At 40.7% G+C, this 57,688-nt stretch overlaps 2 protein-coding genes across 2 annotated transcripts; one reads left to right on the forward strand and one right to left on the reverse strand.

Moving 5' to 3' along the window:
• The first annotated feature begins 2,383 nt into the window (after positions 1-2,383).
• Positions 2,384-20,260, forward strand: ubxn2b (UBX domain protein 2B). The gene is made up of 8 exons (XM_004915186.3): positions 2,384-2,631; positions 4,917-5,014; positions 9,061-9,193; positions 10,529-10,621; positions 11,750-11,859; positions 13,638-13,775; positions 14,682-14,843; positions 19,279-20,260. Exons 1-8 carry the CDS (start codon positions 2,473-2,475, stop codon positions 19,439-19,441), a joined length of 1,056 nt encoding a protein of 351 aa, XP_004915243.2. The 5' UTR covers positions 2,384-2,472; the 3' UTR covers positions 19,442-20,260.
• A 22,134-nt stretch (positions 20,261-42,394) lies between these two features.
• On the reverse strand, positions 42,395-46,620 carry cyp7a1 (cytochrome P450 family 7 subfamily A member 1). The gene is made up of 6 exons (XM_002936108.5): positions 46,452-46,620; positions 45,537-45,777; positions 44,814-45,424; positions 44,558-44,688; positions 43,827-44,005; positions 42,395-43,367 (listed from the first exon to the last, which is right to left on the reverse strand). The coding sequence occupies exons 1-6, from the start codon at positions 46,529-46,531 to the stop codon at positions 43,068-43,070; spliced, it is 1,542 nt and encodes a 513-aa protein (XP_002936154.1). The 5' UTR covers positions 46,532-46,620; the 3' UTR covers positions 42,395-43,067.
• Between the last annotated feature and the right edge of the window lie 11,068 nt (positions 46,621-57,688).

The following is a 57,688-nucleotide window of genomic DNA, read 5'->3' on the forward strand; positions in this document are numbered from 1 at the left end:
CTGCAGTTTTGTACCGTAAGTAAACGCGTCCCTAATTAACGCGGCTTCCCCCTTCCTGTGGTACTGGTCTAGCCATGGCGACATCTTTTGGACGTTCACTGGTGTCCTCGCCGCGAACCATTGCTGGAGTTTTTGGTGGCACCCTGGTCTTTTTAAAGCATTGCAGGGCCGAATGGGCCCCGCCACAGAAATTGCATTCGTGCTTGAATTTGCAGTTCCCGAAAAATCTGCAGTGCCCTTCATTGAAGAGCCAGCAGACTCCGGGACGTCTTGCTGCCACTGTGCCTTGGGACCCGGTAGAGGAAGCCGCAGTGGCACTATGCTGAAAGGGCGATTTTGGGGTCATCATGATCCTTAGCCATGCATCAGTGGCTTTCATATCCCAACCCAGCTCTGGTTTAAGGGCCAGTCTGCGTCTAAATTCCTCATCGTAGCGCCACCATGAGGCGCCCCCGTGTGTCCTGTAGGCCCCATAAATGGAATCTAAGTAGACGAATAGCTCTGAGCATTTAGCCGGGAATTTTTGACCTATGATGCAGGCTAGGACCGAGAAAGCTTGTAGCCAGTTGCCAAAGGTTTTGGCCACCTTTGGCTTTTTGTCGTCTGATTTGTCAAATCTCCTTTCCTTGTCCACTGTGGGCTGCTCAGGGGAGACGAGGGACCATATATCAACGTACTCGTTCCTCCAAATTTTTTCCCTAGTCTCCCCTGACAGGTGACAACCCAGGGGGGATACCCCACAGAAATATGTATCCTTCAGTGGGCAAGGAATTGAGATATTAGTGTTAGAGGTGGAGGGGCCTATTTTTTCCATGATGGCTTGCAATGCAGCCAAGATTTCCGTGCCACTACTTGCATGTTGGCCCCATGCCCTGACGCATGAAAGCTCACCTGCTGGGTTCCAGTCGTGCTGTGATCGGTTGTGGCTGGCCGGAACAGGGCATGCAGGTGCTGCTACTGGCTGAGATCTCGGGTTGTACCCAGATGTGTCACGTAGCCTAGGTCTGCCTTGGTGGTAGTCAGTGTCAGCTGGGCTGGGACTGCCATAATAAAGGGGTGCTCTGGGTGAGGTTGATTGTGTGGAGGCAGCCCTCCGTACGACCATGCTCCTGGTCAGGGTGGGGACTGGTTGGTGGCTGGCCGACACCGTGCTGGTCGAGCCAGTGGAATGGTGGCGCCTGCGTGCCCCAGTGTCCTGGGGGGCCCTTGGTGCGGGTGTGCCCGCCATCTGCCGGGCGCGACTTGAGTGTGCCTGTGCCGGGGGTTGGGTGTAAAAAACCTGAGGAAAAGGCTCCGAGATATATGATTCAGGTGGGGAGGGGTGGGGGGGGGGATGTGGGCTGTGTGGAGAAGAAATGGTCTGGTGACAGGCTGGGTGACCTAGAGAAAGCTTCCTCAAGTAGGAGCTCTCCTTCCTCAACCTCCTGTGAGACAGGGGCCGTGTGCCTCATGACTACAAGGGGCCCAGTGCTGCAGTGGGGGGTGGGGGTGGTGAAAAGGGGTACTTGGCTGGCAGGTACACTGGGCTGAGGAGCTGCCTCAGCTGTGGGGGCTATAGCGCTTTGCGCCTGGGGTGCTTGGGGGGGCCTACGTGTAGCCCTCTTCGCCTTATTAGAACTGGCGGAGGGCTTTTGTGTGGGGGCCGCATTGGTGGCAGTGGCGGAGCCGCGTGATGTCACGCGGGCCCCTGTCCTAACCTCCGTGCGCTGCCTTGCCGGCGCGGCAGTCGGAGGTTGGGAGGCAGCGGCGGAGGTCATGCGCCGGGTAGTCCTAGGTGGACTGGGGCTCAGGCGGGAGGGAGGGCGGGAGCGGCGAGGCGGTCGCCTACTGGCACTGCTCGCCGCTTGTATGCCTTGTACCTGTGTGTGGCTGCACCAGCTCCTCGGCTCCCTCGGCCGCTAGTCTGGCCCGCACCTGCTGGAGGAGCTCGTCGCTCATGGCAGTGAGCGGTCGCAGGCAGAAGGCAGATGAGGGAAGAGAGCAGATGATCCTACGTGCTGCGGCTGCTGCCAGTGAGTGAGATGCTGCAGGGTGAACAGTGAAGCAAGGGGGAGGGGGGAGCTGTAGGAGTGTACATTTTTTCCCCTTCTGTAACAGGAACCGTTAACCCCTCGAGTAGTGGAGGGAATTAGGCCCTTGCTATCTCCACAGTCCCTCAGCGCTTTCCTTAATCACTTCAGCGCTGTCCAGAATCCAGTGGCAACCTGACCGCTCTCTTCCAATGTAGGTTCACAAAGAGCACAACTCAGTGGATCATAATGAATGATAGCTCTGCACAGTGCCACCTATACACCGCACTCTCCGAGTGCAAGAGCACCCGGCCAGCGCTGCCCCCTTCCCGGGCCGGATCCGTTGCTATGACAACCCCCCAGCGTGCCTCCGGGCCCAGCCTGCCCGGGATACAATGGGTGACGTATTGGCTGTGACGAGTGACGCACGGTGCGGGAGCTTGGAACGGATTATTGATTAAAGATGGAGGAAAGAGAAAATTCAGAAGAAGGCGACGACGATGCGGGTGAAGAAGGGGAGGAGGACCAAGGATGTAGTGAGGATGGAGGAGAGGTGGGGGCGGAGAGAGAAAAAGAGGTGGAACTAAAGGACTCACTGAGGCCGTCAGTGCTGGACCTGCAGGTGTGTGACTGGCAAGGGGCTTCTGTCGGCTCACTTACATGCGTAGCAGTGCCGTAGCACTACAACAGGAATCCCTGTGCCCAGCGCTCTGTACTGTAGCACTACAACAGGAATCCCTGTGCCCAGTGCTCTGTACCGTAGCACTACAACAGGAATCCCTGTGCCCAGTGCTCTGTACCGTAGCACTACAACAGGAATCCCTGTGCCCAGCGCTCTGTACTGTAGCACTACAACAGGAATCCCTGTGCCCAGCGCTCTGTACCGTAGCACTACAACAGGAATCCCTGTGCCCAGCACTGTACAGCAGCACTACAACAGGAATCCCTGTGCCCAGCACTCTGTACCGTAGCACTACAACAGGAATCCCTGTGCCCAGCGCTCTGTACCGTAGCACTACAACAGGAATCCCTGTGCCCAGCACTGTACAGCAGCACTACAACAGGAATCCCTGTGCCCAGCACTGTACAGCAGCACTACAATAGGAATCCCTGTGACCAGCGCTCTGTACAGCAGCACTACAACAGGAATCCCTGTGCCCAGCACTGTACAGCAGCACTACAACAGGAATCCCTGTGCCCAGCACTGTACAGCAGCACTACAACAGGAATCCCTGTGCCCAGCACTGTACAGCAGCACTACAACAGGAATCCCTGTGCCCAGCACTGTACCGTAGCACTACAACAGGAATCCCTGTGCCCAGCGCTCTGTACCGTAGCACTACAACAGGAATCCCTGTGCCCAGCACTGTACAGCAGCACTACAACAGGAATCCCTGTGCCCAGCACTGTACAGCAGCACTACAATAGGAATCCCTGTGACCAGCGCTCTGTACAGCAGCACTACAACAGGAATCCCTGTGCCCAGCACTGTACAGCAGCACTACAACAGGAATCCCTGTGCCCAGCACTGTACAGCAGCACTACAACAGGAATCCCTGTGCCCAGCACTGTACAGCAGCACTACAACAGGAATCCCTGTGCCCAGCGCTCTGTACCGTAGCACTACAACAGGAATCCCTGTGCCCAGCACTGTACAGCAGCACTACAACAGGAATCCCTGTGCCCAGCGCTCTGTACCGTAGCACTACAACAGGAATCCCTGTGCCCAGCGCTCTGTACCGTAGCACTACAACAGGAATCCCTGTGACCAGCACTGTACAGCAGCACTACAACAGGAATCCCTGTGACCAGCACTGTACAGCAGCACTACAACAGGAATCCCTGTGACCAGCGCTCTGTACAGCAGCACTACAACAGGAATCCCTGTGCCCAGCACTCTGTACCGTAGCACTACAACAGGAATCCCTGTGCCCAGCGCTCTGTACCGTAGCACTACAACAGGAATCCCTGTGCCCAGCGCTCTGTACAGCAGCACTACAACAGGAATCCCTGTGCCCAGCACTGTACAGCAGCACTACAACAGGAATCCCTGTGCCCAGCACTGTACAGCAGCACTACAACAGGAATCCCTGTGCCCAGCGCTCTGTACAGCAGCACTACAACAGGAATCCCTGTGCCCAGCGCTCTGTACAGCAGCACTACAACAGGAATCCCTGTGCCCAGCGCTCTGTACAGCAGCACTACAACAGGAATCCCTGTGCCCAGCGCTCTGTACAGCAGCACTACAACAGGAATCCCTGTGCCCAGCGCTCTGTACAGCAGCACTACAACAGGAATCCCTGTGCCCAGCGCTCTGTACTCAGTGCGCTGCATTGTGTAACACTGCTGCTACACACAGGGTCACAGTTTGAGCCTGTACAGGGGCTGCCAGACAGGTGCCAGAGGGCATTTATATTCTCGCGTACCCTGCACAGCTATAGAAAAACATATTTGTTGGGCCCAGTAACTTCCTTCTGCCCCCTGCTTGGTTGTTCCCCTGGGCTTGGATATGGTAAATGCGAGCTGCCTCTGTGCCAAGAGATGGCAGAAATCTGCTTCGGTGTACCCCTGCTTTGCTAGATTTAAAGTCCAGCCTATTATTTCCGTTTTTCGTTAATGACAGATGCAATACTGTGACAACTGTGTGTTTATATGTCCTTTTAAAGGGGAACTAAAAGCCCTCTCCAGCATTGCTCCTACATAACACACCCAACTAATTTTGTAAAAACGAACTATTCCCATGTACCAGGTAAAAAAACAGAGATGGGCATAGGGTTGGTGTCTGCCATGTCTGGCCAGTTCCATGGTGTTGCCATTGTTGCAGGTTTATGGGTCTGGCTTAGTCATCTTTAAGGGAACTTTTAAAGGCCTGTGTGACACATTGTCACCACTGTATTTTCATTTTAGTTGGCACTGGCTCGACTGTGTGAGGATGAATACAGAGATCAGCCATCAAAAATGCCCGTTTTAGGGCTGCAAATTAATGAAGATCATTCATTTGAAAGGTAAAACTAAAAATTAATCCCAACTATCTATCTGTCTGTCTGTCTGTCTATCATCTTTAAATTCATGTGACATTGCAGTACAGACACGAAGTTCAGAATATTCCTATTTAATAATAACTAAAGTGCAGTTTTCTTTTAGGCTATTTATAAATGATGTGCAAGCCAAAACCATCAGCAACCAAAAAACACATATTTAGCTGGGGTGCCAAGCTCTGCCAATCCCACTTGTGGCATTACCACGCCCCGAATTCCTCCACCTGTCGTTGGTTTGTTTACACACTCAAACCTTCCTACCCTAGCCCCTTTGGTAAAGCCAGAGTTGGGTAGGAAGGTATGGGATTACAAATAATGACAGCTTGCCGTGCCAGGTCTGGGTTGGGAGAGGGTGGGTTAGGGTTAGATGCAGGTTGGCTTTTTGTTGCACATCACATTTTCATTTAGTGGAATGAATGCTGTGTATTTAGGTGCACTAAAACTCCAAATTAGTTTATTTTTGTTTTATGTTAAAGGAGAACTAAAGCCTAAAAATGAATATGGCTAGCAATGCTGTATTTTATATACTGGACATATAGTGTCAGTTAAGAGGTTCAGAAGCCCTATAACAGAAATGAAAAGTAAAGCAAATTGGCAAATGAGGTTAAGTGTTGATAAATGCAAGGTTTTGCACTTTGTTAGAAATAACATAAATTCAAGTTAAACACTAAAAGGTAGTATGTTGGGGCATCCGTAACTGTGAGGGATTTGGGGATTTTTGTGGATAAACAGTGTAACTCTAGGCAGGGCCACTCAAAGGCTACTAAAATAAATAACTTACTGTCTTCCATAAAAGAGGGCATTGACTTGAGGTATGAAAACATAATTTTGCCTCTTTATAGGTCCCTGGTTATGCAGAGGAGTATGCACCTTGAGTAGACAGTGCAGTTTGGGGGCTCCAGTCCTTAAACAAATACTGTTCTGGAAAAAAACATGTTTTTTTCAAAACACATCAGTTATTAGAGCTTCTCCAGCAGAATCCTGCATTGAAATCAATTTTTTTTTAAAGTTTAAACAGATTTTTTTATATTTAATTTTGAAATTTCACATTGGGCTAGCCATTTTCTACATTTCCCCGAATGCCACAGCCATGTGACCTTTACTACACTTTACTGCTGCACTGCAAATTAGAGTGATATCACCCCCCTCCCATTCCCCTCAGCAGCCAATCAGCAGAACAATAGGAAGGGAGCAAGATAGCAGCTCCCAGTAGGTATCAGAATAGCAGTCAATAGTACGAAATCCAAGTCCAGCTTGGGACTCCTCCAGTTACATGGGAGTAGGAGAAACAATAGGTTACCTGAAAGCCGTTCTAATGTGTAGCACTGGCTCCTTCTGAAAGCTCAGACTCAGGCACAATGCACTGAGATGGCGCCTACACACCAATATTACAACTAAAAAAATACATTTGTTGGTTCAAGAAAAACATTTTAAATGGTAGATTATAAATGGTATAGATAGGTCTGTATAAGTATGTGTGTGTATGTGTATATATATATATATTTTTTTTTTTTTTTTACTGGCAATCATTTAAAAGGGTTGAACTTTTGTATTTTTTAGCCCACATTAATTATGTAACTATGTAGTGATCAAGGCCTATAACGCTGTCCACAGGAGATCTCTATCTTATTCTTAAACTACAAACCGGATTCCAAAAAAGTTGGGACACTAAACAAATTGTGAATAAAAACTGAACGCAATGATGTGGAGGTGCCAACTTCTAATATTTTATTCAGAATAGAACATAAATCACGGAACAAAAGTTTAAACTGAGAAAATGTACCATTTTAAGGGAAAAATATGTTGATTCAGAATTTCATGGTGTCAACAAATCCCAAAAAAGTTGGGACAAGGCCATTTTCACCACTGTGTGGCATCTCCCCTTCTTCTTACAGCACTCGACAGACGTCTGGGGACAGAGGAGACCAGTTTCTTAAGTTTAGGAATAGGAATGCTCTCCCATTCTTGTCTAATACCTCTAACTGTTCAATCGTCTTGGGCCTTCTTTGTCGCACCTTCCTCTTTATGATGCGCCAAATGTTCTCTATAGGTGAAAGATCTGGACTGCAGACTGGCCATTTCAGTACCCGGATCCTTCTCCTACGCAGCCATGATGTTGTGATTGATGTAGAATGTGGTCTGGCATTATCTTGTTGAAAAATGCAGGGTCTTCCCTGAAAGACATGACGTCTGGATGGGAGCATATGTTGTTCTAGAACCTGAATATATTTTTCTGCATTGATGCTGCCTTTCCAGACATGCAAGCTGCCCATGCCACACGCACTCATGCAACCCCATACCATCAGAGATGCAGGCTTCTGAACTGAACGTTGATAACAACTTGGGTTGTCCTTGTCCTCTTTGGTCCGGATGACATGGCGTCCCAGATTTCCAAAAAGAACTTCGAATCGTGACTCGTCTGACCACAGAACAGTCTTCCATTTTGCCCCTACTCCATTTTAAATGATCCCTGGCCCAGTGAAAATGCCTGAGCTTGTGGATCTTGCTTAGAAATGGCTTCTTCTTTGCACTGTAGAGTTTCAGCTGGCAACGGCGGATGGCACGGTGGATTGTGTTCACTGACAATGGTTTCTGGAAGTATTCCTGAGCCCATTCTGTGATTTTCCTTTACAGTAGCATTCCTGTTTGTGGTGCAGTGTCGTTTAAGGGCCCGGAGATCACGGGCATCCAGTATGGTTTTACGGCCTTGACCCTTACGCACAGAGATTGTTCCAGATTCTCTGAATCTTCGGATGATGTTATGCACAGTTGATGATGATAGATGCAAAATCTTTGCAATTTTTCGCTGGGTAACACCTTTCTGATATTGCTCCACAATCTTTCTGCGCAACATTGTGGGAATTGGTGATCCTCTACCCATCTTGGCTTCTGAGAGACACTGCCACTCTGAGAAGCTCTTTTTATACCCAATCATGTTGCCAATTGACCTAATTAGTGTTATTTGGTCTTCCAGCTCTTCGTTATGCTCAAATTTACTTTTTCCAGCCTCTTAATGCTACTTGTCCCAACTTTTTTGGGATTTGTTGACACCATGAAATTCTGAATCAACATATTTTTCCCTTAAAATGGTACATTTTCTCAGTTTAAACTTTTGTTCCGTGATTTATGTTCTATTCTGAATAAAATATTAGAAGTTGGCACCTCCACATCATTGCGTTCAGTTTTTATTCACAATTTGTTTAGTGTCCCAACTTTTTTGGAATCCGGTTTGTATCTTGAGAGTCAATAACACTGCACATGCCTAGTATCCTCTGGGATGCTGTTGAGAAGGTGTTAGCATTTGTCAGAAATTATCAGACAGAAAATAAGGCTAGATGGTCACAGAAGCAGATGTTACATGCTGGTTATTAAATGATACATAAAGTGAAATTCAGTGGTGGGTATTAATGTGTTGCTGGGGCATTGGATAATCAATGCAGTACCATGCTCATGGACTAGTACCCTGGCCAGTGCACTTTTCAGTGGGCAGGCCTGCTGTTTTAGTAATTATATTTACTGGGGGGATCCCTAAAACATTGGCACCCCCAGTGAATATAATTTCACCTGATGTACTAGTTTATGAAACAACACATCCATAAAGGAAACACAAAAAACGAAGTCCAAAACAGTATAAACAGTATACCACTCATTAAAGAACAAGGAAAGGTCAATTCACCGAGGGGTGCCAATATAGCAATATTTTCCCCAGTTATTCTCAGCTCCAGCATTGTCTTCCCTTCCTGTACCATAAACTTTCTTTCCTTCTCATTTAATGAGTGGGCTCTGTGTACTGTAACATACTAACCATATACTAGGGCTGACTGTGCTCCTTCATGCATCATATATGTAATGCACATCATAAGCATAGTTTGATAGTTCCATAATGTAATATGGGACTGGTGTGTACTCCGACATTGTAAAATGTGGAGTAGCATCAAGAATACTGTAATTCTGGCATTTGCAAATGTATTGGTATACAATATAGACGACTAACTGCATTTAAATGTTTAAAGATCTTATTCAGGTAATGCCAAAATCCCGTCTCCAGGGAAAATTGTGAATGAGCTTTTTAAGGAGGCAAAGGAGCATGGAGCTATTCCTATTGATGACGCCAGCAAATCCTCTGGAGCTTTTTATAAAGCCAGAGTAAGTTTCCCTGTACAGTTACATTCTTTGTAGAGAATATATCGGTCTAAACCATATCTGCATTTTATTGCATGCACTATCCAACGTAGGGCAACTGAGATAATTTATTGTCTAATAAAGACTTCAAGGCCTTCACATGTACAGCTTAGAATAGAGATAAGTGATATTATAGAAACCTTGAAATATATCATGAGAATTAAAGGACAAGACAACTTATTTTGTTGTATTTTGTCCAGTGATCCCCCATCCCTTCCAATATATTCTATTTTTTGTTGTTGTTTTTTACTTGGATTGGCAGTATCTCAACAAATTTACAGTCGCCTTCTTGGATTCTGCTCCATGCGCTATACTGTGGGCACTTACCATGTTCCATTCCCATAGTGTGGGAGGCTGTGCTCCTATTAGCAGTAACGTTAACCCTTGTAGGAGGATACTATCAGCTTTCCAGAACAGGTACGAGAAGTATGCTTTATCCCAAATTTGTGATGCCCTTTTTTATGGGCTAGGTATATTTTATAGTTACCTTAATAGGCTTCACTAGAGAAGCATGTACCTGTAGTGGCACCTGGCTACAAAGAGACACTAAATGAAGCTGTATTTACAGAAATGCCTTCCTGTATATATGGCGTATACAAATTCAGTAGAGGAATTCAAGCACACTGGGGATAAATAAAATAATAGTTATAGCTAAGTGCCTTAAGTTAACATTTACATTAACTTTTTAAGCCCCAGAGCTGGCTGATAGCTAATGGGATATGATGTCCTTTGGTAAATCTTTTTTTTTGTATGGCCTCTCCTTCAGTTTTGTAAACTGGAATTCATTAATACTGATTTTCAGATGTCCTTCCACATCTTTAAATTCCCCATTGGCCTGCTAAACCTCTGTTGCAGACCTGCATAGCTGCCCTTCCAGCCAAAGGAACCCTAATAACCAGCATTGATATACTAACATTATAATAACTACTTTTTCCTACTCCTTTTTTTCCGCACAGTCTGGTGCTCGATGACACACCATGCCCACTTTTCCTCTGTGTCTGGGTCACAGGAGGGGAAAATTAAATGAGAGATGTAACACTAGTTATAAACAAGGCTACATAGTAGTAATAGCAGTAAAGGTTTGTGAAAAGACCCCACCAAAACAGTAGCAAGAAATAAATGTAACAGAGTGCCTCATTATCAACATCACATGACTTATTTCATTGCTTCTACTGCTTGGAATAATATTTTCCATTAGCTTTTCATATATCACTTCTTTTTATCAGCATCTTTCAGTTATTACTGTTTCAGAGCTATCCCCAGTGGCAGCCACACCTCTGTTATTCTTTTCTCACTTAGACATTTACTGGTAGAGGCTACAAACTTGGTAATTCATCAAAAAGAGAATTAGAATACATACAGGGTGAGGAGCCATTCGAACAAGGACAAGAGGTAAGTGTCTGTAGTATTTACATCATTTTGATGACAGTGATTTAGATTTGCCGTAGTATTGTATTCTATATGATGTGATAAATCACATGGTTTCTCCTCCATCAATTCCTGTATAGATCAACACAGTTTCTTCCCCATATTCCCTCCAAAACCATGTATTGTTTTTTTTTACTATGGAAAGGGAATGAATTTGAGTAAGGTAGGTTAATAGAACATAGGTTAATAGAACATTTGTGGTGACTACAAATCCTTTATTCCATATTATGAACTTACCAGTGGAAAGTATTATATTAACAATAATTAATGCCTTCAAAGTTTCCAAAGCAGTTTCCCATCTTGGACCTTGTTGGGCCATCTTGTGTCAGTCACACTGCACAGGTTAATTGTGCTTTGTAGTGATGGAAAGATTGGGATTTGTCAGAAATTTACACAAAGTTTTGTCACATCTGTCAAAGATACAGTAGATAGCAATAGATGTGAATCAGCAGAATAGATGATGAGGAGCTACTGGGGCAGCTTTGGAGGCACAGCTTACTTCTCCATGGTGGGTTAGGGTAAGTTCTTTGTGTAACGGTAGTTCTCTTTTAAATAATCTATATCCTTTCTGCCCTATCAGAGCAAGTAAACTTTCATAGATGCTTAACAGTATCTTAAAATGTAAAAATCATTTTAACAAATATGTAGTTTTCAAATAAGCTCTCAAATATAATGCTTTTTACTGGGATAGCTTTCAAGGGTTACACATTCTCTGTATCTGCTATCTGTCATATGCGTCACTGATAACTCAGTCAAGGCTAATTGACCATTTCAAGGGAATAATGCTGTCACTGTGCCATTGAGCTGGTAGTGCTTTTTCATCTGCTGCCAGTGCTACTGAATGTCCATGAACTTTGCCATTGAAAGTCCAACAAAAAGCAAACTAATTGCATGTGCCTTGTGTATCATATGTCTATAAATAAAGGCATGTTAAAATTTTCAGTAGATATTTTGTGTATTTTTTTAAGTTCAAATATTTACAAATCATGTACTGTTAATCTAGGGTTGTGTTATTATCAAAAAACAATAGAAGAAGTATAGCGGTCACTGTGTAATAGAGCTAACAATCTAAAAGCTGTTGTACTTTTTCAGATTCAAATTTTGCTCAAACTCTGGAGCAATGGTTTCAGTTTAGATGATGGAGAACTGAGGTCTTACTCAGATCCAATAAATGCTGAGTTTCTCGAATCAGTCAAGAAAGGGTAAGATATGTTTTTTACAAATTTTGAGTAAAACATACTGTCAAGATTTAATTAGCACAGCAACCTTAATTATCTGCATATATGTGTTTAGAAATACAGTACTATGGCCAGAAGTATCTGCTTAAAGGAACAGTAACACCAAAAAATGAAATTGTTTTAAAGTAATTCAAAAATAATGCACTGTTGTCCTGCACCGGTAACAATGGTTTGTTTGCTGTAGAAACTCAACTATAGTTTATTTAAATACCCTGTTGTATAGCCGGGGGCAGCCATTCAATCTGGAATAAAGGAGTAAATGCACAGGTTATATAACAGATAAGTCCTGTGTTTTATCTGTTATCTGCTATGTAACCTGTGCCTTTCTCCTTTTTTTCCAAATGGAATGATTGCCCTCCAGTGGCTACACAGCAGCTTATTTATATTAACTATAGTAGGGTTTCTTAAGCAAGCATGCATCTTTTACCAGTGCAGGGCAGCAGTACATTATATTTTACTTACTTTGATATATTTTCATTTCTTAGCGTTATTGTGATTAGCCTTGTTTGCAGCTTCTCACCCATAAATTTCTCCCAACGAATAGTTCTTGTGCTGGTGTTTAAGTTGGATCCACTGTACAAGTTGCTCTGAATAAAAACTCATTCATAACTTGCCATGAACTACTGGCACAGGTGTAGAATTTTCAGGGTAGGCTAAACACATTTACAAATAATCCAGCTTTACTACAAGTATTACAAAAAGCATCGACTACACTACTGCAAAATGCAATTTAATGGGACCTTATAGTACCCCGTACCTACCTCTGGTTGGTGGTTTTGGCATTGTAACAGAATCACTACACAATGATGTACCCTAGTACAAAATTCACAGTTGCACTAAGTCACTTCGGAAGGTGTCCCATTAATACCCAATAGGTCTAGCATTTATTGGCTGCTTTATATTTAAAGCCATCCTGAAGTAATATGGTTGTAAATTTGTGACTTCCAACATTGCACTTTCACAGTCCTAAGTAACCCACATGGCGTATTTGGCTCATAATTGAGTTTTCTCATTTGGCTGATTAAATATGTTGTAATAGGTATAATCATGGCATAGCTAACCCAACATGTACCAAGAATTGTAAAACCTGAAAGTATACTACTTCATTCCAGTACTGAAGATACTGTAAAACTGTGGCTGGCCAATGTGTACTATCTTTGGTATCCCTATTTCAATAAATAAATATTTACAATTATATTTTATCTTGTAGATAGACAATTTACAGACAGACAGCGATTTGCAAGAAGAAATCAGCTTTGCAAATGCAGCCAACTCTAATGTTTCTTTCTAGTACAGAGCGTATGAGCCGAAGCATTGCCGGTGGTCTTTACAATGGAGTTATACAGATTGCAATGACTTTAATTCAGCTGGAAAACCCACCACATATGAAAAACCAGGCATTTTAATCAGATATTAACTATGGGGCTGCCTTAACTAGGTTTTGTACTGTATGGTTGCTTGTGTTACTGAGTGAGAATAGCATTCTGGGTGATTTTATGTGTCCATTATAGGTGCATTGTTCCTAGGTGCCAGTCCAGTTGGCTGGACAAAGGTGCTATAAAGGGGCATAGCCTCTATAATTGTGCCAGGCAATATATACTGTAGGTCACCCAAGAGGTATTCCAAAAAGCCAAAAACATGGCATTCATATTTTACACTGAATCAGTTAAAACACCATGTTAAAAATAGCTCACTAAATTCATATTTCACCTATAATATTATTTCCAAATGTCTCTGCTCAGAGAGATTCCTGTAGAGCTCCAGCGACTCATTCATGGAGGTCAGGTAAACTTGGATATGGAAGACCATCAGGACCAAGAATATGTTAAGCCACGGTTAAAATTTAAAGCATTTAGTGGAGAAGGAAAAAAGCTTGGAAGGTATAGTTTTTTATTGAGTATTTTTAAATGTGTGTGTGTGTGTGTGTGTGTAATTATGGCATGCTATAATCATTCATGGTGTATCCTTAGGGAAAAATGTGCCTACATTTTGCCTATAAGGATATCAGCCATGGTGTCACCAAAATAAATTGTTATGCTTAAGTTGTATGTTAGCATTATATTAGCCATGGATAGTAGAATCTGTGCTGGCTGTAAAGGACAATAATGGCGGTGCTTCAATGCCAAGCAGTCAGGGCACCATTTTCAGCGAGTTTGTATATTATTCCTGTGCTTGCGTGGGTTTCCTCTGGGTACTCTGGTTCTGCTACTTTACCAGTTGGCTGTTTGCTCTATGCTTCTCTGATGTTTACATGGCAACATGAGGCACAGCAGATCAGAGAGCAATTGGCAGTAAAAAGTCAAGTAATTTTTAACCCTTTTCGAGGTAACCTAAGGCTAGCCCTGTTAATGTAACATCCAGATTACTGTACAGTTTCCCTTGCTTTAAATGCAACAAGTTTTACCTTTTCTGAGGTCTCCTTTTTAGGAGAAAGGAAAGGCTAAGTCACTTGGGGGTGCTAAAATGTTAAGCACCCCCAAGTGAATTTTATCGCTTACCTTGTAAAATGGCTGCTAAATGCTGTGTTTTTTCCCTGAGGCTGGTGCAATTGTTCTTAAAGGAACACTGTCCATTGGAAAAAACTCAGCAATTGGACTCGCTTGAAGATGCAAAAATGTTGCTACCTCTAATGAATCCACCTTTCCTTCTTGCCCTTTAACATACAGTAGTGTACCTTTTTTTTCATTACCTTTTTTGCATCCATTAACTGCCATTGGTGAATATGTGTAAATGGTACGGTTAAATTAGAATTCTGGAATTGCTTTCCAATTTTTGTATCTTTGCAGCCTTACACCTGAAATAATCAGTACCCCATCCTCACCTGAAGAAGAACACAAGAGATTTCTCAATGCTGAGGTTGATCTTGATGAACATGTACCAACAACCAAAATTCAGATTAGGCTAGCTGATGGTACCCGCTTAATACAAAGATTTAACCTCAGTCACAGGTAAGAGCAAATCCACAGTTGCTGTTCTGTTCTGTTTTTACTATTTGCATTAAGATACATGGTCCCCAAAAAGTTCATTAACTGCAGTTTATGAGTAGTGTAATAGGGGGAACCCTAAATGATTCCCAGCAGCTTTAGTTTTATTACATTTAATAGCATTTTCCTGACTGTTTCTGCACTAGACTAGTGAATGTTAAATAGAGCAATTTAGTACAACATCTGTTAATGTACCTGGTTTATTGGATTTTTTTTTTTTATAACTGTATCATAATTAGGGATGAGTGAACGTTTGCACCGGTACAGTTTGTCCGGCAAACTTTTTCACAAATTCATGATAGATTTTCTCCCAGCAGATGTCATTAATCTCCCCCCTTGCCTTCCACAACACCCCCCCTGCGCCCCCCTGTCTGTATAAGGGGCTATTTGTAGGACTACAATAACTAGAGATGCACTGAACCAGGTTTTTTGTGTTCTGATGAATCCACCCCGAATTCGAACCCTAATTAGGATCCAGAAGGGTCAAAAATCACTGCGCGCACAGCACGCGGTGAAAAATTTTTTCCCCCTAACATTTAACCCTTCCGAATGCTAATTAGCATATGCTAATTTATGCTAATTGGGATTCAGCCAGGACTGTGGATTCGCCTGAAACCGAACCCTGCTAAAAAAGGCCAAATCCTGGCCGAATTCCGAACCGAATCCTGGATTTGGTGCATCCCTAAAATTAACCTTAACCACAATGTAATTTCACTTTTCCAGTAACAGCATTTCAGTGAAATTTAGCTGTGGTTCTGCAAACTGCCTTAAAATGCCTTGAGTTTGCTAATTGCTAATCCTAAACTGTAAAAATGGAGTCATAGGTGAGGAGTAATGAAGCTTTAGGCGAGAAAATCCCTCAATTTTTTAATGTAAATAGGTATTCACCATTGTGTTCTAATCTCCTTGCTGTTCATGAAGAAGGTGTTTAGTTAGCTAATCAGTTCCTAAAGGAACAATATTTTCAGCTATGATGGGTTTGTCTTGTAGCAGACAATAGTGTGTGAATAGTACAAATTTTGTAGAGTACATTGGTTCAAAAGATAATATAAAATATTTATTATAAATATTATATGAAATATATATAAAATAATATAAATTATATTTATATATAGGTGGCCATACACGAGCAGATCCGCTCGCTTGGCGATGTCGCCAAGCGAGCGGATCTTCCCCCGATATCCCCACCTACGGGTGGGCGATATCGGGGAGCATTTAGGGTAAAAAAAAAATAATCCAATCGTTTGGCCCTGGGAAAAGAACTAACGTTTCAGCTGTAGCACCAGCCTTTATCAAAGTTACAAAACCAAGTAAAAGTGAACCATATATACAGTGTATGGCGGGAACATTCAAAAAGTGATGTGCATAGGTGATGTGACAATATCCGCCCATTTCCCACCCAAAAAGAACAATACACAATTCCCTCCTCCCCACTTAATTAGCATATAGTAAGACACAAAATCTAACATAACGAGTGAAACAAATAGAAACATAATATTAAGTATAGTGTAAAGTATACGAAGTGACAGTCACTGTACAGATAGAGGAGAGATCAGAGACCGATAATGTGTCTAAGAAAATGGAGCATTGTTGGGTCCAGAGGGATTACAGAGAATAGAGCATTGGTGGGTAAGGAGGGTAAAGAATAGACTGTGAATGAGGTGAATACATAGTCCGACACCTAGAGAGAAGTAAAGGAAAAACGTGATCGTATCAGGATTGTATACTCTGGTAGAGACATAACCCCAATAATGCCATCTCTATGCCTGCCTGTTCTCCGTTCTCCAAACATTATTTTCTACTGGATTAGGGTTATGTCTCTACCAGAGCAAATAATTCTAATTTTTTTAAAAATAATTTCCTTTTTCGCTGTAATTATAAAACAGTACCTTGTACTTGATCCCAATTAAGACATAATCAATCCTTATTAGAGGCAAAACAATCATATTGGGTTTATTCAATATTTAAATGATTTTTTAGCAGACTTAAGGCATGGAGATCCAAATTACGGAAAGATCCCTAATCTGGAAAACCCCAGGTCCTGAGACATGTATATTATTTCATCCTAATTGATGGAGTGATAATGATGCGGGGAGGGTCTCTTGGTTTCCAACACGTTGTGTCACTGCCCTCACATCATGTTTGAATTTCCCGCCATACACAGTATTTATGGTTGTCTTTCATTTGTTGTTGTAACTTTGACAAAGGCTGGTGCTACAGCCGAAACGTTCGTTCACTTTTTGCATTAAAAATACACCTGCGCGTTATAATATATAACATAGTAGAGAGAGGGCATGCACCACAAAATGATAAAATGTCTGGGTGCCTGGTTAAACTTTGGAAATATAGGTAACAGAGGACTTAGCACTCATAGGTCTTGGTGAAAAAAACATAAATGTTCTTTAATGTGCAAAAGTCGACGTTTCGGTCACAATTTAGGACCTTTCTCAAGATAAAGGTCTTGAGAAAGGTCCTAAAATTGTAACCAAAATGTTGGTTTTTGCACATTAAAGAACATTTTTGTTTTTGTACCAAGACCTGAGTCCTCATATATATATACATTTTCCCTGATGAAAGTTCCTGTTAGGAACTGAAACGTCGGATCAATAAAAAACCATGTAGCCAAAATTTTTTTTGTTGCTTAATTTTTATTTTGATATATTATTTCTCAAAGACCCGTGAGTGCTGGCCTGTATTGCTCTTATATTTGTATTTTTCTGCATAAGCACCCGGGCAATTATCACTCTGTATGTGGTGTGCTTCCAGTACTGGAACTATATATATATATATATATAGTATTCAGAATGTAATGGAGATCTGCACATCACAGGGCTTAGAGATGATAAAGAACACCTAGGGGCAGATTCAACAAAGTACGACAGGTCTGAATACAAAAAATTCGTATTTTTTTCTAAAGTTTTCAACTTTTGCGTATCTTCTGCGATATTTTCGTACATTTGCGCGGCTTTTTTGTATTTTGTGGCAAAATGCGCGACAATTTGTGCGTCAAAACCGTATTTGTTGCGTCGAGTACGAACATTTTGGATTCATTCAAGCTTCGGTATTGTGACTTTCCTTGGGCCAGGTTGGAGCTGCAGGGTGCCATTGAGCCCTATGGGAGGCTTTCCTTGGGCCAGGTTGGAGCTGCAGAGTGCCATTGAGCCCTATGGGAGACTTTCCTTGGGCCGGGTTGGAGCTGCAGAGTGCCATTGAGCCCTATGGGAGACTTTCCTTGGGCCAGGTTGGAGCTGCAGAGTGCCATTGAGCCCTATGGGAGACTTTCCTTGGGCCAGGTTGGAGCTGCAGAGTGCCATTGAGCCCTATGGGAGACTTTCCTTGGGCCAGGTTGGAGCTGCAGAGTGCCATTGAGCCCTATGGGAGACTTTCCTTGGGCCAGGTTGGAGCTGCAGAGTGCCATTGAGCCCTATGGGAGACTTTCCTTGGGCCGGGTTGGAGCTGCAGGGTGCCATTGAGCCCTATGGGAGACTTTCCTTGGGCCAGGTTGGAGCTGCAGAGTGCCATTGAGTCCTATGGGAGACTTTCCTTGGGCCGGGTTGGAGCTGCAGAGTGCCATTGAGCCCTATGGGAGGCTTTCCTTGGGGCAGGTTGGAGCTGCACAGTGCCATTGAGCCCTATGGGAGGCTTAGAAAATCCTGCACAGAAGGATCAAAGTCAGAAATCTTTTCCTGCCATTTACGATCGTCAGACAGGAAAAATTCATACTTTGCAGAGCAAAGTATGAATTTTTCTTACTACCATATGCAATTTTTTCCTACTTTAAAAAGCACAATACAAAGAATATCATACTTTTATAAATCTGCCCCTTAGTGTTCTTTATCACCTCTAAACCCTGTGATGTGCGGATCTCCATTACATTCTAAATACCTTATTTCGGACTGCACCCAGGCCATCAGAAAGAGCAATTAAACGTGAGTGCTGCTACCATTGACTGTATATGTGTATATATATATACATATTGCACTCACATTGTTAGATGCAGTTCAAGTGTATTAAAAGTCCATTCCTGTGCCAATTCCACAATATTTCGTAGTTGTCTTCTTAGGTCTTCTTTTTTAAACATGTAAGGTACAAAACATTATTCAAAATGCAACACTATAGCTTCTTATAGATACATAGGAAATGACAACATCACATCAGTTCACCATTACATGTTAACCTTCCTGGGTCCTCTCCTTGAGAAAGGTCCCAGGGAGGACTGAAACGTCACGTTGGCTTTAAATATATATTTTTTATTTGCACAGAAATCCCAGTGTTGCTGGTCTTTTTTTGTAAGAGATATATATATATATATATATATATATTATAACTTAATATATCTTAAATATTAGAACTTAATGACCAAATGCTTTTAAAAACTGTATTATGTTTCCTTCCCTAGGATCATGGATGTGCGCCATTATATTATCCATGCCCGATCAGACTTTGCCCAATGTGATTTTGCTTTGGTGACTACATTTCCATTTGTAGAACTTACAGATGAATCCCAGACATTGGAGGAAGCTGATATTCTCAACACTGTGATTCTTCAGAGGCTAAAGTAGCCCTGATGATATTCAAACTGCTCTAGTATCGCTCTGTATAAGACTCTGTCCATAATGTACCTGAAGCACTTGAGAAAAGTTCTTGTATTTTATATAATTGAATGGTTCTTAATTTTTACAACTACAACATAAAATCTGTGTTGTAATCCACATTTTGTTTTAAACTGAATAGTCATAATTGTTTCATAGCCAGTATTTCATGTGTTGAGTTAGTTTACGGCAAATCCGCAAAACTATTTTTAGAAAAAAGTATGTATTTATTGTGCTGTCATTCTATACTTACTTTCTTAGAATGTTATTTTTGAAACTTTAATTTACAAATTCCCTCAACTACGTTTAATAGAAGGGTAAACCAATGCCTATATGTGTACTTGCATGAAGTTTCCTCTCCCTCTTCTTTTAATGGTAATGGAAAGGGCTGCTTCTGATGCCTTCTTTTCCATATCAAGCCTGGGTGAGGAACATGTATTAATAACTTGGGAATGAAAATGATTTGCACTTAATAAGCATAGATTTCTGACACCAGAAATTGAAGTTTTTTTGTACATCTATCATAACACTGTATTTGCATGTTATTTATAATTGCCATAAAAATATTTGCCCAGTGCTTTTACATTATCTATCTGATCCCCCATGTTCCTCTATGAGGGAGGCTGCCTTATTTGTGCCGCAGTAGTATGTTGGCATTAGAAGCTATAACTGACAGGTTAAGAAGGGACAGTCAGGTTTGCAGAACAGACAGGAGGTTAACCACAAATTCAATTTTAGCTTATCACAGAGTCAAGTAAATTAGTTAATTAATAAATAATTAATAAGTAACAATTAGTCAATAGTTATGAGCAAATCTTTATCGCTTCAACCAAAATTTGTGTAACTGCCATTGGAGTCTATGGAGGTATTGTTTTTTTTTTCATGGTGAAACCTGGTGAAAAATTTGGCTTTATCACTATTAGTTAGTTAAAGGGATTGTGTTATGATTTTTATGGTGTACTTTTATTTCTAAATTATGCTGTTTACTTAGCAAACAATTCACTATGCCATTTAAAATTTTATTCTTGAACCAACAAGTCAAAAGGGTTGAGGAGACCGCCTCCATGCAAATAAGTCAAAAGGGATTCTGGGAACAAATTCCTTAAGGCTCTTAGAAAACTCCCATTTACATGGGTTTATCCTATAGGCTTAAGCTTACCCACTGGGTTTTTAAAGCAGAAGCCAGGATAATAGCTGATCAGATTCTCTGTAGTTGGGAATCTGATCAGCTATTATCCTGGCTTCTGCTTTAAAAACCCAGTGGGTAAGCTTAAGCCTATAGGATAAACCCATGTAAATGGGATTTTTCTAAGAGCCTTAAGGAATTCTTGAACCAACAAATGCATTTTTTTGTTGTAATATTGGTGTGTAGGTGCCATCTCAGTGCTTTGTGCCTGAGTCTGAGCTTTCAGAAGGAGCCAGCGCTACACATTAGAACTGCTTTCAGGTAACCTATTGTTTCTCCTACTCCCATGTAACTGGAGGAGTCCCAAGCCGGACTTGGATATCTTAGTATTATAGTACTATTCTGATATCTACCACTTTTAGCAATATAGGTGTCAGGTTGCTGCTATCTTGCTACCTTCTCGTTGTTCTGCTGATTGCCTGCTAGTGGAAAAGGGAGGGGGGTGATGACACTTCAACTTGCAGCGCAGGTTTATCAGAGCAAAGGTCACATGGCTGTGGACCAGGGGAAATGAAAAAATGGCTACCCCATGTGAATTTCAGAATTAAATCTGAAAAAAAATCTGTTTGCGCTTTTGAAAAGCTGGTTTTAATGCAGGATTCTGCTAGAGAAGCTCTATTAACTGATGCGTTTTTCCATGACAGTATTTTAATTTTGAGGCTAGAGCTTGTTTACTGTTAAAGTATCTTCATGTTTAGGCTTCTTTCCATTATTAGGCTTAGTGATGTATTGCTTAAATTGTAAACTGGAGAATTTTGGAACATACTGTAATTATTAAGGCCAGTGTCAAACTGTTTTAGAATACAATTCTCTGTATCATTCTGTTGCAATAACATTTTGAGAATAAAGAACAGTACAGTACAGTACAGGGCTGTCCCTTGTGTTTGTTCAGAAGGTTCAGAAGCAAGAAAACCAGCACAAAAAGCAGACCATTAGTAAACAACCAAAATGTGCAGTCTGCAAACACTCGCTGTGCAGATATGAACAGAACACCTGCTCAGATTGCAAGGAGTCACAAGAAGAGCCAACAACTATAACGATACATAATGTGGGTGAGGATGAAATCCCAAGCACAGATCAACAAAACTCTCACACTCAACCTGAAGTTTCAGGGATTGCTACCACATCCTTTATAGAGGAGGTTCTACCATCCACATATTTTATGACACCACCACTAAATGACTTCCTAGACTGGACCGAGTCCACAAACCATTCATACACAAAAGAGAAAGAGACTTCTACAACAACTGGAATCCTACTGCTCATCGCCAGATATTGATGACACAACAGAGAGCTATCTGACACATCATCTGACGATATGGTAGAGAAACAAAGGAGTATAGTTATTACAGATATAGCCAAATGGCTACTTAAGGAAATGTTGGCTACACTAAAAAGATGAGCTCACTACAGCATCAGAGGCGGCTGACAGGGTCTTAGGGGAACAACCTAAGAAGAACAGATCTTTTCCTGTAATTAAGTCAGTTTCCACTCTAATTGATACTGAATGGTAAAAAGCCTGACCACAGAATTGTACTTACTCAACGTTTCTGTAGTAAGTATCCTATCCCAGAGGTACAAAAAAAAAAGCTGGGATACTACACCAAAGGTGGACACAGCAATTGCCTGCGGAAGATGCAGCTTTTAAGAAGCCATAGGATAAAAGTTTTAAGTCCACACTAAGGGGCATATTTATTATGCTGTGTAAAAAATGGTGAGAAAATTTGGCAAACATCGCCAGGCTTTGCATGTGTAAAAATCAGGGTAAAATAGGAGTAATTGTTTTACGTGGTTTTTCTTCCGCCGGAACTTAAAACATAAACATAAAATAACGGTGTAAAATCTGGTGTTCGGACGGCGATCTTCTCTGTTTATTTTACACAGCTTTTTACGCTGTTTTTTTTGCGAAGAAAGGGGGTATGAATAACAGCATGATGCAAAATCTCCTTTAGTAGATGGAAGACGGAAAAACTGGATTTGGCAAACACGTATAGGACACGTGGATACTATCCCTTCTCAAAAATGGATACCTCATTCCATTTTCTTCTTGCTCCTCCCCCTCGCAGATTTGTTCTGGCAGTCCACAGACTACACGGTTTTTACTCCAATTTATTTCTGGTAAAGAAGGAGGGCACCTTCCATCCTGTACTCGGTCTCAAGTCATTAGAATGTTTTCATACAAAATTGTTACAGTCGGTGATGGCCTCAATGGAGCTGGATGTCTTCATGACCACCATAGACTTACAATACGCATACCTTCACATACCAACCAGGGAGACATCCCAGAGGAAATTGCACTTCACGAAGGGCAACATTTTTCCGGGCACTACCATTTGGACTCTGTATGGACCCACACAACTTTACCAAGGTGCTTACACTCATAGCAGCACATCTCAGAAAAATGAGCATCTCAGTCTTCCCATACCTAGATGACATAGTGATCTGAGCCCCATCCTATGTACAAGCCAAGAGAGACACTCAGATCTGCATCACTCTAGTACAACACGGATGGGTCATCAGTTACAAAAAGAGCAACCTGACACCAAGTCAGGAAATACAGTTCTTAGGGATGATATTCAACTCGGTCACAAGATAAGTGACACTAGACAAATTTGTTAATACTACTATCAACTTCTTCTCCAGACAGTGGCTATCGGCATAGGATTTCCTCAGACTACTGGGCTACGTGGTAGCTTCACTAGAAGCAATTCCATTTGCCAGGTTCCGCATGCAAATGTTCCAAAGACACTTTATCAGTCTGTGGAACAAGAACCACCACGACCTGACACAACGAATATCTCTTACGAGATCGGTCTGAGACTCGCTACAATAGTGGACAGCTTTGGGATCTCCCACTCTGGAACATCACAACAACAAACAATTGGTCAGATGTTGATCAGGCAGGTTTGATTTTCCCGTTGGATCAAGAACCGGATCTGCGTGTTGATTCGGTCCTCAATCTGACAGCCTGCATGGCGGCAATTATGAGCCAATTGTATATCACCTATCTCAAGGCAGGCATATTGTGGAAAGATTTGCTCATTTGGCAACCTCACATTGGCCCATATATAATAAAGAGCACTAAGTTTGCCCAGGTGCAGCAACCCATAGCAACCAATAAAATGTTTGCTTTTAAACAGGTGACCAGTAAATGCTTCCTGCTGATTAGTTATATAAGTGATTAGACAATTATCAAACTTTACTCTTATTAGATTTGCCCATTAGTCTTAGTTCTTCCTATTCTTTTCTTGTCCTTTTCTTCTTTTTTTTTCTGTGTTTTTTTCCAGCGCAAAGCATTCTTTTTTCCAGTGAAAGAGAATGCATGTTGAAATTCTAACACAAATTCGTTTTGCTAAAACTATGAATTTTGCTGCAAAAAAAGTTTGCTCATCCCTAATGGTAAGTAATTGCGCACAATGCACAGTAAAAATATGATTAGCTGGGAAGTTCTCTGTGTTGTTCAGTTTTTAATATTTGCTGTTGCAAGTTGTTACAGCGCTGAAAACTACTGTCATTTACAGCATGATTAAATGGAAAGCTTTATAATGGCAATAGAAAAGATAAACTAGTTATCTCAATTAGATAAAGGGAATTCCCTATCTTCTTTATGAATACAGTTAACTTCAAGGCTGCTTATGTTCTACACCTTTGCCCTTTGGCATTAGTTTATTCTATTATACCCTCATACAATCAAGAGCTGCATTTTTCATTATTACAATACGTGAAATAAGTTACATGTAGCAACATCGTTGTGAGGCTGAGAATATGCACACATCCATCATGTTCAACCCTTTGCAAAATTCCTACTTGTATTTCTCCTTTTCCAGGGGACCGTAACCACATAAAGCTCAAGTCTCTCAGGTTCACTCAGAAGAAAAACACCCTGACAGCATATTATACTTATAGATTTAGGGCCAGACATTAATATTTCATTATAATTACTCAAAAACACAAATTTGTGCAAAAACATTGAAAAACACTAATACAAAACTTCATAAAAGCTGTCCTGGTCATGTAGAAGTCAATGGCAGCTGTCCTAGGCAAACTGTAATAATTTCTATTTAATTTGTGGTTTTAGAGGTTTTTGTAATTTTTTTTTTTTATTTTCTAAGCGCATAAAAATTCTTATGAAAACAAGAATTTTAAAGGTTTTCTTATTCATATTCGTTCCATGTTCTTATTTGTTTGTGCTTTTTATATTTGGATTGTTAAATGAATAAGTCAACATTCGTGCTCTTTTAAGTCACTTGGAGGTGCCAAAATGTTAGGTACCCCCAGTGACTTAAATCACTTACCTTGTACCCCGGGCTGGTGCCCCTGTTAGGAGAAGACCGCACCAGCCCGGGGTAGCTGCCAGCGTCTCTTCTTCCCTCTGCCGGCTTCACGCGCCTGCACATGCTCAGTAGAGTGAAAAGCTGAACTTTAACAAAAAAAGTCGCCTTTTTGACTCTACTGCGCATGCGCCGACCCAGGGATTCCGACGACAGAAGAAATAAAGAAGAGGAAACACTCGCTGCAGGTACCCCGGTGCTGTTCTCTCCTAACAGGGGCACCAGCCCGGGGTACAAGGTAAGCGATTAAAGTTACTTGGGGGTGCCTAACATTTTGGTAACCATAACAAAGACGAGTTAGTCTAAAAATAATGGCTAAAACTTGTAACACATACCAAGAAAAAAGATATCTGACAGTTTTGATACTAAGGGGCAGATTTATCAAAATGTGATATTATAGCTCACTGCAGAAAAACTCAACCAGTTTCTATTCATTCCTATGGGATTTTTAGAAGCGTATTTTGCAATGAGTAGAAGTTAGAGTTCACCATTTCATAACGATGCTTCTAAAAATCCTATAGGCATTAATAAAAAAAAGTAGGTGAATTTTTCTGTGGTGAGCTCTAATCTCAAAATTTGATAAATCTGCCCCTATAAGTACAGGGAAGTGCAGCCCTTGTGTAAGATATGCCATGCTGAACCGGAGTTATTTGTGCCCTTGTTTTTTTTTTTAGTCAACAAAGTTATGATCCAGACTAACTGACCAAACTATTCTTTAAGGGGGGTAAGCACACATACACATAATGCAAAAAACTGATCTGCACTAGCAAGGCACCCTCTCCTTAATACTCACGTGGGTGAGCTTAATACAAAAAAACTCACCCAGGTTCTATTCATTCCTATGTGATTTTTAGAAGTGTATTTATCAATGGGTGAAAGAACTCACCATTTGATAAATATGCTTCTAAAAATCCAATTTTTGTATTAAAGGAGAAGGAAAGGCTAAGTCACTTGGGGGTGCCAAAATGTTAGGCACCCCCAAGTGACTTAAATCGCTTACCTTGTACCCCGGGCTGGTGCCCCTGTTAGGAGAGAACAGCAACAGCCCGGGGTAGCTGTAGCGCTTCCTCCTTCCGTCTTCGCGTGCATGCGCAGTAGAGTGAAAAGCCGAACTTTAACAGAGAAGTCAGCTTTTCACTCTAATGCGCATGCGCCTGTCCCGGGAATTTGTCGGCAAAACGAAGCAGGACGGAGTAAGCGCTCGCTCCAGGTACCCCAGACTGGTGCTTTTTTCTCCTAACAGGGGCACCAGCCCGGGGTACAAGGTAAGCGATCTAAGTCACTTGGGGGTGCCTAACATTTTGGCACCCCCAAGTGACTTAGCCTTTCCTTCTCCTTTAAGCTCTAAACTCACATTTTGATAAATCTCCCCCTAAATGTTTGAAATAACATTAAATAGTGCTGCCATGCTGGATATAGCAGAATGTATTATAACTGTGAAGTAGATGAAATGATCTTCTTTTAATAATGCATGTAATTGCATGGCAGCAACCAGCTTGATGGAGAAACCTTTACTTTTACTCTCAGTGATTTGTGTGACACTTAGAATTTCACTTAGAAAAGGACTACAGAAATGTGCTGAATCTGCACTTCTGCTAAATTGTCTAAACTTTATTGCCCAATATTCCACGTAAGCTGTGGAGCTAGAGTTCAGGTAAATCAGATAGCCTTCGTGGATGTCCAAGGCCAAATGCATGTTTATTCTTCAATTTTCCTGGTATTGTAATCTGATAAGATTTTTACGCTGCTGAGAGACCTAGTTTCACTCTGCGCTGTTTGTAAACTTGGATTACTTTTTTTTTTTATGTAATTACTTTTTCCCCCCATGATCAGTTTTTCTAAAAATAAAACTCTCAACAGGTTTAGGATTTTTCTTTAAATGCATAAAAATCAAGAAGAAAATTATGCCCACGGGTTTCACAGTTAGTGCAAATCATAGTGATACATAAAAATGAATGAACGTGCCCGTGATTTAGAGACTGCAGTGTACTGTATGCCTGCAGGTAACAGCTGATGAGAGGCTTGGTACTAAAATAACATTTAGGCTAGTGGCGCACTAGGTGTTCCCTATTCAAAAGGAGAAACAACTGATCCACTGTCCCGTGACTGTTCTGTGTGTGCACCGATGGGCACAGAATCATCCTATCAGGGCGGACATTTAGGAAACGTGAAAGAATTGGTGTTTTTTAACACAAAGTGCCATACTAGATCTTATTTTAGTGCCAAGCCTGTATAAGCCCCTTATCAGCTGTTACCAGCAGGCATTCAATAAACTGCAGTCTAGGAACTGCAGGGACAGATTTCTGTAGCCTTGCCTGCATGGTTTGGGCAGAAAATTGCAGAAACTGGGAGTGAATTTTTGAAGTCAGCCCATTTATGAGATAACTATATATAACTATGTATAATTAGAACATGTTAAGGCTCATTAGGGAACACAGGGTCAAAGAGTTAATATGCATGTGGCTGCTCACTAAGGCAGTTAAGCCCATACACTTGCCTGATTCTGTGTGAGGAGCACCAGTGCCCTGGTTCAGCCTGTAAGCTGCAAAGTACAGGGCTAGCGAATGCAAGGAAACTCTGGAATTACCACCTGCTAAGGAGAAGTGGTGCTTTGCTTATGCCAAGCGTCAGTACCTTCTTTGCCTTCACTTACGGTAAACTAAATGCAAGATCCAAGTCAGTGTTTAAATTGGGGGTCAGTGAAGTTTATAAGCAAGTTACATACGTTTCTTTAAAAGTAGCTTCAGTTTTAGCATAAGTTATGTAAATTGCATAAGCACAGGGACCCAATGATGTTGCTGTGGGGCCCAATAATCACTCATTCCCCTGCTGGAAAGTTCACACAGGAGATAGCTAATATTATTCGCTATATAGTTCCCAATATAAACAACTGACATTGCTCTTTAAGCAGTCCACATAAATAGTTAAAATTAATGTGCTAATAAGTCTGTTAGTTCATTGGGGGAGAGTTGAATTTACCTTAAGTTTTTTAATTAATTGAGGGACAGTGAAGTTTTCCCCTACCTGTCTGCGATATTTTCGTTAAAATTCCACAACTTTGGCCAGGTTGGATCTGCAGAGTGCCATTGAGCCCTATGGGAGACTTTGCTTGGGCCAGGTTGGAGCTGCAGAGTGCCATTGAGTCCTATGGGAGACTTTCCTTGGGCCAGGTTGGAGCTGCAGAGTGCCATTGAGCCCTATGGGAGACTTTCCTTGGGCCAGGTTGGAGCGGCAGAGTGCCATTGAGCCCTATGGGAGACTTTCCTTGGGCCAGGTTGGAGCGGCAGAGTGCCATTGAGTCCTATGGGAGACTTTCCTTGGGCCAGGTTGGAGCTGCAGAGTGCCATTGAGTCCTATGGGAGACTTTCCTTGGGACAGGTTGGATCTGCAGAGTGCCATTGAGCCCTATGGGAGACTTTCCTTGGGCCAGGTTGGAGCTGCAGAGTGCCATTGAGCCCTATGGGAGACTTTCCTTGGGCCAGGTTGGAGCTGCAGAGTGCCATTGAGCCCTATGGGAGACTTTCCTTGGGCCGGGTTGGAGCTGCAGAGTGCCATTGAGCCCTATGGGAGACTTTCCTTGGGCCGGGTTGGAGCTGCAGAGTGCCATTGAGCCCTATGGGAGACTTTCCTTGGGCCGGGTTGGAGCTGCAGAGTGCCATTGAGCCCTATGGGAGACTTTCCTTGGGCCAGGTTGGAGCTGCAGAGTGCCATTGAGCCCTATGGAAGGTTTTCAAAATCATGCATTGAAAGTTTCAAAGCCAGAAGGGTTTTTGCGCTGTTTACGATTGTTCGGATCCGAACATTTTGTGACTTTCGGATCGCAACCACAATATTTTCGTACGACTGAGAAAATAATTTTTGTGACATTTTCGCACATCAGAAATTATCGTGGTTTCTCCAAATTTTTTCCAATCTTGATTTTAACCACCCAAAATTTGTGGTTTCATGAATGGCCCCTATATGTAACGTACACAATTTTCAACATGGCTGCCCTCCCTTCTGAAGGAGATTTCACTGTGCCCAGTACAACTATACCCCTTCTCCTCCCCTGATGGTAGCCCTGATTCTGGGGGTATAGTTTTCCTTTAAGTGATTCAGGACAGTGCAGTGTCATGTATGACACCAAAAACCATAGTGGATCCTAGGTGATTTAGGGTGCTATACAGCCCATAATAGCACCATCTGTCCTTTAGGCTAGTTCCTCCAGCACCAGAGGCTGCAAACACAATATGAAAAGAAACCAAGCATGCCCAGTAAAGCTAGTAAGGGTGCCACATGTATACAGATTTAAGAGGGACCAAGTAGAGCCATGGCCTCATAGTATGCCTTAATACAGTAATCCAGAGTAACATAGGTTTACTTTTATTATTCTAGCAGGGCTAGGCATATAAAAGGCATCTTGTGATTGGTTGCTATGGGTGACTGAGGTGGGGCTTATATTACTATATGAACTAAATTAGAGGGCTTATTTTGTTATGTTGGAAAAGTGCAAAGTGCAAAATAACTGGCAAATTCTAAGGGGTATTGTATATTTATCATGCTGTGTAAAAAGTGAAGTGAAACCTTACCAGTGATGTTGCTCATAGTAGCCAATCAGATGCTTTGCTTTGGTTATCTAACTCAGTGTTTTTCAACCTTTTTTGGGCAAAGGCACACTTGTTTCATGAAAAAAATCACGAGGCACACCACCATTAGAAAATGTTAAAAAATTTAACTCTGTGCCCAGCAGCAGTGCCCCCTAGTACACTGGTGCCCAGCAGCAGTACCCCCTAGTACATTGGTGCCAAGAGCAGTGCCCCCCTAGTACATTGGTGCCAAGAGCAGTGCCCCCCTAGTACATTGGTGCCCAGCAGCAGTGCCCCCCTAGTACATTGGTGCCCAGCAGCAGTGCCCCCCTAGTACATTGGTGCCAAGAGCAGTGCCCCCCTAGTACACTGGTGCCAAGAGCAGTGCCCCCCTAGTACATTGGTGCCCAGCAGCAGTGCCCCCCTAGTACATTGGTGCCAAGAGCAGTGCCCCCCTAGTACATTGGTGCCCAGCAGCAGTGCCCCCCAGTACATTGGTGCCAAGAGCCAGCCCCCCTAGTACATTGGTGCCCAGCAGCAGTGCCCCCATAAGTCAGTGTGCCCCGTGGCCCCCCCTAATACATTGGTGCCCAGCAGCATTTTACTTCTGCTCTTCGGCGGCTTCAGCAGCATCTTCCCCTCATGCGCGCCGCCTCTGCACTTCTGCCTACACGCGACCGCACACAGACCCTTTTATAACGTTGCGCCCCGTGCGTACTGACGTCACCCGTACACACGGGGCGCAACCAATGACAGGGCCCGGATTTTATTAAAGGGGGCCCGAGCTACTAAGAAAAACTGTAGCATCGCCGGGCCCCCTTTGAAAGTAAAAATTGCGGCCCTGCCTACGGCACACCAGGCAACATCTCGCGGCTGAAAAACGCTGATCTAACTGTTGAAATGTATGGTTGCCCTGGGCAACATCACCGGAAATGCTTTACTCCACTTTTTACACAGCATGATAAATATACCCCTAAGACTCCCATGCACAAAGTGCTCACTGGTCATCAGTTGGACCTGGGACAAGTGCTATGTGCATTGTGTGTCCATAACATGTCGGCTCGGGTCATAGCACTTGGCTTTCGTAATTAAAAACCAACCATTATGTATTATGTAGTTGATACCTTCATGGACCAGTTATAGTAACTAGAGTTCTAAATAGGAATCTCAGTCCCTTATTATAGTTATTTATACTAAAGGCACTTCAATTAGATATTATGAAATTAAACACATTTTACCATCTTCTGAAAACCATTTGTGCATGTACCAAAGGCACACATCAATGTATAAAATCACAGCATATTAAAAGTCAATCACAGTAAGGAAGGTGGCTATGTAATATGCAGGTTTGTGCAAGGGAGGGGGGCTCAATACTATAGAATCATTTTAATAAAATTAATTTACTTAGCAAATTCAATTATTAAAATAAAAGTTTTGCTCTGCAATTGCCATCAGTTTCCATCAGTTACAGAGTGAAGAGTGATCAATAGTGCAGTCTGCCCTTAGACACAAGTTCACACAGGCTCAAGGTCTCACTCAAGGTTCCATTAGACGTCACTGATTGATCGACAGACTCTGTGATTAGGCCATTCTCTCCTATCTCATACAGTAATATGAAGCACAAGCAGCAAGTCGAGAGAGGGGCATACACAGATCTTTATTGGCAGACAGCCTCATTGGTTGATAGTGGTTCAATGTTATGTGTTTACCTTGAAATATGCCCAGCTGGCAAATGTCCCCCGCCGATGTCAGTCTGCCAAAAGCAACACATACTTCTCATACAAATATAATGATTTCATAGTAATTACGCACTGGCAGATGCCTTACTTTTCAGCTGGTATATAGTTACATAGGGTTGAAAAAAGACCAGAGTCCATCAAGTTCAACCCTTCCAAACCCAGCACACCTAACCCACACCTACCAATCTATACACTCACATACATAAACTATATATACAACCACTAGTACTAACTGTAGATATCAGTATCACTGATTGATCAAGAACTCATCCAGGCCCCTCTTAAAGGCATTAACAGAATCTGCCATTACCACATCACTAGGAAGGGCATTCCCCAACCTCACTGCCCTCACTGTGAAAAACCACCTACGCTGCTTCAAATGGAAGCTCCTCATCTAAAGGGGGGGGGGGGGCTCTGGTGCGTTGATTGTTTTTATGGGAAAAATGAACATCCCCCAACTGCCTATAATCCCCTCTAATGTACTTGTACAGAGTAATCATGTCCCCTCGCAAGCGCCTCTTTTCCAGAGAAAACAACCCCAACCTCGACAGTCTCACCTCATAGTTTAAATCTTCCATCCCCTTTACCAGTTTAGTTGCACGTCTCTGCACTCTCTCCAGAGTATACTCACCTTTACTTTAAGGGACCTATTAATAAAGTTGAGTTAAAGGAGTTATGCTGGAAAAATTATGGTAAAAGTGTCAGAAAAAAAAGGCTTTTTTATAAAGCTGCTTTTATTAAAAAAAAAAAAGTGTTCCGTAACTTTTCACCACCTTGCATAACCCACTGATGTAGAGAAAAATCTGATGTAAGTGCCATTGCTAACAGAGCTTTGTTCATGTGGCCCCTTATGCCTAAAATCTATACGCAGCTTTAGAAATTTGCTGGGTTTCTGTGCCGATGCCGGGCGTTCAGGCAGTGCTGTGTTTCTTTGCTGTTTTTTTCCACAGCTTTACAAATAGGCCCATAATTAAACATATAAGGGCTAATTTACCTCCACAAATGCAATAAGCTTAGCACAATAACAGATTACAAGTGTCATTGCAGCTGCAAGCGGGTGTTGCATCTGATGCAGTTGAAACTTTGTGCATTTTTTAAACAAAGCAAAAGCAGTTGCGAGCAAGTGCATCTGGCGGCATTTCCAGCACGAGTGACATCTGTTGACCTATTGATGCTGGACACAAGGGTAACCCTGGAGTAACCAGCTGGTCAGGAGGTGGCAGGATCTCCAGGGATCCAATGCGACAAAAGATGCAACACCCGATTTGGAACAGAAGGCGAGAAGGACTGAGCGGCACCGAGTGCAACTATATGGACATGCAAGGAGTGCATTTTGATGTACTTTTGATCAAAGTAGTTTTATGTGCAATGAACTGCATGGAAAAGAGCAAGTTGCCCCCTGCACTTGCAGATGTAAATGAGCCCTATGGACTTCTGCTACCCCTACAGCTAGCCAAGGAGTATTCCTGCAAATACTTGGCCCAGTTCCCTGCTACTCACTCCCCCCATGCTGCTCTCTGCTTGTGCCTTCCTATCCAAATGCTTCATCTCTTGTTGCCCCCCCCCCCCAACTGTGTCCCTGGCACGTGCCTCTCCTGCCTAGCCCTAGTTCTGTCCCTGGTAACCCCATCCTCAGCTGTAGCTGCAATATGATAACTTCTGGGGAGGGAGAAGATGGAACAGTTGTGGGGTCACCGGCTGATAATTCTTCCCGCCTTAAGAAACCACTCACAGACAGTGTTGCAGCTGAGCTCATCCCATAGAACAGAATGGATTTTGGCTGCTGACAATAAGAAAATCTTTTATTTATTTATATATTTATTGAGTTTCTACTATACCAGTGTAGGGACCCATAGGGTTAACATGTCCCTATGTCTTTAAACCCTGCAAGTTTCATTGGTTTGTGCTGTTACTGGGAAAAGACCCATGTATCAGTTTAGAGTTTGCCTCTGTGTGCTATTGGTTATAAGGTATGGTGACCACTTCCTGTCTCACTTTGGTATAGTGCTGGGAAAGGAGTGGCACCTTCCTGTTTGCTTCCACCTGAGGAAAAGGGTGGATGTGTGTGGTGAGCCCAGGGCATGGGCCCAAGCCCAGTGAAGCTGGGGAAAAGTTGAGTGAGCAGTGGCTGTAACGGCTGTTCCAGCTTTAAGGAGAGATCTGCTGCACTGCGGTTAGATGCCTAAATCCTGGGATCTCAAAGTGATTGATTGATCCGCCTGAGGGAAGGTATTGAAAGTCTCCTGTGTGTGTCCCCTGGGTGAGGACAGGTGTTTCTCGTTGCCTGCTACGTGGGAGCAACTGCCTAATCCAAAGGGAGAGGTACTTTGGGGCAGGTAGTGCTTCTTGGGGAAACCGAAAGAGCTCTGGGGAAGGGACTTTGCCAGGATTGAACTGGGAAAGGGTATTTCCTCCAGGAGTGGAGTGTGGAACTGTGTCCCAGAGAGACTGAGCCAGTATTGACAAAAACCCACAGGTTTCCAAAGCAGGGTTATTACTGTTTGCATGTTAATGCCACTTCATTTTCACTTCATTTTATAAATTTGATATTTGCTGCAAACTGTGTGTGATTATTTCCTAGTGGAAATCCCCTTGAGGTGTGTTCCTCAGTGTCCATTAGGTGGAGGCACTGTGCTAAAATCCAAGTCCCAGTACCTTTCATCTGCAAAGGGAACCCAAGTCTTTTGTTCTAAGCCTATAAACAGCCCAACATTAAGTGAGTGTGCCAAGAAACGGTTACACCAGTATAATTAAAAGTTTATCACATAGTACATATCAAAAGTACATATCTTATATCAGTTATATCAGTACATAATATATGATACTGCAGTTTATCTTTACTGCTTTATCACATGCCTTGGAGTTGGTGATATGTATATTTGTACATAGTTAATGTAATGTGCAGTTCCATCAGTAGAGGTCATCAACCTGTAAAGTTAGCCATAGCCATGTATAGGAATCCCCTGAGAGGTCTCATGCTCTGTTAGCTATATATATATATATATATATATACAGTGGTGTGAAAAACTTTTATTACTATGAAAAAATTGATACTGTGGGTCCCATTTACATTTGAAAGGTGCAAGGTGTAATTGCCCAAAGGCCTACATAACCAATGAGCTAATAATTGGGGGCCCTATGGGATGGCCCTGTTCACTTAGTAGTATGGGACCCCATGATTCCTGATACGCTATTAAAAAGTGTATCAATTAGATATTTTTATAGTCAAGACCTGAAGTGATCCCATCTTTCCTTCCCAGTACAATTTTATATAGCAGGGTCCACTATACTTTACTGTACAGTGTTTTATGAACAAGCTGTATTAGTTGAAAATTTATATTGTTTTGTAAATTTAAAATTCAGTTGACAATTTAAAATTGTGACACCTGTCCCAGGTAAATCAACAGCCCTTGAATATTTTGTTTATAAGGATCCAAGGCACTCAGAATGTCCTTACTGGTGCCGGTGGGGCTGATACAGAGCTGTCAACCAACCCCATGTCATGAGGGAGATATTGATCCAGTCCTGTTTTTTTTAGGCCTCTTCACACTTATATGTCAGCATGAAATAAGGTCTTTAAAAGACCTGGAGTGGACCATTATCTTCTTTATTACATTATTATTTTTATTTATTAATAATGGGGTTGGTTGATAGCTTTGCTGATATCTTGTAATAATTGTGAAAAATTGTATGAACAGTGAGGGCAAAATAACTCTATTCCTCTACTTTTTTAGAAAGCGTGAGTGTGTTTAATGTCCATTTTACCAATGCCCATGAACGAGTGATCGTCTCAGAGCCACCCTGTACAGAATCTGTGGAGTGTGAGTCCTTGGTGTGTCTCATTGTGACTTATTGCCTTCATCTCCCCCTATTGTACCATCTTTGAGTTCTTTTTACCAGATACACATTTTCTTCTGGTTCTACTGTTATATTTCCTTTTATTTATGGCCACGATCAAGCTTCTTACTGCAGGAATGCTAGTCCCAAAAAGTGTTTAATCCCAACATACCAAAAAAGGAGTGAGTTTAATATAGTCAGTCATAGGCGGATTTTCAATAAGGCTAAGCCTCCCCAAACCTGCTTGGCACCTTAAAAAAAAAAAACCTCACTCCATTTCTGCACTGTCCTGCAAATCTCCTGATCCTGTAATCATCTGTGCTTGGATTGGAGCTTTCTTCTTGTAGATTATCCAATCAGAGCACAGCTTTCTTGACAGACAGTAAAATTGACCAATCAAGCACAGATGCAGACAGGGCTCGGGAGATATTACAAACTGAAGGCAGTGCAGAAATGAAGACTAAAAAGAGAATCTGCAGGGCTGTAAACTTTACCTAAGAACCATATATATATGGATATATGTATTCGATCCCTTATCGGGAAACCCATGATCCAGAAAGCTTACGGAATGCCCGTCTCCCACAGACTCCATTTTAATCAAATAATTCACAATTATAAAACTGATTTCCTCTGTAGTAATAAAAAAGTACCTTGTAATTGATCCCAACTGAGATATAAATAATACTTATTGGGGGCAGAACAGTTCTATTGGGTTTAATTAATGTTTTATTGATTTTTTAGTAGACTTAAGGTATGCAGATCCAAATTATGGAAAGACCCCTTATCTGGAATACCCTTGGTTCTGAGCATTCTGGATAATGGGTCCTATACACAGGTACTATACAGTTCTAAAGGCTGAATCACTAGCTGAAATTAAATTGTTTTTTGTCACCTGACATCTATAATATCCCTATCACCTACCCTAACAGATGGATGGTAAGTTAACTCTTTCCCCTACAATTTTTTTTTTTAAATTTTGTCATTGTTTTGTTCATTTCTAGTTAGTTACAGTGGGGCCAGTGCTGTATATCAGTGCCAATGTTATAGTGCCAGGGCCTGAATATCTGCCATCTGTACCCACTGCGTCTCACTGCATATAATGTGCTAGATTTGTAAATACAGACTGCGTCTCACTGTATATAATGTGCTGGTTTTGTAAATACAGACTGCGTCTCACTGTATATAATGTGCTGGATTTGTAAATACAGACTGTCTCACTGTATATAATGTGCTGGTTTTGTAAATACAGACTGTGTCTCACTGTATATAATTTGCTGGTTTTGTAAATACAGACTGTGTTTCACTGCATATAATGTGCTGGTTTTGTAAATACAGACTGCATCTCACTGTATATAATGTGCTGGTTTTGTAAATACAGACTGCGTCTCACTGTATATAATGTGCTGGTTTTGTAAATACAGACTGCGTCTCACTGTATATAATGTGCGGGTTTTGTAAATACAGGCTGCGTCTCACTGCATATAATGTGCTGGTTTTGTAAATACAGACTGTGTCTCACTGTATATAATGTGCTGGTTTTGTAAATACAGACTGCATTTCACTGTATATAATGTGCTGGTTTTGTAAATACAGACTGCTTCTCACTGTATATAATGTGCTGGTTTTGTAAATACAGACTGCTTCTCACTGTATATAATGTGCTGGTTTTGTAAATACAGACTGCGTCTCACTGTATATAATGTGCGGGTTTTGTAAATACAGACTGCGTCTCACTGCATATAATGTGCTGGTTTTGTAAATACAGACTGTGTCTCACTGTATATAATGTGCTGGTTTTGTAAATACAGACTGCATTTCACTGTATATAATGTGCTGGTTTTGTAAATACAGACTGCTTCTCACTGTATATAATGTGCTGGTTTTGTAAATACAGACTGCGTCTCACTGTATATAATGTGCTGGTTTTGTAAATACAGACTGCTTCTCAATGCATATAAAACTAACTTAAACATATCTAAAGGGGTGGTTCGCATTTAAGTTAACTTTTAGTATGTTATAGAATGGCCTATTCCTAGCAACATTGCAATTGGTCTTCCTAATTTATTTTTTTATAGTTCTTGAATAATTTCTCTTCTTCCTATTTCCAGCTTTCAAATGGGGGTCACTGACCCCGACAGCTAAAAGGTATTGCTCTGCAAGGCTACAGTTTTATTATTATTGTAATTTTTTATTCATATTCCCATCTCTTGTTTAAACTACTACCTGGTTGCTATGGTAAATAAGACCCTAGCAACCAGATAGCTGCTGAAATACCAAATGGAGATCTGCTGAACAAAAAGCTAAATAACTGAAAAACCATTAATAATAAAAGAGGACCAACTGCAAAGTGTCTCATAATATCCATGTCTACATCATATTAAAAGTTAATGTAAAGGTGAACTACCCCTTTAAGCTAATTGATCACAAACACAAATAGATGGAGAACCCCTCACAGAAGTGCACGTATGGATACTTTTACACCCTAAGCATTTTTGGGTAAAAAAAGCACTCCCACCCGCACTTTTGCGCAGTATGCCTGGGAGTCAGTGAGACACTATAGGGCCGATTCACTAAAGCCTGAAAAAACGAGTGCTATTTATAGCATGCGTTAAAAATATTATCACTTCTTATATTCTGAGAATTAATGTTCGATTCACTAAAAGGACACTTGTATGAATTAAGAAGCGATATTATTGTCTTTATTTATCTGGTGATGAAAGATTTTTAAGCAATATTTGAAAGCATGCAATATATTTATGCGTTATTTCGTAGTGCACGCTATTATGCACGCAAACGTTATGCAACATATACCACGTGAATTCCGCCATTTTGCCCATTTCCGCTGTGAGTCGCAAGATGGAGTATGCAGAAAATGCAGCTGCGCAAGCACCACCTGGAGTGCTTCTAAAAAAACCCTTGGCAAGGCAAACAATGGAGAGGAGGGTCAACAGCGATATTTCACTCAGTAGTGGCGGTAATAAACAACTGAATAAAATGAAGGAGGCATGAGTGCTCACAGATGCCAAAAAGGAAAGAACACAGTACAAAACACCAGCAGAGGTCACAATCAACAAAACTCACAATTGGAAACAGAAAGGAACAAAGCAACTTCTATACCAGCGATTTAGCCCAAAGCACCAAACATGCAAGTGTTAGTAAATGTGAATGGAGAATTGAAATACCTATTCATGTTAATGATAGCAATGACAGTTTAGATGTTAGTAAATATGACAGAACACAAACTCAAAAAAAAAACGTGCAAACAGTCAAACTTGTGCAACTTCACATTTGTCCAACTGTGACATGACGAGGAAGAGCCGCCTGGCTACATTAGCAGCCCAGTTGTTTAGGTCTGGAACTGGAGGTGGTCCTTCACATGAACTTTGTATTGTCCAAAAATAACAGAATTACATTATTCTCCATTAAGTTGTATGTTTCATGTCATGATGAACATCACTGAGAAGATTAAAAAAAATATATCCTTTTTTAGGTCAACGTCCAAGAGGTCAGTGGGTTGTAAAGTCAGCAACACAGCTCCGCAGAGAACTACAACAATCTCCTGAAATGGAAATGGAGGTTTATTGTTGATGATAATGCAAGACTGATGCAAACATTAGTCCTATGTGATTCTAGTGCTATGTAATGAAACATTTCTCTTTTACTATTTGTTGCGGTGGGGGGGGTCTCACCCGCTCCAAGGGACATGAGCCTTAGGGCTCTGGCACACGGGGAGATTAGTCGCCCGCGACAAATCTCCCTTGTCACGGGCGACTAATCTCCCCAAACTACCATCCCATAGGCGAAAATGTAAGTCGCCGGTGGGATGGCACACGCTGCGCAGGCGATTTCCGCTAATCGCTGAAGTTTGCCGAAATTGCCTGCGCACTAATCTGCCCGTGTGCCAGAGCCCTTAAGTGCTTAGTGAATCCTAGTTACTGTGAATGCAGAAATGTACTGTTTTTTTGTGCAATTATTTTTACTGTAAATAAAAAGAGTATTGTTTCAGATGTTGTTTTGTGTTTTATTCTAGTAAAGACTGTAGGTACTTACAGGCAAAGTAATTGTTTACAATTTCTCGCTGTACTCAATTTCCTCTGTCATCTGCACTTTGTACACAATTTATGGGATGAATTGGGTCATCTAGGTCATCAGCCAAAAACCCAGGCAATCCATAATGATTGGCAATATTGTGCAGTACAGCGCAACTACTACAATTTGTGCCACTTTACTGGGGCTGTACATCAGGCTTCCTCCCGACATGTCCAGGCATCTGAAGCGGCTTTTCACAACCCCAGCACAGAAGTTTGACAGTGCCAGGAACATCATGGCTTCTGTGTGTTAGTGGCTGCAGATAAGGCTCCAGTACCTCATACAGGCCATGGAGATTAGTTGCCCAACAATTAATCTCCTCTAGGGGTGGGGACTAATCTCCTCAAATCCTTTCCTAAAGAAGTGTAAATCTCCAGTAGAAAACCATATGTGTGGCCAAGAGTTGCCTTGCGAGGAAACTTCGGGCAACTTTGGAAAGTCGAAGTAATTTTTAATTTTTTCTACATTCTCATCAGTAGGAAAGCATTCGAGGAGATTAGTTGCCACCACTAGCGCAGGTTAATCGCTGGGCGACTAGTCTCCTTGTCTGTCATGGCTAAACTTAGATGAACTTAGATTTCAAGATAGAGTTATGTGCTATATCCCAGTTCTGCCAGCTTCTATTCAATTCTTATTTATGAACTACAGTTACCTGACACTTTTCATTGCACTTATAGTAAACATGAGGTTACTACCAGCTTTCCTCTTGCAGAGGTTACTTTTGTCCACACCATTTGTAGTATGTGCACATAAAAAAAGGTTGCCTATTTGGAACAAAAATATGTTGGTTGGAATGTTACAAAATGACCCATCCAACTTCTTTAAATAAACCCTGGACTCACGTGTGTGGACTTTAAAACTGACTATTACAAAAAAAAATGGCTTAGATTTCATTGCAAAATGATGAATTTTTTAAGTTTTACATGTTCCCCATGTCCAATATTTGCCTAGTGGAAATATGGGTATGGGACCTGTTATCCAGAATCTAATGGTAGAAGTCACAGCACTGTATGAGATTTAAAAAGTTTATTGAAAATGCATGGCTTGGATTTCCGATAACAAGTGCTTCAGGCCGTGGCGCTTTCTCAAGCCAGCTTGTTGTCAGAGATCCATGCCATGAATTTCCAATAAAGGCTTTTTAAACTTCTTTTATTGGAAAATGCTGTGACTTTTACCATTCGTTTCTGATTCAGCTGTGGACAACATGTAACAGGCACTTGTCAACTAATTACAGAAGAGTATGAGTTGGCTAATCTGTACACCTGGTTACCACTCACATGGGACCCTAGCAAAACCTACTTACCTGTTAGTTGAGGGTATAAATAAATGCACAAATAAATAACTTCTATGGGCCCAGACTTTCTGATTATTATAATTACGTTTGGGATCTCTGTATGGTTGATTTACTCTGGTGTATCGTTATTGTCTTGTTGCATCAGCATTTACCTGTTCACCTGTTTCAAAGCAAAAAACTGATTGGCTGCCATAGATTACGGTACCTGGACAAACTATGCACCTTGTATTACATCCCTGATATCTTAGCACTGAATCTATAGACATTTTTTACTCCTACACCCAGACCGTTGCCAGATTTATATTTATAAATTCTATCTTATAAAGTCCTCTGATAATGTTGTTTATGTATGTATTGTATGCGTGTATACTGCATTTATATAGTGTTACACAGCAGTGTAAACATAGTGTGCACAGCACTTTACAGAAGAACAATAAATGACAGGGATTTTTAAGTGTAAGTAGACAAGAGGGAGGAGATCATTGCCCCCTAAGGTGGCAATGTAACTTCAAGATGCCCATAAATGTGTTAAAAATAATCATGTAAAAAACTGCAGTTGGTGTTTGGACGTTAGACATTGTCCTTTACACTAATCCCTTAATGTTGGGGATTGGGGCTGTAAATGAATAAGGAGGTACCTGAGAACAGCCGTTATATAGATGACCCCCTTTCCCTCCTTTTTTACATTCATTTACCAGTGAGGTAAAGGAAAATAAACTGCTGTGGGTAGGGTTGCCACCTTTTGACTCTGTTCTTATTGGGCGGGGGGGGGGGTGGGTGGATGATGTAGGGGCGGAGATGTGATGCAAAAGGGGGCAGAGGCATGATGCCATGGGCCTGATCCAAGGGAAAATAGTGAGTAGGGCAGGCTATAGTGGGGGCTGGGAGAGGGGGTTAAAGGCAGGCTGGGGGCAGATTAGAGGCAAGCTAGGGGTAGAGGATAAGTTATTACAAATTTACTGGCAAATATATTGCTGGTAAATTTGTTATACTGGCTAGGCCAGGTGGCAACCCTAATTGTGGTCTTAAAGTGATACTGACACGAAAAAAAATACTTTTCAAAATATGAATATACATAAAAAGCTACCTATAGGTTGTGTTGACAGTTTTTCGCTGACAGGTTTGGTTTTGTAAGTAATTGTTACTTGAACCTGAGTGTTTTGCCGACCTGACTGTCCCTTCTCAGTCTGTCAGATTCTAATGCTAACAGACAAATATGGCCGCCCCCTCATAGAGGAACACGGGGGATCAGACAGGTTATGTAAACGCCTCAAGCAAATATTTTTATGGCAAAATTATAAAGTTCTTTTAAAGACAATGTTATGATAGATGTAAAAAAAGATTTACTTTCTGTTGTCAGTATCACTTTAAGAAACCCCCTTACATGTTTCCTGTATAGAGGCCCTCTCAGTCCCACCATTGCAACCATCCTGTTTTCAATGTCAAGAAGAAATGAAAAATTAAAGTAGGGATCTTCAGTGACTACCAACTGTTACCCCTTTGGCACATGGAGCACAGGCCCAATTTACAGTTTATTCAATTTTTTTGTGGAACAGGGTATATATATACTGGGTTGGCACAAAAACCCAATTTCCCTCAGAGTCATATTTGTAACTGGGATAGTGCGTGTTTATTAAAAGGAACAGAATATAACACATAATTGCCAGTATTTGCTGTTCTTTTGTAACATTTTTAAATATCACACCCCATCCCCCCCAATGCACCCCATCTTTAAGTCAAGTTGGATTGTTATAAACAGAACTTCTGTAGAATGTTTGTTTTGTTTTCTAGCTGCAGTGCGAGCACTGAGCTCTGTGGAAGGCAGATAGGGTTGGTTTAACACAACAAGGGTAGGAGCAATAATAATAACCACTTAGTATAGTTGGCATCAATACAAGATTTTTTTTATTATTCATTAAAAAAGTAAACATTATATACACTAATTAACACATTTATTTACAGTAATAGGTCACAGAAACACACTTCTGGGTTGATGGACATGATGCTGAAAGTCTGAGCTGTACACATTTTTAGTAGTCATCATATACATTATATTTACAACTTATTTTGTTCTATATATGTACTTATGTCAGCCATGTTAAACCCCTAGCTCTCTAGATGTGATTGAGCATTCAGCTTTCACCTGGATGCTGAGAGTTTTTGTTCAACAATATCTAAAGGTGCTCAAGTTTCCCATGTCTGGCCTATAAGATACTCACAATCATGTTATAACTATTAGCAATAGTAATATAGTTTGGTAAGCAATCAAATAGGAGTTTTTACAGAAGGATAATAGCTAAAACACTATAATACAAATGAGAAGTAGAACTGCCATGTGATTTGGGCAATATCAAATGTATTGGGATCATGGTTAATAAGTCCCTTGGCAATGTAGAAGGCAGATTAAAGGTATCCTGTTTATGGCCTTTATGGACTCCCAGGACTTCCCTTTGACTGAGGGATGCTGGGAGATAAATAAAATAAATAAGATAACATATGCTGGGGATGTCACTCGACATTGGATTTGATGTTTCTGTACTACTGAACTCCACTTCTTAATGAGCTTTTAACTTGTATCTGAAATCAACATCATGCGTTGGCTGTAAGATGCCTAACCCTGCACGGGACTGGTCTAATGGTGGAGATCTAATGTTTTTGTCCACCAATTCCATGTCAAAGTAGCATATAATCAAAGTCAGCATTTGTTTAATCTCATGAACAGCAAATTGTCTTCCAGGACACTTGGTTTTTCCAGATCCGAAAGGCATGTAATAATATTTCAACTTGCGGCCATTAAGGAAAAAACTTGTTTTTTCTTTTCCGTCTTCTCCTAGATAGCGGTCATACTTAAAATTCTGAAAGATAAGACCCAATACAGACACAATGAGCATAAGGACTATATAGTAAGTTAAACTATACTTGGTCTAATATTCTATTACTGTGTATACAACCATTAGCTCCAAAAGTGCATGGAAATCTGTGTGCAGTAAAAACCCATACACATTTTAAGTGCCTGGGTGTTTTAATGTATTAGCTTATTAATGTGAATGAGGCACTATAAGGGATGCTGGGAACTGGAGCATGTTGAGGCTCAAGGGAGCTCTGTAGTTCACCTGTCACTTACAGGGATTCCATACACACAAAATTTTGCTGCTAAGAAATCTCATGAAATTGAGGGCCATGATTATACATGCCCACATTCTGCCTGCAAAATGCTTATTTTGAGGCACAGTGGCACACTGTATTCTACCTACTACACCTATTTTGCACTATATGAGGTCCACTGAGATCATATGTTGTAACATATTACTTACATTAGGGTCTTCATAGATGTCAGGATTTAAATGAACCATCTGTGGGTAAAGTGCCACAATATCATCTTTTCGGATGTTGAATGCCTGCTTGTCGTCAATATGTAACACAAAGTTCTCTTTAGCAACTCTGATGTTAAGTGATGCGCTGGATAGCCTCATTGCTTCTTTAATTATGCTATCTGCATGAATAAAAAGACAGTTTTGTCAAATGAAAATACTCCTCCTATGGAAAGCAATAACAAGTGCAATGTGTCCTCTAGACTGAGTAAAACCCTAAAAAACCAGAAGGTAGCATTTATTGGGTTGCTGCATAAAAGTAAATGTCTGATTTGTTGCTAGATCTCCAGCAAACTTAGCCTTTATCTCTGTGTTAAAACTGCTTTTAGCTGGTATAGGACCAAGAAGCCAAAAGCATGAAGGCACAACTTTTATATCATTAGCTACATTTTTAAAAAAGAAATGCTGTAGTATCCCATTTTTGTTTGGGTTAACCTTAACAGCCTGAGATTGTGTAAATTTGTTTGCTTAATGAAGGCCCCCTAATGAACTGATTGCAGTGCAAGGATACAAATAAAACTGTGTGAATATAACAACATTTTGCAGAGGCTTCTGCCAGTTTTCAACTGGACTGTATTTTCCTAGACAATTTCTCTCCTGGGATGGAAACATTCTGGCAAATCACCACCGTTTTACCATTCTTAGATGAAACAGAGTAAAGAAAGCCAACTTACCAAGCACTGGCATATCATCTAATTCATGACGGTTGAGAAATATATATCTGCCATCACAGTTGACTTTCTGGGAAGCCTTTTCTAAAACCCGTTGGACCTCTTCTGTGGAGGCTTTCATTGCATGTGGGCACCTAATCAAAAAGGAAAACATATTATTCATGCATACAGATCTACTGTAGCTTTCTTTCTTTTTCATTTCTGTCTTGGTTTTTTTAAACCATCTACAAAAGAAGAAAGGTGGTGGATTCCAACTGACCTGAGAAGGTAGAAAACACTCCAGAATGTTGCAGGTAAGGTGTTTGCTTGTGAAGCCCACAGGAGAGCTAGGTGTGTCTTTGCTTTTTCCATGTCATTTAAGCTGGTCATAGACTCATTGAGAAACATGCGTAGACTGATCAGTTCAGAGATGTTGTTTCTCTTCCTTAGGTTCTCGTGTAGAAGGTCCTTGGCAAGGTTTTCTCGGGCGCTGTAGGCTGATTTGAACACATGGATTGGTAAGCCAGCTACAAGAGCAGGGAAAATCTTGTCAAACTCCTTGAAATTCTCAATAGCATTCAGGATGAGAGCTCTTTGTGCTTCTTGCCTGGCAAGGTTCTTGTCTTCTGGTGAGTTGAACTCTTTGCCAAAAAGTGTTAGGTAGCCAGCCTCAAACATCACACGGTAACAGAAGGCATAGAGACCCTCAGTCACCCAGTCTTTACTGTTCACTTTGTAAGAACTGTTTTGCAACATGGTATGTTGAAGATTTTCCATCATGTTTGAAATCAGAGGGTCCAGGGCATCACCCTGCAGGGTTTTCAGAAATGAGTCGTGCACATTTTGGGTTACTTCACTATCAGAGGAGTCTATATTGCTATGCCCAAATGCCTGAGATACAACAGAAATAAACCACAATTATTTATGTAACATGGTAAAGATATATTGTATGTTAGATGTGATTATACTTTCATATTATTTAGCAACAATAAAAAGTGTTTACCTTGGCAGAGGTTGCAAAGTGGAACTTTTGCCAATCAAAGTGCCGGCCGTGTCTCATTACTGAATTGAATGAAAACGGATCAGTCACAAAGTGAACAAATTGCCCAGCTATTTTGCAAGTGAAGACATTTCCAAACTTATTTTGTCTCACTCTGAGAAACTCGAGAGGATTAGCACCGAACTGCAGGGCACATCCAAGGTAAGGAATGAGTCCATTTTCTAGGGGAGGTTCCCCTGGTTGCCTATAACAAATAGTTATATAAATATTCATCTTGTTGCCACAGCCATGTATTTAGTCAATTGCAATATTAGTAACTGCAGACACATTTTACATTCTCTTTTGTTAATCTACTTAGTGCATGTAAACTACATCAGATGCAGAAGGGACTGGTGCAGCTATAGGACCTGTTACCAAGAATGCCTGGGACCTGGTGTTTTCTGGGTAAGGGTTCTTCCCATAATCTCTGTGCCAAAACTCTACTTAAAATCATTTAAACATTAAATAAACCCAACAGGATTGTTTGGCCTCCAATATGGATTCATGCAGCTTAGTTGCCATGAAGTACAAGCTACTGTTTTATTACTACAAAGAAAAAAAATAATTATTTGATTAAAATGGAGTCTATGGTAGATGACCTTCCTGTAATTCAAAGATTTCTGGATAAAGGGTTTCCAAATAACAGATCCCATAACTGTACTTGTGTTCTAGTTTATTGGTTAAGGTCTTTACCTGGGCTAAAATAAATCAATCCCAGTAATGAAAACAGATAGATAGATAGATAGATACATAGATTAGAGTTAGAGAATAAAGCCTAAAACTGTTTACTGGTTACTGCTTAATCTCTAATGATATATAAGTGCAATAATAATGTAATACCATTACAAAAATGTAATAACAGAGAAACTCTTTTCTTACCTTCTTCGGATGCCAACAATAAGCCAGAAAAAGCAGCACAATGCTACTACCAATCCCCATATCAGTGATACTGTCAGCATCTTGACTGGTCTAATCTTATGATCAGGGAGTTGGGACAGAGCACTCTTTCAGCTTAAGGCCAAGAGCAATGCTACAGGGTGGCAGAAGGAGCCATACTTATATACTCAAAGGGGACTGTATAACAACTGAACTTAGGTAACCATCACAAGCTATTAATTAACCTGTCAACCAATGGACAAGTCTTTGTGGGCCTCAAGCCTTACAGCTGTCTGTTAAAAAAAACAGAAGATCTTAAAAAAAAAAAAAAAGTTACCTAGACCATTGCAGCATTGGCCTTGATCAGAGGTCACAGTTAAGCAATGCAATTCCAATGTAAGCAAAAGGTTGTAATAGTTGATAATGTGAAGGTCTCTAAGGTGTGTTCAGCCCTCTCATGTAGTTTCACTAGCTGATGATTAGAGAGGAAAGTCAGGGTTACTAGAGAACAAATTCCTCTTCAGAAGACCATCAGCCCTCATACCTACAGTGTACTCATACCCACAATATATTCCCAGGGACATGGTAATGTGTGTGAAATACATGTATTTGTATACCTTGGGGGCTTTTTAATATTCCTAAATGAGGGACAAACACTGAATAATTTAATCTAAGACCTGCATGATATTCTAGCTTCAGAATTTGAAACACGCAAAGGTCTAATACGCAGACATTAAACGGGTTGTTCACCTTTAAAATTGTTTCAGAATTGCCCTTTCTACAACCTACCAAAGTTAATTTAAATTGGTTATTATTTGTGCTTTTTGAATTGTATAGCATTTTATTCAGCAACTCACCAGTTTGGAATTTTAGCAGCTATGTGGTTGTTAGGGTCCAAATTAACCTAGCAACCAGGCAGTGGCTGAAATGAGAAACTGGAATATGAATAGGAGAGCGTCTGAATAGAAAGATAAATAATAAAAAGTAACAATAACAATGAAATTGTAGCCTCTCAGAGCAATAGTGAGGGGGTCAGTGACAGACCCCCTTCTGAAAGCTGGAAAGAGTCAGAACAGGAAAGCAAATAATTCAAAAACAATATAAAATGAAGGACAATTGAAAAGAACTGGCAATTCTATAACATACTATAAGTTAATTGAAAGGTGAACCACCCCTTTAAGCCAGCAATGCACTAAATAATATCATTCTGTGTCTACAACTGACATTTTGAAAGTTAAAAGATTCAAGGAGTAACTATGTACTGATAATATTAAAGCAGAACGTAAGCTCAGAATAATCTTTATACTGTCTATGAGTATACAGTAAGTCATTGCTGGAGATGGTGTATATGTAAGCTCATACACTAGCACAGCACAAATAAAGAACTGCCCCACAGCACTAAAGAATGAGTCTTGCTGGCAGATTTATCAAAATGAGAGTTTAGAGCTTAATACATAAAAACTCACCCACTTTCCCTTCATTCCTGTGGGATTTTTAGAAGCTTATTTATCACTGGGTGAAAATTAGAGTTCTAAAAATACGCTTCTAAAAATCCCATAGGAATGAAGCGAAAGTGGGTGAGTTTTTATGTATTAAGCTCTAAACTCACATTTTGATAAATTCTGAGCCCCTATATGTTGCAAAAATGGCATTTGTAGTAACTCAGACCTTTCAAGTGTCCAACCATGGATTACCCAAATGTTGCTGGACATTTAAGAAAAACGATACCCCCAGAATGAATACTTAAAGGAGAAAGAAAGGTAAAAACTAAGTAAGCTTTATCAGAAAGGTCTATGTAAATACAGCCATAATCACTCACAGAAACGCTGCACCGAGTTCTCTGTCAAAAGATTAGTTGAGTCTGTTTTCCTCTGCCACAGACATGCAGCTTTCTGCTCTCTACTGCTCCCCCCCCCTCAAGAATGCTAAGAATCCCCCCCCCCAGCTGTCTAGGGTTAGGGCCCTTTTCTAGCTATAAAATCCCCCAGTTAGCATTCTATACACTGTGTGCATGCCAGGCTCCCCCTGTCTGCCCTTCTAATGTTGGATTACAGGGTAATATCTGCAGGCCTACATTGTACAGTAATCTCTCTGCATTGGATAATAGCACAATATTGAGTAGGCAGGATCCTCTCTGGACAATCCTCTTGCATCTGTAATAAATATGGGCCACTTACTTATGCAGACTTATGGTGTTTCATGCCCCCTATATATGCTTTATAATTGCTCCTTTTCCCGCACCTTGGATGTTAGAGCAGATATAAAATCAAGTTGCACAGGCACTGGAATACAGGAGACCATACCAGATCAGTAGGTCATTTACAACTGCAAATGTACAGTATTTTGCAAAGTGCAATTGGGAACATGTCACTGGGAGTTACATCTGACACAACTGTACCCGGTGTGTCAAAATGAACACAATTGCCTTGTGTTGGACCAAGAGATTAGCTACAGAGCTGCATAGAGACTTGTGCCCTCAGCAAATATGTCACCTAATGATCATCTAGCATGTGCTGTGGTTACCTTGCATTCTGTAAGCATACTTGCATCCCTCTATATCCATCCATCCCTTTGAAATATGCATTGTGCAAGGGTGTTAAAATATAAGAAGCCCCACATTAATTTCAAAGGCCATGATCTTCATTGATCTGATATACTAATATATAAGCAATATGCTTTCTAATATACTTCCTCTAGACTTCAATTAGGGGAGGTTAATCACTTAGTTCATCCTAAAATATTTTTAATAAATAAATGTTAATTCTAATGTACTACCTCCGAATATTACTTGCCCTTGTAGTAAACTTTGCATCCCCAGATACCCTCTGTAAAATTAGACAGAAATACATATGGAATTTTTCTTAATGAGTAAACGTTCTTTCCCTTTCTGATATATATAAACATTTCTAGGTGTCCGCACTCAATCCTGATACTTATAACTTCTGGGTGCCCAGTCAAATAATAACTATATAAGAACGTAGAAACACATGAATAAAGCCTGATTTCTTCACAAAAACTGGAGTGTGGGTCCGCTACAGTCTTATATAAATATATATCATGATAGATAGATAGATCGATAGATAGTGAGTGTATATATATATATATATATATATATATATATATATATATGCGCACACTATATTTATATTCTTATGAACCTAAAAGTATTATGATACTTTTAGGATACTTGTGCTTAAACACTTGTTTATATTTGTGCCTAGTATAACTGTGCTGGCCAAGTCACCGATCATTCACACACAAGTGCTTCTATTGGCAGAGAGGAACCATGGACTTTTCCCCACCCTGAGAGTACCTGCAGAGTTCCCACTTTGGGCTGCATTATTAGGTGTGGGAGACTTGCACCTAAAGATTCACATGTAGATATTAAATGGGTACAATCAAACCATGTGCATGCAATTCTCCACCTTTCTAGCGCATTGGCAGAATTATAACAGATGTGATTTCCCCTCATTCCCGCAATTCTATCCTGCGTACTTACTACCACTCATAAGAACTGCGGGGTCTTAACGATTGCTAAGACTGCACTCTGTCCTGCATTGTGCTTCTCTTCATTGTAACCCCCTGATCTTGTTGGTAAAACAGCCAAGAGTATGAGTTTGCTCAGTGCATCTTCTTTTTACTGTTTTGTGTTATTATGATGAAACATTAGAGGCAATACTGTATTATAAGCAAGAATTGTGTCACAGCTGCTAGGTAGGCTAAATTACATGTAAGAAATTTATTGCTGCTCGCCCAAGATACTATACTAATTGTATAAACTACATGTTAGATAAAAGGGCTAATAAACCCTGATTTATTGTTTTACAATCCAATGCTAAAAGTTGTGTGAATGCTGCTGGTGATTGTTTTAATTTATTTATTCTTCTTTTTGTTGTTCTGCCCGTTTAATAAATGTATTTAGTGCAGGTTCTGATACTTACAGGGTCCCAATGAACCCTAACCTAGATGTAATGGACAAATGTTTAATGACTACAGGAAACTTGCACCTCATTATATGGTCAGCTACTATTCATATCAGCACTGTTGCTCTTTTTGTGTCCCTTTGGATCTAGCAACCATCCCTCTTTTTGGGTTAACAGAATCCAGAAAACATAAAATGAGGGGCAGAATCAAGGGGTTGTTCAAATTTGAATTAACTTTTAGTATGATGTAGAGGGTCTTCATTTTTTATTATAAATGATTTTTTATTTATTTAGCAGTTTGGAATTTTAGTATGTATGTGTTTGCTAGGGTCAACAAAGCAGTGGTTTGAATGCGAGGCTAGACTATGAATGGGAGAGGGCCTGAATAGAAAGATGAGTAATAAAAAATGACAATAACAATAAAATTTTGTCCTTACAGAGCAGTAGTTTATGGGCTGCCTGGGTCAGTGACCCCCATTTGAAAGCTGAAAAGAGTCAGAAGAACAAGGCACATAATTCAAAAATTATAAAAAAAAAAAATGTCCAAACCAGCCAAACAGTGACATCTAAGAGAGATACAGATAATTAAGCATATCATTTGGTAACTTATAAGAAACTTATAAAACTTATAAAAAATTTAACTAAATGTAAAATCCCAAAAATAAGAATGAAAAAATCTCATTTTCAGATGAAATATTGTTCATTAAAAAGTTTGTTAAATTGTAATATACTGGAGTCTGTTTTTTGGATGATACATATTTTTTCCACTAACAGAAATTCTTACTATCCCAAATGACATACCTGTTACTTTCTATGCAAATATGGACCCTGCCAGACCTTAAATGGCATCATCCAAGGCTACAAAGTAGCTTATTTACACAAACTATATCTGATGCTTCTGAAACAATCACAAGTGCTGTAAAGGACAGGAAGACAGTAGATCAATGCAATGTCAATGCATTAGAAAACCTTAAATGTGTTGGTATTTCTGAATGCTAGAAACTGCAGCGGGAGATCAGAGTGGCACATTACAGAGGCACGATGACAACCTGTGGGGACGGAGGACAGAAGGGAGGAAGCAGGGCACACAATTACATTTTGGAAATATCCTAAAATGGGCACTGCAATTAATGGCACATAAAGGTTGTTACTTTGTAAGATATAAGCAACATACACAAAGTGCTGAAAAATGTGTTCAAAGCAGAGGTCCTTTTGCAGCTGCTGTATAACATTTGGCCAGGCCTTCCTTAGGTTAAAACAAAAACACATATTAATAATATCCTTGTAAATGATTCATGGAGAAGGGTATACAGACACTTGTGGATAATAGACTTAGCTGTAGGAATATAGAATGTTACAAAGGAGTGTGTCACCCCCTTCTGTCACACTGGTGGAAAGGCCTAGCAAAAAAAATAGCAAAAGAGATGTCATTAGATATTAATATGTGAGTTTAGTTGTACAGGTATGGAACCCCTTGTCAGAAAAACTGTTAAATAATTCACTGCAAACAATTCTAATTTTTATTCAGTAATTAAAACAGGACCTTGTACTTGCTGGTAACTAAGCTGCATGAATCCATATGGGGGCAAAACAATCCTATTGGGTTTATTAAATGGTAATTTTTTTTCTAGCAGTCTGGGAAAACCCCAGGTCCCAAGCATTCTGGATAATGCATTCTATACCTGTACTACAGGTAAAGTATCTGCTATATGAAATGCTTGGCATATGGGTTTCCTCCATAGCACCATGCCTTTTGGCTGCTAAAATTGCAGATTAAAATCAGACCAGTCACAAATTCTGAATTAATATGACTTAAAATGGTTTTCCCACATTCAGAGTTTTCTGAATAACAGGTTTCCACATAATAGATCTCACATCTGTATTATTTTACTGTAAGACCATAATTTACAAAGACAGTACCGTTAGGAATGCATAAAACTGATAATGTTTTTATTGGGCACAGTGCTGAATCCTCCACAAAAGACCTAATTGAATACCAGACCGAATATTTTTTATGTGGGAATTTACCTTAAATGATTAAAAATTTCAACTTGTGTTTGGTTGTGAAGGTCAGTAAAAGCTCGTGATTGCATCCAATGTATGAGATTTTGCAAAAGAGTTATGGATTCAGGCCAAATCCTCTACTTTGTAAATACCTAATAAACATAAATGAAAAAAGTCCTTATAATTTGCAATAAAGTTCTGCACAGCTGGCCAAGATAAATGGCTCAGCTTTTTCAGTTCATTATTGTACTGTATAAATGGCAAGTTAAAGCAGTTTTAAAATATCATAGAGCAGTGTCGCCACCTTCTGTTGAAATATAGGTAATGCAGAAGATACACACAATGTGCCTTCACCAGTGATAGCCAAAATTCACCTGTTCCCCCAGACTCAAAAGGCCTGCATGTTATGTTTTTGCTGTTCATGTACTGTATGGAATTTGTATGTTATATGTATACATCCTTCTGTTGTACAGTGTTGTGGGATTTGTTGGCACTCAATAAATATGTATTAATAATAATAGCTCAGTACAATACATTTTGATAAAAGAACAAATGTTCTTTTGGGCAAATATAATTGGACTGCAGCAGAGAAAGGGGTGGGACTATGACACGGCCAATTGTTACGTACAGCACTACCAAAAACCAGGCTGTTTGGTCAAAACCGGACAGGTGGTAACCCTAGGTGCGCCCTTAGGCCAGTCGCACCCCCTGCCCCTCCCTGCTTGCATCCTCGGACCCCTACTCACATCCTCTGCTTGCAACCGCACCCCCTTGCCCCACCCATTCATAACTCCCTCATACTGCTACTGCATTGGCTTCAGTGGGGACTGGACAGGCATCCCCCCCCCAGATCTTTGCTGCCATGAAACATCTGGAGCATCTTCATTCAAAATTTTTTCAACAATTCAATTCTGTTGTAGTCCTGCAATTAAAGGTGTGGAATTCAGTGAAAATGAATAATAGGGCCCGCGTTTCAAAAAACCCTAAAAGACAGGTCAAGTAGAAAACTAAAAAAGTCTTTATTGAACAACATATCAAAACAAAGCCTTGCACGTTTCATACCTCCCTGGCCCATGGCCCCAATATCAGTATTTAAATAGTGCTGTTGCAGTCCTGCATTTAAAGGTGTGGAATTTTTTGAAAATAAAAAACAGCCCCACACTCCAAAAAACTCCAATGAACAGGTCAAGTAAAAAAAGGATATCACCTCTGGTTTGTCAAGCTTAGAAAAAGGCTACTGCAACTTAAAGGACAATGAAAGGTTAATATAAATTAAAAGTAAGTCTAAAGGCATTCTTTTTAAGTACTTACTGCATATCTAAATTCCCAGATCCCTGCTTGCTTCTCTAGCATTCCTGTTCTCTGAGCATGTGTGTAACTTGATCCTGTCTCCTGTTCTGAGCTACACATGCCCACCAGCCAATCAGAAGCGGATCTGGCAGAGGGGAGGGGGGGAGGGAATGAAACACGTGTGCAGTATGAAGCAAGGAGGGAAAGGAAGGGAGAATACCTTTTTAGAGATGGCTGCCTGTTCTAGAAAATGTGAAGTAAGTGTGACTAAGTAAATATTTGATTAGGTGAGCCAAAAGTGTGGCATTTTTACTAAACAATAGGAGGATTATTGGGCAGTATGCTTCTTAAATTTTGAGTTCAGCCCTTCTCTTAGATAATAAGTGCTCAGTATGTAGAGCTGCCACTCACAATCACTGGTTAATGAACATGTTCCTTGCCAAGCCAAGAGGTGTTGCCAGCAAAGTGTCATAGCAGGTGCTTATTATTGATGGACCAGGATCTCAGAAGGAGTTTGGATAGTGCCACATGGGTCTGATGCTCAGCCCGATGAAAAACACTGGCCAAGAATCAGCCCCTGCACTGGCATTAGTCTTCTTCTTTGCTTACACCTGGAACCTATGTGTAAGCGCAGGTGCAGACACACGCTGTGTGTATTGATGCAGTAACGTGCAAGTTTGAATTTTAAAGACAGGGTTTCCTTTATGATTGCTAGAGTGAAAGGCTTGAGCAATCATAAATCTGCCCCTTAATGTGATGGTATATATTGATATTCTCAACCAATGTGTTCCCCTTTGAAAATTAGAAAGAGGCAGAAGTGAAACAGACATTATTCAAAAACAATTAATTAATTTAAAAAAATGAATACCAGTTGAGCTTCTAAGAATAGGACATTCTATGATAATTCTAGGACATACAAAAAGTTAAATGAAAATTAATTTCATGAAAATGAATGACATCTTGTTAGTTGATCCCCCAGGCACCCCCAGTGTTATTAGTCACTTACCTGTCCGCACACCATCTCTTCAATAAATGTACTCTTGCTGAGTGTAAGCTCCCAGGTGTTCCCTGGACCAGTTCTAGGAGGATGCATGTGCAGTATATAAATCTTGGAAAAAGCTCTGCATCTCGCATGCTTAGGTCCAAGCCCAAAGGGAGATGCCTGGAAGACCAAAAAAAGATGCAGTGCTCAGCAACAGTACACCAGGCTGGTGCGTTTTTTGAAGACGAGGAATGCCCTGTCTGTAGACTTTGGATCACATTCAGTACAAGCCACTTCATAATATGCATTACTTTTTTTATTTTATAATAACAAAAAACAGTACATAAATTAAACAAATTACTAAAGTCTTGAGTCTCAAGATCTAACCTAAATCAAACATTTTTGAATGTTGAAATATATATAAAAAGTTGTGGAAAATACTGTGCACAAAATATACAGAATTATTGATTTGTCAAATATCACTATAAAGCAATGAATTATTTTTTTAAAATGCCTGCATATATTACATATGGAAACTATATAAAATTATAGTAAAAGTACATCATCACTTCATCTGTGTTAGTTTTAAGTAAGGTAATTTATATAATTCTTTACAGACAGTCACCAGTAAGGAGGACAAATCAAGGTGCTGCTTGAGGTGGTGCAGGACAGAGTCCTCAACAGCAGAACTATTCAGCCTTAATAAGAACGTTTGACCACCCTACACAAAGGGGGCCATTTACTAACTGTCAGATTTTTTTTCCAATTTGGATTTTAGCTCTAAAAGTTACAGAAAAAACTTTTTTCAAAATTTACTGTGTCCGGTTGAAAATCCAAATCTGACAATTCACCAGATAAAACTTTCCTAGATCAGGTAGAAGTCAATGGCAGATGTCCCTTCTCTTCCCTGAAGGATCCTTCTTTTGCTTCGAAACCTTAGAGATTTCGGATTTTTGACGCTGGTTTTTGTGCTACAATTTGAAAATTTTTCCCTCGCTGACTTTTTCATCTCAGATTTTTTAGTCAATATAAAACATTTGTGGAAATGAGTTTATTTAATTTTTAAAATAAAAAAATGAGAAATGTTACAATTTTTGAAAATCTGCCCCAAAAGGTAGTGAAAAGCAATGTTATTGCCCCTAGGAGGGTGATGTGTGTTATACACCTTAATAAAAGAGGAACAAATTCAATTTAAACAACTTTATGAGCTTACCAGGGTGATGTTTTGTTAGCAGATTCTATTAACACTTTAAGTAGCTTGAATGATTTTTTTTTTAACAAACCAGGGCTAATGTGATCTTAAAATCTACAGTTAGTTTAGTCAGGGCCGGATTTCAAATTGGGGCACCCCGAGGCTATCCCCTTTCTGCGCCCCCACGCGCATTTGCAAACTTTTGAGAGGTTCCCATTGCTCCGTATGGGAGCAAAATTTAAAAATTTCGCTTTGGTGGGTCAGCATGCCGCCCCTAAGTTTGTGCCGACGTAGGGCCCCGGGTCTTTGTGGCCTTGCCACAAATCTGGGCCTGAGTTTAGTATAGTTATCAGATTACAGTATATATAGTTTATATACCGTATGTGAGTGTATAGATAGGTCAGTATGAGTGAGTGTATATATCTGCACTGGGGTTTATATGAAGGGGTTGAACTTGATGGACTTTGGTTTTTTCTCAACCCAACTTAATCATGTTACTATGTTCCATGTAAATATTTGACATTCTGCTTTGTTTTTATTTTACTAGAAAATATATCTTTAAAGGAGAATGCAAGTTCAAATTTACAAAGCATACTGCCCAATAGTCCTCCTATTGTTTAGTAAAAACGCCACACTTTTGGCTCACCTAATCAAATATTTACTCAGTCACACTTACTTCACATTTTCTAGAACAGGCAGCCATCTCTAAAAAGGTATTCTCCCTTCCTTTCCCTCCTTGCTTCATACTGCACATGTGTTTCATTCCCTCCCCCCCCCCCTCCCCTCTGGCAGATCCGCTTCTGATTGGCTAGAGGGCATGTGTAGCTCAGAACAGGAGACAGGATCAAGTTACACACATGCTCAGAGAATAGGAAGGCTGCCACTGGCACCTACAGGAAGGGGAGAGAGATTTCAGTGATGTCACTGTAGTCTTCACACTGCTGTAGGCTGCCAGCACCATATCTCAGAGAAGCAAGCAGGGATCTGGGAATTTAGATATGCAGTAAGTACTTAAAAAGAATGCCTTTAGACTTACTTTTAATTTATATTAACCTTTATGCCCCTAGTATACTATAGTAAAATAATTGGGTTCTTAAGAGATCCTAACTTTATTGCCTTGTAGAACAGACCAAAATCTTATTATGATCTGTTCAATCCTCTTACTATGCTATGCTTCCCAAATTTATTCACAAATCTTCTTCCTCATCTCTTTCGCTCATTGGCCTTTCACCTTGTCGTGTGACCATAATGAGTCACACTGTATCGCAACTACCGCCTTTGCAGTCTGGTTTAATGCAGTTTCCTAATAACTCGTCTCCCACATATCTTGTTATTAATTCTGCAGCTGTATCCCAGTGTTGTCATCTATCAGACTATATGTACTGGCTTACAAAATTGTCTCTTAGGGACAGCCCTAATGCAATTTGGATTCTAAAAGGCTGGTAACATTAACATGTAGTTATGGTATGCACCCTTCCTGTATAATCCAGTATCAGTTGAACACACTATATCTCAATGATTTGTCACTAACCTTAGGAGAGAGGTTCCCAAACTGTTGAATTGACCCCCAGGGTGGGGCCCATTAAGGATGAGATTAAAGGAGTATACCAATTTGCTCTCCTAGATAAACCTAAAAATGTTTCCAGATGGTGTCACCAGTCATCAGTGTCTGCTCACACTCCATAACTTATATCTATTTAAGAAGATTACAACACAATGCTATATATATAATATATGCTATATTATATATTCTCTTTGTACAGGATTCTCATGACTTCAATAAAGGAGTAAATAAGAAGCATAATTATAAAATGATACAGTGATATTTTACCAGTGAAGATTGCTATAG

The sequence above is a fragment of the Xenopus tropicalis genome, chromosome 6 (assembly GCF_000004195.4).
Source record: "Xenopus tropicalis strain Nigerian chromosome 6, UCB_Xtro_10.0, whole genome shotgun sequence".
NCBI classification, from domain to species: Eukaryota; Metazoa; Chordata; class Amphibia; order Anura; family Pipidae; genus Xenopus; species Xenopus tropicalis.

Excerpts from the sequence above, each read along its gene's own strand:
- ubxn2b (XM_004915186.3), top strand. The coding sequence starts at position 2,473 with ATGGAGGAAAGAGAAAATTCAGAAGAAGGCGACGACGATGCGGGTGAA. Across the intron at positions 11,860-13,637 it reads CTCGAATCAGTCAAGAAAGG|AGAGATTCCTGTAGAGCTCC; the intron begins GTAAGATATGTT and ends GTCTCTGCTCAG. Across the intron at positions 14,844-19,278 it reads AGATTTAACCTCAGTCACAG|GATCATGGATGTGCGCCATT; the intron begins GTAAGAGCAAAT and ends TTCCTTCCCTAG.
- cyp7a1 (XM_002936108.5), bottom strand. The coding sequence starts at position 46,531 with ATGCTGACAGTATCACTGATATGGGGATTGGTAGTAGCATTGTGCTGC. Across the intron at positions 45,425-45,536 it reads ACTTTGCAACCTCTGCCAAG|GCATTTGGGCATAGCAATAT; the intron begins GTAAACACTTTT and ends GTTGTATCTCAG. Across the intron at positions 44,689-44,813 it reads AGTGTTTTCTACCTTCTCAG|GTGCCCACATGCAATGAAAG; the intron begins GTCAGTTGGAAT and ends CTTTTTGATTAG.